The sequence below is a fragment of the Anarhichas minor genome, unplaced genomic scaffold (genome assembly GCF_050575085.1).
Source record: "Anarhichas minor isolate MPS153535 unplaced genomic scaffold, ASM5057508v1 ptg000058l, whole genome shotgun sequence".
Classification (NCBI taxonomy): Eukaryota; Metazoa; Chordata; class Actinopteri; order Perciformes; family Anarhichadidae; genus Anarhichas; species Anarhichas minor.
This window is the reverse complement of record NW_027466504.1, coordinates 13,876,454-13,937,401: the sequence shown is the minus strand read 5'-3', so window position 1 is coordinate 13,937,401 and position 60,948 is coordinate 13,876,454. Positions and strand designations below refer to the sequence as shown.

Genomic DNA, 60,948 nt, shown 5'->3' with positions numbered 1-60,948 from the left:
ACTGATCAACAGCTCCATTGTTTGAAGATTAGAAACTGGATTAAGGCTCAGGGTAGCCGTGTCAATCCCAGTCAACAACAACCTAATGTGCTGTCAAAGCAGTGATCCACAGTGTGCAAGTATACCTGTGTTTGATATTGTTGGAAAACAAATGTGACATTTAAGTAGCACAGAGTGTTTGACTGCGCAGCACAAAGAACATCCTGTAATGTTTGACTCCCTTTCAGGTTGAGCAAACAGCATTATAGAGGCTAGTCACCACCCTCCACCCCACCTCCTCCTCTTCCTCCTCCTCCTCCTCCCCATCTCTGGTATCACTTTATGCCTTATCAGCTCCTTTGCCCCATTCACTTCTCTGGTTGTCTCCAGGCGTGAATTCAGCCTATATGGATATAAACCCTCACACTCACTTTCTCTACTTGAGAAACTTCACCTATTTTTCCTTCTTCTCTGAGGTGCACCACTCAGATCATGTGGCCACCACTGTTGTGGAGACCCTGGCTATCACCGCTGTCTTCCTGGTCTCTGTGGCGGCAAATGTGGGAGCTGCAGCCATGGTAATGTGGGAACGCAGACTGCTGACCAACAAGACCATCCTGACCCTCAACTTGTTCGTGGCCGACCTGCTGTTTGTCAGCATGATCCCGCTGATTGTGGCAGTGCGGTGGACGGTGTCCTGGATGCTGGGGTATACGGCCTGTCACATTGTGCTGTATGTCATCTGTGTGAGCGGCTGTGTCACCGTCACCACCCTGGCCACCATCAGCGTGGAGAGGGTGCAGGCCATCCTTCGACTGCGGACTGTGCCCACTTTAAACCGCAGGATGGTGACCGCCACCCTCTTCTTCATATGGGCCTTTTCTGCACTCGCCTCCATACCCCTCAGTCTGTTCTTCACTGTGATGGAAGTGGATTTCCCTGAGCAGGTATGGATGGATTGATGGATGAAAGGAAAAGCTCAGTGTCCCTACCATTAAGGTATTTTTTCTGTTTATTCTTTCCACAGGAACGTGTACACATTTGTACCCTTAAGTGGTCTGACACAACTGCAGAGATTGTGTGGAATGTGGCCTTCACCGTCCTGTGCTTCCTTCTCCCAGGATTCATAATTGTGGCCAGTAACAGCAAAATATTACAGGTGGGTTTTGTCATGCTTTTTTATGAACACAATTGTCAGGTAGTCAAAGAAGAGTTTTTTAGGTTCAGGGGACCCAGCCACACTTGAGTCTTACATTCATAGGGTTTGTTTTTATAAAAAAGCCAAGTCATACTAAAATATTTAGGACATGGAAAACATTACTCAAACAAGAGTCCCATCTTTTCGGCCCCACTTTGATAATGATGGTTCATTTGATAAGTATTTTCCTTCAGTTCAATCAGTTATTCGTGTCAACTCAACCCATTGGTTTGCTGATATATTGACTGCCACTTGTGAATAGACATTTCTCCGTCATTGTTTGAGCAGACATGCAGGTGTTTTATGAATTACTGAAGCTGAAATGATGTGTAGGTTCAGAGCTTTGCGCTATCAACTGTCAATATTACATTTAGCAACCAGTTCTACCAATGTGGACATTTAAGTGATGCAGACAATTAAAAAAGAGACACAAAGCCACAAATTGATTGTATCTCTGGGAAGATGTTATTGATGTTTGCGTCCCAGACCCAGGGAGGCAAACAAAGACTACATGTAAATCAATCAAAGTTTTGTTATATCTTTGTCCACATTATATAAGGCCATTTAATACAGAATGCCGTTATGCAACATTTTATTGTGTTACAGATTGCTAAAAGATGTCGGCTAAGGCTCCGACCCAGAGACAGCCAGTCCCCAGTTGGAGACGCTCTTGAATACCATGTCTCCCGCCAGGATATGAAGCTCTTCCGTACACTTCTGTTCCTCGTGTTCTCCTTCTTAATAATGTGGAGTCCCATTTTCACCATCAACTTCCTCATCCTCGCCAGGAACTTCTTGGGTCACCTAGATGTGTCCTCTACCATGTTCTTCTGGGTGTTAACATTCACACTGGCCAACTCAGCCCTCAATCCCATCCTCTACTCGGTCTGCCAGTTCAAGAACAGCTGGCGCAGGTTCTGCTGTGGCTCTGCTGTAGCGCCACTGAGGAAAGGACCTCGTGGCAGTGGTCGAACACAAGGAAAACATCCATGATCAATATCATGACTGTTTCGTCTAATGGAGTGTTCAAACTTACAGAATGTATGCAGCACGTCAACACCTCTGTTGATATACATCTCATGGAAGATACAATGCCTGCTCATAGGTGCATTAGTACTATTCATTAATGTTAATATAAGATAAACACCTAAGATCAAACACTGTAAAGAGTTATTTTACAATAAATCATCTGCCACTTAAAGAGTCTTGTTTCTTTTCAAATCTACGATAAATTAATCTTAAAATGCTAAATAATAAATGTGATGTGTCCTCAAATACAGCACAGATTAGCTTAAATATTTAGTTATTTTATAACATTCTGTGCCTTAAAAATTACAATATTGAATAGTGTTTTGATTCTCAAACTATCAGTGACAACAACAATCAAGTGACTAATATAAAAAAGGGAGCCCTTTACTGAGAGAATGTTTTAGTCATGCCATTGCCTCATTATCTGGTGTGAAAGTGTCTATAAGCAGATCTACTAACCAATAGCAGTTTGTCTGTCAACAAGAGTAATTAAGCTTTAATCAGCCGTTTACAATCCCACTTAATCCTGTCTATGGTTTAACGTGCTAGCTCACAGAAGTGGCCCAGGTAAGCCGGACTGTCATTAGGCCTACATTACCTCTGTGGCTGATTGTAGTATAATCATGTAAAACAAACATAACAGATGCTAAACCGTTTTTAAAGTTCTCCTGATTCTGTGTTTAGGCTCTGAATCAGTTGTGGATTCTGTCCTCAAATCACCTTCTGGCAAAGCTTCTCCGTCACAGTATAGGGCAGGCAATGCAGGGAAACAGGGACTGGACCCAAATGCAGATAGATGACGAAGCAGCAGAATTAAGTAATTTATTTTGAAAATAACTTCAAAATGCAGGCAGGTAACGGCAGTCATGTTGCATGTAGGCAACAAGAAAATCCAAAAGACTAATAACAAGAACTCACAGCACTAGTGGAGGGTGGAAGCTAGACCATTAAACACTTTGTTATAAAGAACAAATGCGAACAAACAAACTGAGCTGATAAATGACTGATTGTGGCAGTGAGAACAGGTGAGCAGGAGTTCAGTTGTCATGCTTTTTTATTGACAAAATTGTGAGGTAGTCAAGGAAAGGACTGTTTAAAAGGTGAGGTTTTTAGGAACAGGGGATCCCAGCCACACTATAAGAATATATGATTAAAGTTAAACTCTCCCACCCTGCCTGTGGCACTCAGCCACATAATTCCTACTGAAGAAATACATCTTTAAAAATGAGTCTTAAATTTATAGGGTTCTTTTAAATAAAAAAAGCCAAGTCATTCTAAATTATTTAGGATATTTATAATTTAGGACATGGAAAACATTACTCAAACTAGAGTCCCATCTTTTTGGCCCCACTTTGATAATGATGGTTCATTTGATAAGTATTGTCCCTTGAATTGTAATATTGTGTGAATATACCTGTAATAATCAGTTATTCTTGCCAAGTCAACCCATTGGTTTGCTGACTGTTGTGAATTGTGAATAAACATTTCTCTGTCATTGTTTGAGCAGAGATGCAGGTGTTTTATGAATTACTGAAGCTGAAACTGTGTGTGGGTTCAGAGCTTTGCACTATCAACTGTCAATATTACATTGAGCAACCAGTTCTGGACATTTAAGTGATGCAGACAATTAAAAAAGAGACACAAAGCCACAGATTGATTGTATCTCTGGGAAGATTGTATTGATGTTTGGGACCCATTGGAGGCAAACAAAGACTACATGTAGATCAATCAAAGTTCCGTTATACCTTTGTCCACATTATATAATGCCATATACAACCTAATACAACCATAAACTATAAACAGAGGGTGTTTTTATTCGTTTGGACTCAACATGACAGCAGGTATTGCCTACATTTCAAGTAATTGATCTAAAACGCTTTCAACGCTTTTTCAATATAAAGCTGTGCTTAAACTTAAAAATAATGTACTTATTGCAGCGCGTCACAATTATTTTAATGGCACAACTGGTCCCTCACTGTAGATACACACTTTTGAATGATACAGATTAATTTTATAATTTACAGCTAATTATTTCCTGGACCCCCTGATAGTGTTACAGACGTCACTATAAGGCACTTAAACAGCTTTGCCTTATCATTATGGTATTGTCCATAGCCGCCTTATATCATACAGCGTGTCTTTTCACCACAATATTTACTACTGTGGGTCATTTTCATTGGACAAATGCATTGGTGAGAAACATGATAAAACCATCTAAACTTTTGACTCATATGTTCTGATTCTGGTGGACTCTTGTAGGAGTTCATCCCCACTGGCAAAACTGCACAGCTCCTCAGTTATGGAGCGGCATCACCTTGTGTACAGTAAGACACTGATGGCACATTTTTTTCATGCTGTACTGTAGCCTGCCAGATTTAGGGACTCTTGGCTGCCGTCTAATTTCTTCTCCTGCTATCGATTCCAGAACCTGAATATCTTCCAAAACCTTCAAAAGCGTTTGAGACGGTGCAGCATCTGTTTGAAGTTTGCATTATTGCCACTGATCTCGCCCTCTATTTCAAGTAAGGAATGTCAAGGGTGATGTTCCATCTAAGTACACTTTTAATACCTGTTATTGATTGTCAAGGACGTTTGACAAGAACTGACAGCTTTCTCGTCTCTCAGAAAGAGAACGCTGTTCCAAAACATTGTGGGAGCTGTGGAGGCGATTCCAGATGAGAAAGAGAAGATCAGCTACATCTCCAACAATCCAACCAGAAAAGACATCATCATGTAAATGCAGAGTGTATCAAGTAAAATAGCCATTTCTGTCATTTTGACCATTTCTCTAGATTGTCTTGTGTTGAATCTCTAGTTGTCATTCATGGTCTCTTGTTTTCTGCAGGGCAATGATGATGACGGCTTGTGACCTGTCAGCCATTACAAAGCCATGGGAGGTTCAGAGCAAGGCGAGTTCCCTTCTTAAGACGTGTAAAGCGATTACAAAACATCATTCTCCCATTTGTTCTCATTGTGCTACTGGTTCTTATGGTCCTAGGTCGCTCTAATGGTGGCGGCAGAATTTTGGGAGCAGGGAGATCTTGAAAGGACAGTCCTTGACCAGCAGCCTATTGTAAGACGTTTTAAAAGCTAAGGTTTCTGGTATGTTGCCCGCACTGTATATGTTGTCATAAAGTCATAACAATAAGCATCACCTCTCACTTCTTCTTCTTCTTCTTCTTTAGCCAATGATGGACAGGAATCATTCTGAGGAGCTGCCTAAGATGCAGTGTGGTTTCATCGACTTTGTCTGCTCCTTTGTGTACAAGGTACATAGATACAAATAAAAACACTAGTTATTGTTAATAAATACTAACATGATATGTGTGTATTTTCTCATTTGTATGTTTCTATTTGCCCTCACCCCCGTGTTTGTTTGCAGGAGTTTTCTCGCTTCCATATAGAGATCACTCCCATGTTCGATGGCCTGACTATCAACAGGGGCGAGTGGAAAGCTCTCGCAGATGTCTACGAGGCCAAGATGAAAGCTATCAAAGACGAGAAGAAAAGGCTGGAAGGTGGAGATGAAGGTGAGCACTGAAACCACTGCTACCACATCCCTCCTGCTCATGCTGTGTTTTCATTGTTGCCTGTCTTCTCACCGTATTTCTCACTTGTTCCTTTTACAGTTCAAGAAGGTGGGAAGTCAAAGACGTGTGTCGTCAGCTAGACCTCCAGGACGGTCCAGGCACTTTTGAATGTTTTCTGGATGTGTATTTGTACAGTTTGTGTATGTGCATGAGCATGTGCTCACAGATAAGGGAACCCTATTGTGCAAAAATTCCCTGTATTATTATTTTTGTATATAATGCATTTTATTTATTTATTTATTGTACTATATCATCTGATACAAGAAGCTATTTTAATTGGCACCAGTCTTTGGCGCAAACAGAATGAATGTAAAACTATGAACACATTCATTAATCTTGGATATGCGAAAAGATTTGAACTTTTAATCATTATAACAATTAATACTGGATATAATATCGGTATACATAGCTAACTTTCTTTTGCTTTGGACATGATATTAATAGAAATATTAGGCTGCAAATGTGATGCTGTTTGAACTCTTATTTCTGAATATTCTGGGGAATATTTGGTATATACTACAATAAAATGCTCTTATTTTGTAGGGAAAGAGCACACTAAACAAAATTTCTAGTTGATATTTTTATTTCAAGTAGTGCTTTTAAAATTTCACGCATATGTCCCTGGCAAATGGGTGCGAGATGTAAGAAGATTTGACTGAATTGGATTTAGTTATAAGCCACCATGAGCCCCTGCTGTCCTTTTTAAGTCCCCTGCTTACATAAAGTAGAAATACTGCCGTCCTGCTCATAAGTCAGCATGTGTAGAGTGCATGTGGCATTTACAGGACAGGAAGGTGTCATGTAGAAACTCTGTGCTTGTACTGAAATGGTATTGTTTGAGTGTGAAACAACACATCAACAATGCTATGGTGTGATTTCTTAAAGCTGAAATGTTAAGACTTCTCAAACTAGAGTTTGTGACATTGCAGACCAATGTCAGATTATATTTTCTGAAGCAAGTGTTTGTTAAAATACGAACGTTGAATCTCGAATGAATGCAACCTTTGCAAAGAAAGTTGACTCTATTGTGAATGTATAGCATTAAATACATAGTTATATGTGCAATAGCATCACGTATAACTCATGACAAATGCCAATAAAGTTTTTTTTTTCAAATCAAATCATGCATGTGTGCATTTTAGCCTAATCGGATTACACAAATTTAGTAAGAATGAAAATATTAATTTTATACTTCATTTCAGCTGCATCATGGGTGTAATGTTGGGGTATATTAGCTGCAGCACAAGGATTATTGAATAGAAAGAGTTTCCTGATAATGACTTATGGCCTCATTGATACACCTTTTCCACCACTCCAGCTAAAGAGGGGTTTAGGAGAGCAGGACTGACCAAACATCACCTTTTAATCAACTGCTAACAAGCTTATAAGAGACCTGTGTCACTGATTTGGAGACTGGTTTGTGTTTTCACACTGCTGATATCCATTCATCAAATGCAAATGTTCAAGAGGAATATAAATGCACCGTAATTAGCCACGGTGTGTAGAGTAGCCTTCATAAACAAGAAAATATATCATATCCCTCCTTGTAAGATGTACTTTACAGAAGTGAACATGTGTGAACATAGTCATGCATAACCTTTGACCTTTGACAGTTTGGCATGTTGTTTGACCTAAGTTTGGATGTCACGCAGATGTTGTGGTGCATCATCTGACAATATCTATTGAGAATTTCAAAATGATAAGAAAACGAGTGCAAGATTACAATCAACATAACATCAAAGTTAACATAAAAGTTTGAATATTTTCACCTCCTTCATCGTGACTTAACTTCCACCTATTCAGTTATTGCGGTTTTAAGTGGAGATTAAACTGTTACTAACTTTCAGCTCTCGTGCTACTAAGGAAACAACATTTTTTATATTTCTCTGCAATAATGGTAAATGACTGTGTGTCAGACAGTTATTGTGGAGGTTATTGATGGAGGTTATGCTGCCATAAGCAATCATCCCCTTAATGCGAGACTGACAGGTGGCCTGTAAACTTCATACTTCATATAGGAACCAGAGAGCATCTCAGTTACAAAAGCCCGAAAAATCACTTCCAGGGAGGTCAGCCAGCTTTGTGGACTGACATGACACCTAAAGACATTTTGTAGGTGCAGAGGTCAAACAGAAACACAAGAGTATGTTTACTTAATGTGCTGCTTTCACTGGTGAAGGAGGACTGGAGCAGGAGCGTGACCTCTTCTATTTTGTACCATGATAAGAATGAAAATAAGGATTGTTTTTTAGAATAGTATGAATATGATTCTAAAAGTGATCTAAACTCCTTGTTGATAATAATAACAATAACTCATTTAAGATGAATAATCTTTGAGAGAAAATAGGAAAAGAATGATGCAAGTAAAAACGTTTTTTAAAAATCCAGATAGAATACCTTTCAAGAGATGGGAGCTCGTAAATCAATCCACCTCTACCTTGATTCTACATTTCCCTCTGGTGGGGAACTCAGGGAAGACAGTCAGGCTCTTTGTGCACCTGCAACAACAGAAAGGTCAATGTTTACCTTGGAAACACATTTATTTATAATGCTAGCCTATTTCTTTAGCCGTAGAGACATATTAGGGAGGTCATGCACATGCATAATGTGTAGTCATATGCTGGTTATCAGTTGCAGGAAGACCAATAACACAAATCTCAAAAGTCCATTTAACAGTCAGAAACACCAGGCTCAGGCGTATCAATAGCTGTGGACGTCGCTGTGGTCAAATAACTGCTGGACAGTGTGTGTTCTATTCTGGCGATGAATGACGGCATTTATGAGGCGCAGACATTACCCATCATCTTGCAGCACAACAATTATATCCACTGTTCTCCATTTAGTTTCAAAGCTGCTTATGAAAAAAGGCATTTGTTTCTTTCTGTCCCTTCCAGCTCCTCCATGTCCACAATTCCTCTCTGAATATGTCCTCTCTGAAGTACAAGCAGTCTCCTTTAGAGTATCTCCCTTATGGGTGAGAGCTTTATTCTTCCAACCTTCCTCGAAGCAGCTCCCGAAGCATGACCCTGCTCCTCCAAATGCCCTGCTGTCTTTTTTAAAGGCAAAATTGTATTATCATCATAAACAGACACTGGACATCAAATGGTGTCATCGCATCAGAGAGACATGGAGTTCCAGAGCACTATGTATTTATTCAGAGACCTTTTCAAACTCATGTTTCTTCCCAGAAAGGCCTGACGCATGCAGCCCTTCCAGGAACTGTCAACAAACATATTCATCTTACTTTAGTCTCTGGAGGGATCTGCAGCGAGAAATTAAATGGTTAAAAAGAAGACGTAATGGGGCTCCCATGTCATGTCTGGCACAGCAGCAAACAGTGCAATAAAACAGTGAATGCAATTTGAAAAAGCAATAAAGTAGGGGGGGGGGGGGGAGAAAGGAGTATATGCTTTGTTATGTGGCTTTGTGAAACACAATCTCGTGCAGAAATGCAGGATGTGAGGATAGACCTGTTCTTTGTCTGTGAGGGGCGTGAGGGGGGATGGGGTCCACTTGACTTCAGCACAGCAGATGTCAGGATGACAGGAGGGCTTCCCCACACCCCTCCATCACAGGGCAGCCACATTTTGCATCCACCAGTCGCCATAGAAACCGCGTGCAAACCAGGAAATGAACCCAAAATGTGCCAAGAAAATATGAGAACATTTGAAGCAACACCCGAAGTAATAATGACAATAATATTACAAGCTATATGGCAAGATGTTGGCAGTCCGGTGGAGTACACTGAGCCAATGCTACAGCTGTATTTCCATGATGACAATTAATTGTCCTCGGGTTTCCCACCCGCTTCCCGCATACACAGCCCGTGTGCGTCTGCGCCACAGGCTGCAATCCGCTGGCTCATGTCGGGGCTTCATTTTCTCCAGCTGATTCACGAATATTTACACCGTTCCGTCGCGTTGGCTGTTGGGCGGAATCCTCCGGGGGGTCGACACGGAGAGTGTGGCGTTCTGCTGAAATCATAGGCGTGGTTTTGGATGGAGTTGATCCGTCTGCTCCCGCTGGGATCCCCACCTGCCCTCACACCGTGTTTGTCACCGCGCCAGCTGGTATTTTTCTGAGCTTCAGCCACTACAGCACGAATTTGATTCGATTTTATTTTAGTCACAGGGGGATATCGATTCTTTTTTTTTTGGTCAGGGGGTGTAGTGTAATTACAGCGCTGTGGACGTGCCCGGTTTAATCACCTCCAGAGCGAGAGGCGGTGGCGGCGCACGGCACTTGGCGGAGATACACAGGAGCGGACAGCGCGTCGCTTGGCCTCCAGGCAGCAGCAGCAGCAGCAGCAGCAGTGGAAGAGGAACCACAGCGGAGACCCTGGTTCATGTGCAGGGCTGTTCGACGCGCAGGTCGTGCCCGCAGCGGTTCGCAAGAATGGAAAATACACGCAAGATGCCCAAGAGATCGCCCTGGCTTTGCGTACTTGTAGTGGCGTCCGTTTTACTTGCAGTGGACAGCAAGAGAGCCAGACAGCCTCGCTGCCCCTCATCATGTACATGTACCAAAGATAACGCGCTGTGCGAAAGCGCAGGACTGATCCCTCGCAGCTTTCCGCCCGATGTCATATCACTGTAAGTCATATTATTGTTATTTAATAAAGCATTCCTAACCAGGGCTTTCATAGATTAACAAAACACACTCGTCTCTGCTGGTGGGTTTCAGTGCTGATTCTGCTGCTGCTGCTGCTGCTGCACAGTAATGCATGAAACAGACCGGGATCACTGTTCGTATGAGACAGTCTATGCTTTGAAGCTAACCAGTGTGTCTGTCTGTCGTGTGTCCCCCCCCCCTCAGGTCATTCGTCAAGTCTGAATTCACTGAAATCCCGAAGGAGAGCTTCATCCACACGCCTGCCCTGCATCTCCTGTGAGAAATCTCTCTGGGGCTTTTTGTTCTTCAGTCTTTGTTGCATGCTGTCATTCCCCAGTGAGGTGATCAACGCCATGTTTAATGCTCAAGACATCTCCCCCTCTGATGCCACACATTATGGTAGAATTGATGTTGTAGCTTACAATCTGAATGGGGGAGCTGAACCATAAATCATGGTATATTGAGAAAATTACCCCTCTAAATGATTTCCCTACAGACCTTTTCATATCAGGGTGGAATAGTCTCTCTGCTATAGCATTCATCCAAGTCTTGCCTTAACGTGTATTTGTGCATATTGTGAATGAGACCTGGTTTCAGATGCAGATTTATTGATTGGGAATCCCTCCTTTAGAAAAGGGAATCCCCCTTCACTCCTGTCTCATGGGGTGGAGTAATGACTGACTCACTGTGTTCTTCATACAAACATGCGAGGCTGCATTGATCTTTGTCTTTGATGTATTTTGGTTACTGTGAAGGAGAAATGAGGGAGTTTTCCATCCCGGGTCCATTAAGCTACTAATGTAAGACCACAGCTTGTTAGTATCCAATTTGTGAGAAGGAATAGTGAAATATAATGGATTTCTCTGCACAGTCTTTTCACAGCCAACAACCTGGAATCTATAAACGAGGACGCTTTCCTCGGTCTTCCTCATCTGGAGTATCTGTGAGTAGATGCCCCAAGTTTACAAGCTGTTAAAAAGCTGTTAAAAAAACAAGATTGTCTCCCCTCTCATGCATTTATTCAACACCTTTTTCAGGTTCATAGAAAACAACCAAATTAAGTCGATTTCACCGCATGCTTTCCGTGGACTGAAAACCTTAGTGCATCTGTAAGTATATACTGTATTTCTTACTTCCTGTGCAAAAAAAGTAGAGCTATTCTTCTTTACAAAATAGGATCAATAGGATCAATTTCAATACAAAATCTTATCACTGGGGGTATCTTGTTAAAATTGAATGTAGAGAAGTTCTGTTTCTATCAGTAGAAATTATAATCTGTCTGCAGGGGCAGGCAAGAACTGCTCCAGAGACAACGTTTATTACACAATATGTATTGCCACACAGACATTTCTGTGACACTGTGCAGCTGTTGACATGGTTATGAAGCCAATCCTGTCACATTCACTGTCCAACTTAATGAAGCTTAGAAGCCTAAAGGCCCATTACATGTTCATTTTGTTTCAGATTTAGTAAAGTAAGAAAATATCTTCAAGAGAAGTAATTTTTACCATTTTCTTTTTGTAGCAGAGAGAGCCATACAATTGCTGAGGAGGCAGCTCTAAAAATAGCTTAATGTTTCCTTAAATTCAGAATAAGCAATGTTCCTGCCGTCTGTCTCCAGGGTGGCAAGATGTGCCCAAACTCTTTAACAGATATCCTTCTATCCCTCTGCAAGGAAACACTGCATACCACATCCTCATTTCGATTTCATGAGGCACTGGAAGTTCCTTTTACAAATGAAAATGCAAACAGCAGAACATTTGCATTTAATGAAGAGGGAAGGATGGGGAAGGTATATTGAATAGCTGGTGAAACACAAACAATAACTAATATATCTGGTTGTTTTTTCCCTCTCTTCCAGGAGTCTGGCCTACAATAATCTGGAGACTCTGCCCAAAGATTTGTTCAAGGGTCTTGAGGCCTTGACGAAAGTGTAAGTACAAATTTCATTCCTGCGTTATCCGGAAACAAAGAGATAAATTGCACAGTGTTACATAACAAAGTATAATGTATGCTATCGTGGACAAGTCCTTCTATAAATAGACCTCTGTGTAATCATTTCTCTTCAGCCAAGGCTTGAAAAATGTGTGGGTGGTGCTTTTAGCGCCATTAAAATTACATGCGGCAGCGAGGAAGAGAGATAGTTTGCAATCCATCACCCGCTGAAGATGTTCAGTTCTCCTTTGTGCTCCCTCTTGATATTAACGAGAGCACAGAGTGAAGCTGTGAGGGCCAGAGAGCAACGCCAGCAGGCACACTTCAATGAGTGAAAATAAAAGTCCATTCAAAAGGCTGAGAGCATTCCCGTTGGAAGTTAGTTTGTTGGTTTTCTCTCTTCAGGGACTTGAGAGGGAACCAGTTCACCTGTGACTGTAAGCTGAAGTGGTTGGTGGAGTGGATATCCAGCACCAACGCTACAGTGGACCAGATTTACTGTAAAGGCCCGGCCTCACAGCTGGACAAGAAGATCAACGACCTGGTGGCGCTGTCCTTCGACTGCATCACCACAGGTGGAACACAGAAAATACTTCTCATTCAACCTTATTTTTATAACAATGATCACAGCTTCTCCTGACTTTTTCAATGCCATTTAAAGCATGTTTTTGTTCCCTCTCATAGAGTTCGCTTCCTACCAGTTCCTGAAGTTTGAATCCATATCCGTGGAGGCATTTTCCTTTGGGAATGACCAGTATGTGGTGTTTGCCCAGCCCTTCATAGGGAAATGCAGCTTTCTAGAGTGGGATCATGTGGAGATGGTCTTCAGAAGTTTTGATGACATTGACAGTAAGTAAAAGTCATTTCAAATATGCTGTCATGTGGTTGTGAGTGAGCTGTGTGAGTCTAAAAGGAGTGGGGTGAGATTGGAAGAGGAGCCACTAGATGGAGACATGCATTGAAGACAAAGTGAAACCGTCTTGATTTTCTCTCTTCTTTCTCCTCACCAGGCACATCCACAGTGATTTGCAAACCTCTGGTCATTGACAGCCAGCTCTTTGTCATTGTGGCCCAGCTGTTTGGTGGCTCACACATCTATAAGCGCGACACCTCTGCCAACAAATTCATCAAACTCCAAGGCATTGACATCCTCAAAATCCGCAAACCAAACGACGTGGAGACGTTCCGCATCGACGGAGAATCCTTCTTCGTCATAGCAGACAGCTCCAAGGCCGGCTCCACCACCATCTACAAGTGGAACGGCAATGGCTTCTACTCTCACCAATCGCTCCACCCGTGGTACCGGGACACCGATGTGGAGTTCATGGAGATCTCCTCCAAGCCTCACCTGATCCTGTCCAGCAGCTCCCAGAGGCCGGTCATCTACCAGTGGAACAAAACCACCAAGCTGTTTGACAGACGCACCGACATCCCAGAGATGGAGGACGTCTACGCTGTGAAGCATTTTCAGGTCAAATCCGACCTCTTCATCTGTCTGACGCGATTCATCGGCGACTCCAAAGTGATGCGCTGGGACGGGGCCCTCTTTAGAGAGTTGCAGACCGTGCCCTCCCGTGGCTCCATGGTGTTCCAGCCCTTCTCCGTGGGCAGCTGGCAGTACGCCATCCTGGGCAGCGATTACTCGTTCACCCAGGTGTACCGCTGGGATGCCAAGAAGGGCGAGTTTGTCCATTTCCAGGAGGTGAACATCCAGGCACCGAGGGCCTTCTCTCCAGTCTCCATAGACAACCGGGAGTTCCTGCTGGCCTCCAGTTTCAAAGGGAAAACTCAGATTTATGAGCACCTGGTCATTGATATGAGCGACTGAGCGAATGTTCTCTTGACTGGTTGGCTGATTGTTTGGTTATTTGAGTGGTTACTGTGTTAAGAGATGGTTGTCGCAGCAGATCTAGACAACACTGCAAGTGTCAGGTGATCCTAACTTGAGCAAGGCAGGCATTAATGTATTTTCAACCAAATACTTTTGGCTGAGATGCATATTGTTTCAATGCATGCACCTGAAATTAGGATTAGACCCAATATGTTGCCAAGACATTAATGCATGAGCAGGGCCTCACACTGGCCGTCCCATCCTGATGAATGCAACATCCATGCTCATTAATCCATTCAATCTTGCCTGTCGGGTTTTTTTTTTGTGTTCAGCTTTTAATGTGACTCAGCAATGTTTATACATTTGTAATCTCATATATTTATCGACATGAAAGTAACGACGAAATGGTACTTTATAATCTATTAACAATGTTTAACTGAACCAATCTGCCAAAACGAAATGTTTACATTTTTCTGTCTTTCCACATGTGCGCTAAAAGATTTGTAAATTTAGCTTTTGTAAGTTTAAGAGGGACCACGCCAGTTAGATACATATTTGTTAAGGAGAATGATTTAAAATTATGTTTATAATTTGGAAAATATCAACAGAAATGTGTGAGAATATACCTGTAAATCCTTGCAACTAACGTTTTTATTGTCAACTGTTTGTATAATGTTTAAAGTATTGAAAATTACAGTTTTTCATAAGAAGTATGGAAAACATTTTGGGCACACAGGAACTATTTTCACACAATTGAAAGAACTGAATTGAAACACTGTGGATATTGTTCATAATGCTTTACCTTTGACTAACATGTATGCAAAATACATCAACTGTGTCACGATTAGAATTAAGTTACTGACTAATATCATGCTCTGTAGAGTCAATAAAGGTTTACATTATTAACTGTTACATCTCATCTGAGCTCTCTCATGGCACTGTGTAGCATGGCCTTGCTTCAGTGTGTGTGACACCAGGTCCTCAAAGCAAGACAACACGCACCAACACGTCTGCTTCACTGCTCTGGGGAAATTGACGTCTTAACTTATGGATTCAGATTTGAAGAAAACAAATGAAATAGATACAAACAAATAAAATCATTTTTATTTTCTCCAACAAAGTGCACGCCTCAATTCTACAAAGCAGCACATTACAATGTAATGGAATAAATACAATAAAATTCGCTGAATAAAAAAAACCCCGGAAAAAAACACAAGCAAGGAGATACACAAGTACCCGCACAATCACACTGGTGGCAGGACTACATCAGACTCTTTAGAAAGGCTCCGTGAGACCAACTGCTTCTTTCAAGGTGATTGTTTGACTTTTGATTCAGTTTTTTTTGGATAAAGACATCCCGTCCTCTGCTTTCTAAAGTAAACCAATTTAAACCCTGCTTTTTTTTTTTTAACTGAGGACTACCAAACCAACATGAAAGAAATACAGGTGCATACTCTCATGTTCATACACATCACCCTGGAAAACTTGTGCAATTGCAGCAGGATCCCCAAATCACCTACCTACTGCTGAGACAAAATAAAGTGAACACATTTTCAGTTTTAACTGAAGTTACTACTCAAGTCTATGTGGTGCAACTTAGTGTTTTTTTCCATAGGCAAATAAAATATAACACAAAAGGCAAGGGAACACATCCCTTAATACTCCACAAAATAATTTAGTGCTCTTTAAATAAAATTAAAAACACTATTTTCATATGGTGGCTCTTAAAAAAAAAGAATAAAAAAAATAAAAAAAACTCACAGACCGAAAGGATAATGCTTTAAGAGACATCAATTATATTAGGAAAGAACTGAAATCCCATGAAAAAAAGACATTATCGACAATTAAATTCTGTACAGAACGCAAAATCAATATACAATACAGTACCTGCAGATGTTATGCATACAGTACAATTCTCTTTTTACATAGTTTTAGTATGGGCTCCAGCCTGATCTATATACTGACTTAACACAGGTGGAAAAGCGGCTATCTTAGCTTTCAGTAACTTTAATGTATATTCAGCGAGGAGAGTAGATCTTGTAGTAGGCGTTTAGAAAATGAGATTTGAAAACATTATTGCAGGATGGTCATCTTTAGTTGCATACTGCACGTGTTACATGAATGTGTGCTATGACGAGGAGCAGCGGGCTAATGAGAGAGACAGAGGGCCGGACGGAAGAAAAAAACTAGGGGGGTTTAGCTGTTTTTGCTATCTCTCCGTCACAGAGGTTGAACCTTGCGTTATCTCTCTGATCCACTACCCTGTACAGTACATTCATGGCCAGTATTGCACGTTACCAGCCGAGTCCACCCTGATTCTGCGAGGTGAGGACCTTCAGTGCTGAATTGTGTAATGCTGTCCTGTAAGTCAACACTAATCCAGTGACGAGAATAGACCGTAACCAGAGCTCACCAAAGACTGACTGGGACTCCCATCTGCTGTCACAGTTTGAGCTCATTGGCAATTTTGCAGGCGATATTCTTAAAGGCGATGGACGTGCCCGATATCCTCTTGAAGCGCACGCCGTTGAGGGAAAGGCGGGGCAGCTTGCACACCTCCATCTCCCATTGGACCAGGTTGTCCTGGCGAGCGTCGCCGTGGACGCAGAAAAGCAGGAAGCGTTCACGCTGCTCGTAATCGCAGCTGTTGGCGTCGAGAACCTTTCGGATCTCCCTCATCATCTCGGCGGGCTCCATGGAGGAGGTGGTCTTCATGCTCCAGGTAAAACGAAGCGAGCGAGGCTTGGAGTCCCGACTGCCGTCCTCTTTTGTATCACCTGACACACTTCTACACCAACAGAAGAGAGGACAGAACAGAAATAGAAGTGGAGAGAGGCGTTGAAGGAGGCGGAAGTTGGTTACAGGCTTTCTATGAAATCTACGTCTCAATCAAATTCTCACCTCGGTGTTTCTGTCCTGGCACTGGCCTCTCCCTCACTAGGCATCCTGAAACAAACCAGGAATACACTGTTAGTCCCCCAACCTGATGAACATGAGTTCACCCACCCCACCCCCAACACCACCCCCATCATCACTGGACACAGAGAGGGGTGTCAGGCATCATGCCAGGAAATAATCCACACTCCTGGGTATCAGGGTTCAGCACACAATGAGGTGACTTCTTGATGGACATACTATTGTAGCCCCCTTCACAATAACCAAAGGCATCCTCCCGTCTACTGAACGCTACCTTTCCTTAATCCCCACTGATCTCTAAGAAGTAGAAAAGTGATTCTGCCATTACATGCTTTTTCACTTAAGATCAGCATGAAGACGAGAGAGAGTGAGGAGAGGAAAGCCAGCGACTTGAAAAGCACATATCGTGGCTTAGCTTAGTAAAGGAAATGCTGGTGAGCCGTGAGGTTTGTTCTCGAGGCAGTGGACACAAGGGAAGGAAATAGACGGCATAACAAGGGTGTCAGTAGGCAAGGATGTGGTGTAGTGGGCAAATACGTAAGGGGTTAAGGACACACGGGCCAAGGTCATAGTGGGCACAGTTCTGTTTTGGTATTTTTGGACAGGGGGGGGGGAACAGGTGCAGCAAGCGTTGTGTTCTCCTACCTCCGGGTCGACCTGAAAGACAGAGCTCTATGTGGAGAGAGAAGGAGAGAAAGCTGTGAGCCTCAACCAGAGGGGCAGGCGTGAAGGTGACACAAGGAGCTGCTGTATGCACGATGTGGTCCTATGCCTTGCTTGTCCTATTGACAGCAAGAGGTAACAGTGCGGAATTATGATAAGCACTCAGCATTGGGAGCAGATCAGAATGTCTTCAGGAGGCAGGGCGCTTGTGTGATGCTTTCTTTGTTTTTACTGCTGAAAAAGTACTCCTTTAATCTCTTTAGTTTGGTTTTGGGGAATGTTACTATTGTTTTAAGGTTAATCAGCGACATACAATAACCATGGATGGTTGTTTTTTTATGTCTCTGCGTGCACTTCAAAGCCCAGCTTTAGCAATTTAATTTATTAGCTATTCAATTTGTCCAGTACTTTGGTTTATGAATAATACCTGCAAAATGATTACCATCAGCCCCAGCTGTACTTTGTATTTTGTGCTAATTAGCAAACGTTAGCAGTGCAAACATGCTAAACTAAGATACCAGCAGTGACATTGGTATAGAGGGCTGCAGGAAGGAGTCGTAAAAGGCAAGGCAAGTTTATTTGTATCGCACATTTCAACAACAAGGCAATTCAAAGTGCTTCACATAAAACCATTAAAAGCATCAAAACGCATTAAAACCTGGATATGAGTCCATATTTCTGCACGTTCGGCTCCCTCGTCTCGAAGTCAATGGTTGTTTTACTGTGTTTTTGGTTAGAAATATGGTCTGTAGTTATCAGTATATATGAATTTTGAAGCTTTTACATATAAAAAAAGGGTTGCTAACAAGAGGCTAAATGAGACAAAACAATGTCATTAACACTAGAACACTGGTGCGCCTTTAGCTTTCTGGTGGTAACGTGAAATCATGTAACAGTGGAGTACAATGGTTTTACTTCTGGCGATTGCATTTACGCTTTAAAAATCATGGCATCATAGTATCATACGCGTTTGTTTGCCACAAAGTTCATTTTCTGCAAAAAAAAAAAAAAAAGTGCAATGCTAAATTCCGGGTTGGGCTACATAAATACATGGTGCCTGCAGCACTCTATTATTTTGCACATCAGCTTGTTAGCATGACGCGAGCATTCAGCTCAAAATGTTGAAGTGCCAAAGTGCAGCCCCACAGAGCTGCTAGCATGGCTGCAGCATGGCTTGTAAATTAATATCTTAAGAATAAGATATCAAGCCCATTAAGATTCATAATGTGGATGCATGTAAAGAGGAGGTTATTAACAATGAAAGCAGATGACATACATTAAAAATGCTATTTGCAACACGTGTGTTTAGTTGGACCAGTCATCAATGAAGAAGTCTAAATTGGCATTTCAGAGCTTGCAGAATGCATAGGCACACACTCGCAGGAGTATGAATCAGACTTCAGTAGCAAAGGAACAACAATTCCCTTCAAAACTGAAGCACTCATGAATGCCAGTACTTACGTCACTCAGGCATTATAAAGTAGTACACTTTTATTCCTGTGGTGTTTGTGAGAGCTGAGACCTCCCAGCCAAAGGAAATGTGAATACCTTAACTGTTAGGTACAAGAAGAGGAAAGTACTGACCTGCGGACAAACTTTGAGGTGATCTTGCCGATGATCCCAGTGGAGGTGCCCCTGCGTTGCTGAGCGAGAGCCCCCGTATCATGGGACAACGTGGGCGAAGCTGGGGGGCCGTTGTAAGTGGCACTGCGCCGGTCTCTGAGCTGAGCTCCGTGGAAGGTGCTGCGGCTGGTGGTACCACGGGGGAAACGGTTCTTCTCTGGGGTGCTAATACTGTGTGCAGACGGAGAGGTGGACGGACCCCGCGGAGAGGAGCTGCAACATAAAAATCAAAGGAGAAATCACTACTATGTGTCAAAAGATCTGCATGCTCGCTATATATGCTGTAATTTAGAAGTAAACCATATTATCAGCATCACTATCTTTGCCACAAATAGACTTCAACATAGAAAATACGCAGTCCTGACAGTCACAGTTGTTGCAGATGGACAGGTGATGATCAGGGTGCTCACCTGGCCTTCAGCTCTGTGTTGTCGTCGATGGGGGGCAGTGTGCTCTTTGAAGGATGCCCTGACGATGACATGGACTTGGCGTGACGAGGTCGTGTTGAGCTCATTGCAGTCGACGAGGTGCTCCCTGACACCTCGGTTAAACTGGGGACCAAGGATGAAGATATATGTAGTCATTGGTACAGTGGGGGTTTGTATTATGCACTATTAAATTAGAAAAAATAAATTTGACAGAGAACACGGAGAGCTAGATCTCACCCTGCATTTAACTGTTAGTGTGTCTGTGCTTACCTGCTGTCTTTGCCGTTGGGAATAGCTGAATAGCGGTCAGTAGACGATCGTTCACACACGTATGTGTTCCTGCGAGTCATTGATCCATTGGTCTGTTTGTGGAAAGAGACAAAAAACATGTCAAAGCATTTCAAGCATCAGCAAAGAAGGATTGAACAAATAGAGGAATGATTAGGCAAACACCTTTTTACTTTTTGTTGCAAAAATGTGTACATTATAGACCCCCCTGCACCTATTTGTTTATGAGCATGTGATGTTTGTGGATGGACATGTGTGAGCAATTGTGTCCTCCTCTTCCTCACCCCCACAGCACTTGTAGTTTTCTTCCTCTCCTGTACCCCAAGTGGTGAGGCGGGAACGTCTCCTTTCGACGTGTTGAGCTCCAGCCGGCGCGCTCCGTCCCACTCCTCCCTGTGGTCGCTTTCCACACTCAAGGCCTGGCCACGCTTCGTGTACGATACCGCCGGGGGCACAGACGGACCAACTAGGAGACACACACATATGAGAACAAACTTATAAACTCTCGAAACGAACATATCACTATTACGGCTCCAAGAGCAGGAATTATCAGACAAACAAACAAGGACAGTGCCTTCGTTACAATAGCGTCAAGCAAAGCCACTCAAAGCCAAGATTTAGACATCATCTAGTCTATGAAATATAAATCTGCACCAAACACTTTGTTTATTAAGTCATACAGCTACAGAAGCCAAGGTGAGCATGTGCAAAGCAAAGCTGTTCCCTCCTCATGCTTTGAGGCGCAGTTCCTCGGGGAGCTGCAGGAAGGCAGCCAGCCAGCAGATGGAGCCAGACACAATGGCCCCACATGACATAGGAGGAAGCTGCTAAACAACCAGTGCAGTGTTGAGGTTGAGTCACTGATTTGAACATTTGGATGGACTGATTTTTGAAAATAAACATGAAGCCAACAAACCACTTAGTCTAGGTTTGATGTACACCTTGTTTTTCACTATAACAGTTGAAATGTGCTGTATTTATCTCTTCAACTATTCTTAAGCTCAATCAGCTTTTTTCAGCTGTTTAGGAGCCTCATTGGAGCTGGTAGAGCTAGTGCCTTGCTAACTGGCACATCAGCAGGGTGATCACAGGCCAATCCTCAGTGACTAAGAGCAACTTCCCCCGACACAGCACGCAGCCAGCAGCACTCTCAGAGCTGGGAAGATTGAGGTTACTTTACTTGGCTTCTCTACGACACCACCACCACCACCCTCATCATCCCCACCATGATCGCTGTAGCGGCGCTGCTTCTGATTGGCCGAGATGCTGCGTGTGACCTTGGGATGAGCAGGAGAAATGCTGTTGTTGATGTCACTGGTCGGCCGCTGTCGCTGACCCAGGACGCTATTGGTGAGCGGTTCGCTCCCCTCGAACTAAAACATAAGAGACATAGGATGAGGGGTGTGGTCACATGACTTGATGCATTAACCACTGGGGATGATGTCAAGATGATGCAAGTCATACAAACTGACCTCTGGAGCTTTTCTGCCCAGCAGCAAGTAGGTGGCCATGACTTCATCGTACTTCTGGCCCTGTAGAGACTCTGTGATCTCATCTTTAGGGAAGCCCATCGTCACCATGAGCTCTGATGGCGGATAGAAGTCAAAATGAATCCCAGAGTCAGTAAACTGGACATGACATGAAGAGTGACATCAACACACACTCACACACACACACACGCTTTCAAACACACCTATTCTGGTTGAATCACTGAAGTCCGCCTCCGGCTCGATGTGAGGTTTTAGCTCCTCCTCCTCGTGACCCACATTCATCCAATGGTCTTTCATTATTTGCTAACAAAGAGACAAGACAATTAGAGCTCATGTATGTCCAGTACAATGACTTCAACTGCAGTTTCAGATAATGAATCATGACTCACGCCTGTTAATTACACAACATGACAGCTAAGTGCAAGGCAAATGGCACAAGAGAAATGAATGACTTCTTTATGAAATCAGCTGGGGCTGAACAACAGCGTGATCAATTGTTATTATTGTTGGAGAAATCTTTACTATTGAACGTCAGCCTGGTTCTGGGTGCAGGGGTGGTGTTGACTCTGGACAGACGGAGTGTGAATTGAACTGAAAACTGTATATTGTTTGCAAAGAAGAAAACAAGCTACAACTGTCCCTGATTACGTGGATGCACTAAAAGACGGATTCTGTTGAATTAATTAAGTTTTATCTCTTACGATGCTTTGACTTTATTATTTGTGAACGCTTCCATCAAAGAATTATGTAAGACCACTCAGATGAATAATGATTCCAAATTTCCATCTGACAGACTGTAAAGGGAAATGTTCTGTTGGTTGATAATTAACAACAGCAGCAATTATGTGCTTCCAGATGACGCACAACAATCGTGTTTCCAAACCATTAGGACTGTATGTTTGGCTGCTGCGCAACACACTTTTGAATGGAGAGCGAATGACTGTGAAGACGCAACAATGCAAACGGCGGTAATACCTCCAAACTGCCTCGTTTGACAGGGTTGAGCACGAGTAGTTTCTTCAGCAGGTTTTCACAGTCTGTGGACATGTAGAAAGGAATACGGTACTTTCCCCGCAGGACCCTCTCCCTCAGCTCCTGAACACCAAGCCACAGACAGACAGACATGAAACCGCATGAGTAATCACGTTTACTGTGCATGCGAATTCAGATTCTAACAAAATTATTCATATATTTTCATTAATAAAAAATGTCTCAGAGAGGCATTTGTTAATGTTACTTTTACTATTGAGACTTTCAATTGCAACAGAGGCAGCTTCGTCCTTTCATCTCTGTTCTGGAGGACATATCAACTGTCTCAGCATGAATTTCTTTTGGAAAATCAAGTAAAAATGATCTTATTTCAGCTTCTTAAAAGTGAAAATGTTCTTGTTTCTTTCCTCCTCGATGACATTTACTGAATATCTTTGAGTTGTAGACAAAACAAGACATTTAAGGACATCATCTCGGGCTTTTGGAAACACCTTTTTCACTTTTTTCTTATTTCACAGCATAAACAATAATCAATTATAGAGAAAGTAATAGACAGATTCATTGACATGGTAAATGATCGTCAGTTCCAGCCCTTTTCAAACGAGCTACGTTGTTTTGTCATCTGAATATGTCTAAAAGCAAAAGTGTTTATACCTTTTCTGACCAAAAAAAAAGTAAAAAGTCTGTCATCATAGAGCAGGACGGAAACGCTGCACACTTTCAGACAATCAAAGGGCTTTGTGGTGTTGCACACGCAGTTACTTGTGTGAAATTCAAAACCAGCCTACATTCACAATCCTGCACAGTCGCATCATAAAGTGGTCATGATTCTCAGGTTGTCGTAAAGGTCTCAGGTACAATCATTTAGTCTTCTGTTTTAAGAATAAACTCTTCAATTAACCCCCATAAAAGGTCTCCGATGTTGGTGATCAATAAACTATAAAAAAGCGTCACCATTTCCAAACACTGGGCATCAGACCGAGCATATCTACATAATCAAAGTTGAAAGAAAGGTGAAGTCAGAACGTGATTTAAATCGCACCAAAACAGGAAACGCATGCAAGTCATGCAGGGTTAAATAGAGGTGAATGAAAGACGGAGAGAAATCTGAAAGCATAATGTGACCGTACCTTTAGACGACTTGACAACTACTTCATTTGAAGCATACTGAGCGCTTTATCAATATGTGTTTGCCAGAGGTGAAAAGCAGCGATGTGTTAACTGCTTAAATTGTAGAAACAAGTTTGACTGATCAGAAGGAACAGTATCAAACAAAAACAACATTGTAAGAGCTTTGTAAAGCAACATATTCTTCTGTCCACATAAACACAGACAGCGATGCATCCCAGAACCAGAACGAGTGCACACCTTTAGATTCTGTCCGTCGAAGGGCAGTGATCCGCTGACCAGAGTGTAGAGGATGACCCCGAGGCTCCACACATCCACTTCTGGTCCATCGTACTTCTTTCCCTGGAAGAGCTCTGGAGCGGCGTACGGCGGGGAGCCACAGAAAGTGTCCAGCTTGCTTCCCACGGTGAACTCATTACTGAAGCCAAAGTCGGCTATCTTGATGTTCATATCTGCGTCTAACAACAGGTTCTCCGCCTGAGGTGGGACGAGATGAAGCAAATCATCATGTGGATTGTTAGCATATCAGAGCTGACAGAACATGATTGATTATAGATGGTTTTCCCAAGATATACATGCCGGATATGGATACCACTCAGGAGAAATCAGACATCAGATCCTCACCTTTAGATCCCTGTGTACTATCCTCCTCTGGTGGCAATACTGCACTGCAGACACAATCTGAAATACAAACACACACACACGTCATGGGACACCACGGGTATATCAAATATTAAGGAAGAAAACTATTGCAGCACTTTTCATAACTAAAATAAATTCAATTTACTGTCACATATGTGAAAGAAAAGTAGCAAGACCCGAGAAACCCGAGAGTATTTGGCTTTTTTGCGTGAAAAGTAACTGAAACTAATAATCCATTATCAAAACAATTGCAGATGAATTTTCTGACAATAGACTAATTGTTGAAGCTCTGCAACAAAATGTAAAAAAGTATGAATTGTTGTCGTGGCTTATCTGACATTGTGGGGAAATAAACAAACAAGAGTGCTTTCATGCTAGCAAGACTTTTTGTTAGCAACATTGTTTCAGCACCAAAATTACATTTAAATCATCATTTTTTCCACAGGTAAGCAAATCAAAATAGATCATCCTCATCAAGCAAACCCCTTCATCAAAGCTGAAGTAAATTAATTATTCAGATTCACTGTCAACAGCAGGAGAATTTTGATTATGTCCTCTACGACCAAAAGCTCATATTGCGTAATGCTAAAGGAAATCTTGCGAAAATCCTCAATATTGTTAATGGCTAATAAGAATGTGATTGGTTTAGAAAAGGAGAGGAGGGAAAACTGTTTCTACTGCTTCCAAAACAGGATATGTTTGAGGCTTTTGAATCTTTATCCAAGGTCTAGGAACTGTATTTCTCAGGCAAGCAAATCTTGAGATTTCTCAGGCCCAAATGTCCCTTTAATCATGCTACACACAGTAAGCAGTTGCTATGACAGCTGACAGTTGTAATTTCACCAACATATGCCCGAATAGCATCAATCAAATAAAAAAACACACTGTTCTCTGACAGATGCCGCCCACCTGCCAGCTCTCAGCCGCACACACACACAAACACTTTACCTTTCTGAATGTTGATCTATCTGTACTGTGAGATACACATACACACACACACACACACACACACACACACACACACACACACACACACAAGCCACCTACACTGTGTCACACACAGTTCCTCTGAGTCATCTAAGACCATCGGTGGGGGATTATAAACATGAACAGCGTGGATGTGAAAGAACTGGTCTAATTCTGTTCATCTTCAGAGTATAAGTGAGCATGAAAGAGGCCACTGCATTGCTGTTGATGCCTTATTGCTCTTACAGCACCACTAGGTGTCAGAGCAGCATCTATAGGGAAGTTGTTCTCAGCCCCCCCCCCCCCCCCCCCCACCACCACTGTTCTCTCTGGCCATGCTATCTGCGCTCCATCTCTCCTCTGCAGTTGGTGACGAAGCCTGATCTTGGTGCATGCAGTCTTCCCTCTGAAAGCAGTGAGTGGAATGACGACAGAGGTGCGAGCGCTGCGTTACTGATGACTCACCTGTCTGAACTTGGCCCTGGCCTCCTTCTCCTTCATTCTGCCGTGAGCTACTAGATAGTCAAATACTTCTCCTGGGGTAGAGAGAGGAAAGATACAATTATCAGTCAGTATATAGTCATAACCTTGTGGTATAAAGTAATGACTGAATTTGTCTGTGTGCTAATTAAGTTGCACACCGAAAAGCAGGAATACACTCACATGATCAACCAAGTGTCACATATTTAGTGGACGTGCATTAATGCCTCACTCACCCCCACTGGCGTACTCCATCACCAAATAAAGCGTCTTCTCTGTCTCAATCACCTCAAACAATTTCACTGCAGGAAAAAATTGGGAAGAAGGAAAGAGGAGGAAGCGGAGATAAATACATTAGCTATTTAGAAAATATAGTTTTACTCGTCTGGTGAGAGTTCCCTCATTGCATTAAAAGTCATATCTGAGTCTCAATAAAGTCTTTAGGAAGCCAATACTTTATGTTCAAACATATTAAGTGAAGTCAAGCATTTGTATGTAGCCAATGCAACTGTTAAGATCTTCAAACCGCTGAGTCATACCTCAATTTCTGGTTAGTAAAAGTCAAAATTTGATATGACAGGATATCAGAGAATCCCACTCAAAAAATATGAATACATTAATTAATGTACTAAAAGAGCAGGGAAACAGTGAAAGTGTGATTTATTCTTCAGATTTCAGAAGAATAATATTCATTTGATGCAAGTTATACTGGTTTAGCTTGGTGCTGAATATCGGTTTAATTATTAACACTGATGCAAATCAAATGGGAATATTGTCGCTGAGCTGTTTGAACTTACCTATATTTGGATGATTCAGTACCTTCATTATTCGGACTTCCCTGAAGAGCTGTTGAGACACGGAGGGACATTTAATTAATCCAGAAACATAACGAACGAGATTACATGCAGTGACCCTGAGTGTCAGCTCGGTCTCTTCTGGGAAAACACAGTTGGAAAATGTTATCAAGCTCTGATTAGGGAGCTGAGGGAAGGGAGCTGAGCCACAATAAACTCCAAAGCACCACAGTGTGCTGACACCGGATTACACTCAGGAACATGAGAGGACGCGAGGATCTACCGTGGAAAGCAATATGACTGAAGCAGTGACAACGTTGCACAAAACTCAACACAAATGAGGACCAGGATCACAATTCCACTGACACGCTGCAGTCCAGCCAGCTAGCCACTGCAGAGTAGCAGTACAAAGGCTTACAGCCAGTTAGACATCTGCTGCCTGATGTAATCATCTTCAAAAAAGAGCAGCATAATCAAGTTGATGCGCTGCCGTTCTAGAAAACAAAGCAGAATGTGAGTTCTCATACAAGGTTCACTAAGAGGACTCTCTGTACTGCAGATGGGGAAAGTTTCTATTCAGTCTTATGAGAAACCACGAAAAGGAAAATCCCCTCCTCTAGTCTATGTACAACAGCTGAGTGAGAGAAAGGAGAGAATTCAGAGTTATTTCATTCATTTAAACCGTGTCTCCTCACTCTCGGCGTGGCTGTTTATGTCAGACGAGCTCCCGCAGCCACTTAGAGGTGCTGTTGAATCATTTACATTCTGCAGATTCCCAGTCGTGCCCAGGCTGTGTTCGAGTGTTACGTTTCAACACACGCTCGGCTGGCATTCAGCATCTACTGCTGCTACCTGAGACGGAGCACAGATTTTGCCCATTTGCTAAGCACTTTTGATGAAGCAAAAAATGTCTGCTGCCTTCTCCTGTGTATTGTAAAAGTATAGAAAAAATGATGTCATTACTGAACAAGTCAAATTAAAAACGAGAGTGGACATTGTAGTGGTGTGTATGCGTCAGTGTGTGCGTGCAGCTTTTCAAATGGCCTTTTCGGTCTTACATAAGTGCTCGGATAGTCTATGTTTCTGGGTCATCAAACACAGGCATTATACCAGTGTGAGCAGGCCCGACTGTAGGACCTCTCGGCTACAGTCTGGTTCAACAACACGCAGGTACTCTCTGTCTCCCTCTCTCTCTAATTCTTTCCTCTGTTCTCTGTCTCTACTTGCTCTCCTGCCTCTCTTCTTCTTTCTCTCTGACACCTCTTGTCTCATTAGACCCAGCACACACACACACACACACACACACACACACACACACACACACACACACACACACACACACACACACACACACACACACACACACACACACACACACACACACACACACACACACACACACACACACACACACACACACAACAGCGTACAGCGAGCTGCTGCAGACGGCTTAAAGAATAGGGCTTCTATATTTTTCTTATTGTCAAAAAATCCCAGAAAAAGACAAGAATACGAAAGACAAAAAAAGGATTTTTCCCCCCCTTCTAACAAGTGTTGCTTGTGAGGGCCAAAGCCTGAAATGGCTTATTCCTCTGTGCCATAGAGCTCCATTGTTGTCCAAACACAATTAAAAAAAAGCGAGCCGCATTGTTGCACTGGGTGACATCTGCCTTCGTTACAATGAAAATGGGCACTGTAGTTTATTTTGAATCAATCCCCACATACACTGTCCTACTGCTCTAAGTACTCAGAGCACCAAATGTGTATTAATCTTCAGCTGAACATAGTCCACAAGGAATGCACAATTTACATTTGTGTGAATAGTGTTAACAGTACCCAGCTGTTTTAAGTCTTTTTAAATAAAAACTAAATATTTATTAGAAAATAAAGTACCAACAACAGGGTAGGGTATTCAAAAAAGTACTGAGGTGGATTAACACATAAACACATTGTTAATAGTTTTGGTCTTTTCATGGGATTTGTTGACAGTAAGACAAATACAAAAATATCCAAGACTGCATTATAAATAAAAATAACCTGATGTATAAACTGGTTTAAGGATAAAATCTTCCATGTAAAAACAGAATAATGTCAGCGTTAAGGATAACAAAATCATAATTTCAATAAAAAGAGATTAGTTGTGCATAACTGCTGATTCCTCTAAATAAGACGTACAGTGAATTTCAACAGTATATGTAATATCGTGTACACACACTAACCATGTGCAGTACATTACCAGGCACTAACTCTGTACATTTATAGATTAAAAACGTACGGTCTATAAATATTTCTACAGATTTGTCGGCTGTAGCACTGCAATTATATGTCTATTTTAAATCAGATATTTTGAAGCAGTGTGTGTGTGTGTGTGTGTGTGTGTGTGTACAGATTTCATAATTTAAACGGCACCAATGTTTTAGTCAACAGAAATCTTCAATCCCTCAGTGGCTGCTCAGAATAGCGAGCTTCTTCTGTGTGGCAAACCCTGCTCCATATTCATCAGCTGCTACGTTGGCCTGAGAGGTCTCCCCCCCCCCCCCCCCCCCCAAGGTAACAAAGTCAACTCGAGTGGAAACACACTGACACAATAACCAGAAGGTCCTGCAGTACACAAGTGTAGACGCATAAGTCGCAGCCTTACATATGCATCCATCCACTCACGTGCTTTAACATGTGACGCTTCCTTCAGTACAGGACGTCTTTATTATTCTGATCTGAACGAGTGATGGACTAAAGAGTCAGTGTTTTATCTTCATCTCTTATCTCTTCCTCTCTCTGCCTCTTTTCCTCTCTCTCTCTCTCTCTTGTTTGCGTCATTGCCCTAAAGCCCTTCACATGGGAAGCACGCGTGCAGCCACTTGGAAACATAAATGAGAACAAATCTGAGACGAGCGGTGGAAAACGACAACAACAAACGCAGCCCCTGTCGATAAAAACCCAATGGGGATGTATGAAGCCACCATGGAGGCTGACAGGAGATAATGAGTTTAGGATCTTCGATCTAGTCTAGAATGAATATCAATAATATCTACAGGCATACAGGGGTGTCACAGCGGGGCATAAAGCCGTTTTCAATGTGGTTTTGGAGAAGGTGAGCGAGTCCTGAATATCTGGGCCATCTTCCTTTGAGGCAAAATGACTTTCTTTAAACTAAAATGAATAAAAAGTATTGATTTAGGTGGTGAATTGAGACAGAGATTGAATAAAATGATTACAAGAATAGCTGCAAAAACAATATGTGTATCACAAACATGAAAGCACACCGTTTCTAATGCGCCTGGATCTCAGTAGTCTGTGCCAGTGACCTACTTCCAGCCACCCAGGGGCACCCAGACTCCCAAACTAGCCGTAATTACAGCAAAGCCCCCGTGCAAAAGGAGCAGATCAGCAGATATCAGACTGGGAACACTTACAGGAACTGGCTGGACTGTTTCTGTCACAGCAGCACAGCGCAGATTATTGATAGGACGAGTAGCCTGGAAGTCCTCACCCCTCCAATGAGTGTGTGTGCATGTTTTCAGATGCCCGACAGACAGAGGGCACAAAGGTGTCACTGACATTCAGACAATCTGTCCAGTCCTCCACTCCTGGTGCTGAAAATAACACCTGTCTCTATCTCTCTCTGCTTCTGCAAAGATGTGCCACCTCATATGTATTAGCAACACCACCAAGCCTCAACTTCCCTTTTACCAAGGAGCCCATTTTAACTGGAGTTGTTCCGATACCGATACAAGTATTGGAAAATACTTCAGATTCAGCCTAAAATGTTGGATCGGGTATTGGAGAGTGTATAAGTCTATGCACTTGTCACTCGCTACCCGATCCATACATCCTGCTCGGTCAGTACTGTGCATGTGCAAACTAGTACTACACACCTGTGGTTGAACACTCTCTTGCACGTTATTTTTTCCCTGATAATGCTGCATTGTGAACAACAAATTTGTGTTGAAAATAGCAGGAGGAGAGCATTTCAACGTTAGCTGTTTGCAGATGGTTAAAGCAGCACAGTCCTGCTTGGACTGTGCTGCTTTAACTTTATTTGTTTTTAACACAATGGTATCAGATAGGTACTTTGTATCAGTATCAGGAGTAAAAAAAACAATACCAAATCATCTTTTAACTCACAATAAATGTCTCGACAGCACTGAAAACATACATCCGTGAACATCTAAACGCATGCTTATCTTGCCGCCTCAACATTTGATTTGTTTCACGATACACCTCGGACAACAGTGCTGTCTGTCCAATCAAATTCCACTCATCTGAACAAGACCACAGCTCCTGTAGCCAATGGGCTCGACAGCATTGCATTGGCTAATGCAGTGTGGCGGGCGCGAGACAGACATAAACAACAACCATTAACAGAGCTTGACCCCATGGTGGGCTTTTTGCAACTGGCAGAAAATACACAGAGCATGTTGTTCTGAACACACTCTGGCTGCCTTAAAACCGTGACACTCAGACATAACGTAGGAAGACTGAAGGTTCGTAGCACTGTGGCTCTGAGCCACATCTAGAAAGGAGATTTCAATTTTCCGTGAAGCTGCCAGTGTTTCTGTCGCTTCGTTTACTCTCTTCACTTTCTCTGGCCTGTTTTGCGTCACGGCTCTACCTTTTACCAAATGTGAATGTGTCTCGCATTTTAAAAGCACAGGCTTTAATATGGTCTGAAACGGCGCATCTATCACGTCTGACTGGTCGATTATATAACCTTTAATATTCCGTTGATGTTGTCATTGTTGAAGCAATGAAAACTCTTATTTACAGATTAGGAGGAGACAGAGAGCGATGGGATGGTGGGATGAGAGCAGCGTTTGCTCAGTGAAAGAGGGGATTAACAGAGAGGCCTATTTTAGGGCAAACATGCCTAAAAACCCTGACAACGTCAACATCCCTGACCACAGATGACATGTGATGCATTTCCTGAGGCGGATCTAAGGAGGTGCTTTGGAAGCTCAGCTGACCTCATTTCCTGTTACACTGAAACCACCACAAAGTCACACCAGGGAAGGAAGGACCATAAAGGAACAGACCAGAGCTTCATTCTAGCCTTGTGACTCATTCTGGCCTCTGCTAACCTCTTTTTAAAATCAAATAATCGGAGGGAAACACCAGACCGACAGAGATAAGTTCAGGAAAATAAGTGACAAAAACAGAGATTCTCTGTGGTCTCTAAATCCTATATTCTGAGATTGGTTAGAGGATGTTTGCATGTGTATATGAGTGAATTAATGGCTGCACCAAGGCGCAGGAAGGCATCCATGTGCGTGAAATGTTGCCAAATGTGACTGAAACACACAAAAACCAGAGATTCTGCCAGCTGGAGCCTTCTGCATAAACCAAAGGATCTCCTGTGTTATGTATGTATGTGTCATGCAGGCTTGTGTGTGCGGCTGTATGGGATCTGCCAGAGCGCTGTTTGTGCCTACTGAGCCAGATGGTGTGCCCACAGCCTGGCTCCTCTGAGACCATAAAAAGAGAGATCAGTGGCAATTTGACGGGCTAACATGAAAGAGTCGCCGTTAACATTGAGTGGAGGAGCGATACAGCCAGAGCAGACCTCTGAAACCTCACTCACCCGCACTGACAAACAAACAGGATCATAAATGCATGGTTCAGTTCTTCCCCAGGTTCATCTTCAGTACAAACATGTTTAATCAACTCCAAAGCGAGAGGAGGCAAGGTCATTTTAGACACCAGAATTTCACCAAAGCATCCTTCAATCTCTGCTCTTCATGCATGTAGAAAGCCTGAGTCATCGAATCAATAATTATGACCGTCTGTTGTTTATATCCGCCTCTAGAAATAGCCTGCTTAGATGCAGAGAATGGCATTTTTAACCATGATTATGTACACTGTGGTAGGATCAATTTATTGTCCAAGAAACCGTGTTGCAGAACTACCAGGACTAGTTTGTCACTGATGTGAGACGGGAAACAAATCCATCCTAAGACAGAATTTGGGATGTACTTAGATTTTACATGCGTTTATTATAACATTTTCTTGCTACTTTTCCTAGGGTGACCCTCAGGGAACAAAGTGAAATTTGGTCTAGACTTCTCCACATGAACAAAACAAGCATGCAGAAAAATACAGAAATAACTGAAATCAGCGTGAGATGTTTACATCATTGAACACCAAATCTGTAGACATTAAGTACAAATTTCCTATTAAAAGAGGGGACATTTAGCATATTTATATTTTTTTATAATTTTAAATAGTTTGAAAGATTTTTGAAGAGTAGAATCCCCACAAGTCTGTTTGTTAAATTACAGTGGTGGTTTTCACGTCTATTCCATTGGACCCACAGCTTGCTTTGTTTTTATCAGGTCATCCAATGTGGAAATCACTGCCTTTAACTGCAATTATCTGGAAAACCAGCAGCACTACGAACCCCAAACCCCAGGAATGACAACCACTGACTGACTTCCTTCTGAACAAATATTATTTGGCCAATCCAAACAAAAACTGTATTAAGGTGGATGTTAATGCATCACTAGTTGAGCTTTCAGAAGGATAGAATAGGACACTCTGAGCCAATGAGACTATTGATTCAATCCAGGAGACAAATGCTGCATTATAAGACGAGCTTCTGCATTGCAGATGGCACCTCTGTATACCATTACAGCAATCTATAGTGCAGAGCCACGAGCACCGTACAGATATAAACATGTCTGTACACTCCAATACACAAACACACACTCCAGATTTAACACATGAACCAACACCAATGTTCATACACGCTATTACACCAATAATAGCTCATCCCCCATGAAAAGCCAAAGGACTTCTCCATATTGACCCTCTCAGGTCAACTGCAGCTGACATCTGAAAGGCTCACTGAATAATTGATCAGAGAGATCCTGATTGGTCGGCAGCCTCACATGATACGTCTACTGTGACCGTCACCAGACAGCGGACAACCCGACCCATCGGGTGTGTAACCTCTCATGACCTAGACAAGATCCAGAGCTTATATTCAGAATCTTAATGCCACACACACACAACGCCTCTAAATGTTCATTAGCCCACTGTGCGTGTGCAGATTAGAAACCACACAATAGGCTGTCAAACAAAAGAGCTCGTACAATGAAATTCATCTCAGTCAGATTAGACGAGTACAGAACTCTGCGCTTGAAATTCTCAAAGCGTCTTCGCACTGATTGTCTGACGAATTGCAGTCGGATCCCATTAAGATCCAAGATAATTACAGATTTGCTGGTGGAGAACACAATCATGCCAGAAACCCGATAGTACAAGGATTAAAAGCCAGACCCAAATCTGTCTATTTGTCTCACAATTACACCCTGTTTGATTAGCCAGACTCATTGAGTTAACTCCACTCAGACAAATGTGGGATGGCAGACATTTTGGGAAGCAAATTGTTGTTATTATTTTGCCATTGATACTGCTTGCCGCGGCAATATTTTCTCAGCCTGGCAGTTTACAGAGAGATGAAGGCCAAGAGGTCCATCAAGACATCAACTGCCATCTATGTAGGTGTGGCGGTGGTTACAATAGTCCTTTATTACAGTCTAATGAGTCACCGCAGAGGTTGCTTAGCAATCTCTTCATCCTTTACAAAACACTGAAATTAAAAGAGGAGCTACGGGGAGCCATGCCACGATAATGTCCTGACCTCCGAAAAGAAATCCTGTCTGTCAGCTGGACACCTGCGTGAGACTCACAGTAGGTGATGCTTGCAGCAGCGACCGCTTCCCTTCCACATGCTGTAATCCACCGAGAGGATTGTGTGAGTGTGTGCATTTAATCAGCAGAAAGAGCTGGATTTGGATCTAGTAATCAGGAAACTGTCCCAAACTCTTCGCTGTAATTGGTTATGACTGCTAGACAAGGGTAAGTGACAGACAGGCAGGCAGGGGTATTTTTAGCTGCTCATAACCACATACCAACAATAAGTCAAGAGGGGCTCTGGATTAAACAAGCCTTTTGGTCTCTGCTGACTACATCTGATTACATTATGTAAAACAGCACATCCTGAGTTCAAAGAGCAAGGACACAAGAGCGGCAACCACTCGGGAATGACTAATGGAAAAGTCATGACCGCCGTATCCAGGACATTAATGTTACCATGTGGCCATAAAAACACTGACTCACCTTCTGTAAACTGGTGGGATTCAGCTGGGTTTTGTCTATAATCTTCACCGCCACCTAGAAACAAAAAGGACAGAGAACAGCAAAGTCAGAAGAAGAAAGGAAGCGGGATATAGAGATGAAAGATAACGAATTCTAGCTTTTGTGTTTGTGTTTTGGTTTGCACAGAGAAAGCTAATATGAGCTATCCTCATTATTTCACTATTCTGCTGCGAGGTAACTTTGTCTAAACATGTCACGGCTGAATCGGTTTAATCTGAACACACCTTAAAGCTCCTCTGTTCAGTAATTTATGAAGGGATGACGCTTTGATCGGCGAAGATAAAGAAAAAAAAAATGCATTCACAGTTTATGTAAATGCTTCCACACACAGTCTGTCTCTGTGTGGCAGCCAGGCCAGCGTTAGTATATGTGACTCTGCAGGTCGGTGATCTACTGTTGGCCGGGCAGATCTTGCTCGGCAGCAGTCTGAAGCATCCATCTCAATAATCACCCCAACGTGCACACCGACACCGACCGGCTCCCTTCGCTTGGTGAAAGCTCAGCAGCTTTCACCAAGCGAAGCTGAGCCACACTGCAGACTCACCAGTAAGCTCACACATCATGCTGATAAGAGATTGAAGGAGCTGTTTTACAATATAATGTAATTACACTGAAAACAATGTGGCACAAAATTATTTCACAATAATAATGGTTTTAATTGCACAGACTTAGACGAAGAATAGCTGAATACATATGAATGTCACAGTTTGCGGTCTGACCGAGCAATTGAGATTGTTCAGCCTTGCTAAAGAGAGCACGGGGGTCTGAGGAAGACCGACGTAGTTGGATTAAACCACTTTGGAGCTGCTTGGCTTCTTTGGGCCCCAAGGGGAGTTTAGACTCTTCAACTGTGTCCTCACAGACCATTTCACAGTGTTAAACATATTAAATGTGTTGGTGTTCTGTTGTGTGTCAGTAGAAATAAACTCAGATCCAAACTGTTTTATAGTCATCCAGTTCAAATGAAAGTGTCTACATAATGATGGTTACCATGTTGTGATATACACTCAAAAACAGCAGCATTCAAACTAAATGAGTTTCATGGTGGTGTTGATGTGAAGGGGCACTGTTGTTGAATAAAAGAACTCAACTGAAAAGGAGGAGCAACTCGTGGCTAATAACTCAGGAGTTCACAGACATGCTAGTCTGTGCTTTGAGCTAAATGCCAACGACAACGCTGATGCTAACTAATGTTAACCAAGGTAGGTGCTACTGTGGCGAAGAATTGAACGTTTGCATAGCCAGCGACGTCATTTCTTATATTCAATGTGCCCTGTGGAGTTTCCTTGTAAACAGTTGTGTTTACATTCAGTGTTCCTCGCCAAAGCCCATGGGGTGTATCCTCAAGCTCCAACAACAACTGTGTTGCGTGTTTTTCCACTCTCGTGGAACACAGCCGTGTCATTTAAGTCCAGCATTTTTTACATCCATATTTGCAAGCTAGCTAGCAATCTTTTTTCCCCCCCAGTCTTTGCTGGCGCATTGCAGCTCATTTTGTCGTGTTACCGCCACTTTTTGACCAGTGACCATCGGAAGTACTGCGTATCGCTTCACACTGACCCCGGGTGGCTGGGACCTTTGTTTTACGTCCAAAACTCCAGCCTTGTTTTGTCTTTTGTCATTCTGTAAGTTCAACTGTTCAATAGGATTCTGACAGAGATCTGACCTCTAATTACAGTTGAAGGGAGAAAGGGTATAAATTGCTTTTTGTAGTTTAATGATGCCATGTAAGCATTAATAACAATTTAACATAGCAGCGTTACTGTGACTCCGGCCTTATGAGAGCTTAACAAGCATGCTTCAGTTGATGCAGACTCTGACTCTAATCCCAAGCTGCACCGATGACGGGGAAAACCAGAAAGCAAATGCTGAGTCACGGTAAAGAAAATGCAGGTGATTCCCAATACCTACATTACACGTTGCATTTAATTCCCGCCAAACTTGTTAACTAAACTCATTAATGACCGCAAAGGAAAAGACTCCAGCAGGGAGAAGAGAGAGCGGAGCGAGAGACTGCAGAAAGGCTCGCTGTGTGTGGACACGCAGTACGCAAGTGGTGTCTCCTTGCAGCCTGTCTTGGGTGGGCAGGTGCACAGACAGACCTCGCCCACCTCCTCTCTGCTTCCTCCTGTCATGGACAAAAAAAAAGGTGCATGCATATGTTTGTACGTCTGTTTGTGTGTGTCAACGTATGCCTGCAGGTGTGGGAGCTGTCCCCCTGTGTGTCACTCCATTGTTCCAACTTCCACTATTCCCTTTGCATGAGTCAGAGATATTCTTTACATTTCCTTCGACGCTCCAGTGCACCAATATTATATTTTGTTCTCAGATTTGATGAACGAGCGGATGGCACCGCATCATATATGCCGGTGTCTGTGTGGATGTGGGTGATTTGAGGGTGAATAATTCAGCTCCAGTGTGACAGAAGGGCAACCCGCATCACTGTTAATTATTCAGCGCGTTTGTAACACACGGCCCATATGCTCTTCACCGTATGCGGGTCTTGTGATGGCGCGCGCATTTTCAAACATGTAAACGAGAATATTGAGCTAGAGGACACGGAGGGGACACTTAATCATAGCTTCTCTTGTGTGCTGCTGAAGAGCTTTACATGTTCCTCTACATCTTGACTTCCGCCTGAGCTCTTTTTACACGACCACAGGGTCATGATCTCTTGCGAGCTGAAGGGAACTATTGTAGCAGAGTACAAGGTCCTATCTCATACAAAGAAAAGAAAGGCATTACTGTTGCTAGAATATAAGAATATAATGTATAAGAGTGAACATAATATTCTTTTCTCTTCGCGAGTATTGTGCATACTCTACGCACCAACAGACACACACATAATCTTACTGCCACTGTATATGGAGTAACTTAGAACTGCCCATACAAAGTTTATTCCAGCAGTCTTTACGCAGTTTATACAAAATCGTGCAAATACAGTAAAAATGTGTACTGCATATACGATAGATACTTTATGTATGTGTATTGCTGTCTATAGCATCTGTATTTTTATGTTTGCTTGACTTTGTTTAGCTTTGTTATCTTTTTTATTAATAGTGGTCAAAACAGTAACATGATGAGGTATCATTACGATACAATTTTTCTGGTAATTGATAAATCAATTTGATAAATAATGTATCATCGCCCTCCCTAGTGGGTAGGAGATAAGGATATAGGGTACAGGCACACAGCTCAGCATGTGACTGTGTGTGTGTGACTGTGTGACTGTGTGTGTGTGTGTGTGTGTGTGTGTGTGTGTGCACATCATATAGTCACCCTCTTCAGCAGATAGAGGACACTCAGTCACCTAGAAGTGACTGCTGCTCTCTCCACAGAGCTCTTTTGATATTTTCTACAGAGGGAAACCTTTTTTTTTGTTTTGTTTTAGCTGTTTGCCGATAAAAACGGCTTGCTGGGCACAAGCTCAGACGGCGTCGGTTTTTTAGTGTGTTGTGTTCTTTCCACCTGTTCTCTCTCTCTCTCACTCTGATCCATGTCTTTGCATTCTGATGAGCCAGCAAGGACACTCAGGTACACAAAGCAGCGGCTGACCTTCTCAGCAAGCAGTGTGCAGCATACTCAATACGCCGGTTTAATATTAGCATTAAAGGACGCAGAATGGATCAGACTGTTACTGGTTTGACCTGTTAGAATATTCATGCCCTCCATACTCTGATCTGACCAAGAACATGATGAAACAAGTGGCTAAGAAACAGACATGAGAGGATATCTGAGGTGGATCAGGGCTGTCAGTGAGTGCTGTGGTACCTGCTGAGTGAAATACAGTGAACAGATCGCAGGTCACTGTTTTCTCCTCGGGCAAACAGGAGCTTTAATTACCGACACACCAAAGCAGGATGTCCATCACTCTGACAGGTCAGCAGTGTATGACTGTGTGTGTGTGTGTGTGTGTGTGTGTGTGTGTGTGTGTGTGTGTGTGTGTGTGTGTGTGTGTGTGTGTGTGTGTGTGTTGAGGCAGAAAAAGAGAGAGCTTGACCTGACCTGACAGGGAGAACTAACATGGACAAGTACAATATTGTGATGACAGGAAATCATTCATTTATACAGGCCAAAAAAATTGGATTAACTTGGAGTGAAATCAACATCTCTCATTTACAAAATACCCGTTCAAGCCAAATCTTTCTGTGAAAGAGTTGATGAAGCAAATAAATATGGCACCTTCTTTTCGTTGCTACTAAGGTTATGTGGTGGATGTGTAAAATTGTAACTCAAATGAGAAGGTGACCTTACTGTCATTCTTTTTTTTACCAGAACTGAAACAAGTAAATCAAAAATTCACTTGTTCATTGATGGTTTTCTTCTTTGGGTTTTAGACTGTTGGTCGGATTAAACAAGTCATAATTTGACTTAAGCTCTGGGATGTTGCGGTGGACATTTCTCTGACATTTTTTTAAGACTTTTATTTGCTTGTATTAAAGCCGCTGGAGAATGACAGGAAACGGGAGCGAGAGAGAGAGAGTAGATGACACGCAGCAAAGGGCCGCGGGTCAGAATCAAACCCGGGCCCCTGCCAAGGGCTCAGCCTACATCGCTGTACCGATTAATCGAGAAAATAATCGGTAGATTAACCGATGATGAAAGTAAGAGTAAGCTGCAGCCCTAACTGTTAACATGTGGAAATAAAAGAGTGAGGTTGACATAGTAGGTTTTGGGATGAACAATGCATTGATACCGAAATGACTTGTAAAATATAAATGAAAACTTGTCTCACCTCTCGCCCAGTCAGGACATGTCGTGCCAGCTTCACCTTGGCGAAATTCCCCTTCCCAATGGTCTTGAGGAGGCGATAATTGCCAATATGGGGGTGCTCCTCTGTGGAGGTGAAAGAGTTGCGGCATCGCGGCAGGCTGTGGCGACTCGCAGATTTCGTCGGGGGGACTGGGGGTTCAACGAAGCCGTCCACCGAAGAGTGCTGCAGGAAAAAGCCACACATGTCGAGATAAGTAACATCCTCATTCCCTGACTGGAGCTGTGATTTATACAAACACCAATTCTACAAGTCCATGAACCTCTCTGGCTTTGACACAGTCGGTAATCCCAAAGGGACCCTTCTTCTTGCTGCGTTGGCCTCACGCAAACAAACAATGCCGCAGAGTGCTGCAGTGGAGGTTTGTGTGTGCCAAAGGTGGGATATTTGCTGTGCAAACAGAGATGAACCCATTAACCTAGATCCAGATTCCAGGAGGGGATCTACATGTGTACGTGCATATATACTGTAACTTCATTTACATGCCGTCACACACAGTAGTGCCCTGCATGCAGGCCCAAAGAGGAACTGTGTGGGAGAGAACCAGGCTCCCTCTTCTCCCTCTGTGACACCGTAACCTCAAAAAGCCCTTGTCAGACACAAGGCAAGATTCAACAACAAAAGAAAGTAAACTCCTTTGACTTTGTGCCTTTGAGAATACCTACAAAGTGTGCAGAACAGAGTCAAGAGTTATAACAATATTACTGGCCCCATGGCCAACCCCGTTAACAACAAGTGTCCCTGTGAAACGGCATTTGAAGGTGAATTAGGACTGGCTTGCTATAAGTACAGAGCTGGCACGGGCTACGCATAGTCTCTGCTGGTCTGCTTCCTCTCCTCCACAACAGCTGCTGATGTCAGTCCAGGTCAGAGATCCCATGATCCACACCCAGCCAGAGAATAAAGCCTTGGTCTGGTTACCCAGGCTCCTCTGCTCCCGTTTCACTGGAGAAACGCTACATCGCCTCTGATAGTATACATCCTGACAGAGGGAGAGCTACACTGCAGGATTCAAACTCTCCCCAGTGTGTGTGTGTGTGTGTGTGTGTGTGTGTGTAAGGCAGGGAAATGTTTTGATTAGATGCCAGTCAAAGTCAGCATCCTTGTTTCTAATGCGCCAAACCCTCTTTTAGATCTCCTTGGCAGAGAAAGCGGTGTAGCTTGCACTGCCTTACTTATTATGCAGCTGTTATATGTCCACATTAAAGTGACTTGAGTTCCTCACATCAACTTTAAATCCGATCTGTCATATGGCCAGTTTATCCTTCAGACGCACATGTGTTAACACACAAACACACACTTGGCTTGGCTGCAGAATTCTATAAATTAACCGAGGAGCATCTGGACAGGCAGGTGATTTGGAGCACTTGATTAATACACAAAGTTTGTTTCACTAGACCATCCATTAACTCAAACGCTTACGTAATGTCTTCAGGGAGGCCAGACAATAGCACACACCTGCACAGACCACACATTTATAAAATAATAAAGAAAGTCAGGAGAGAGCTTCTTATATTTTGCTGCACTTAAAGCCACTCGTCTCTCTGAGTAATTAGCTGTTATGCAATGCAGTTCAGCTGCTAGTGGGCCCTGGGGCTGCATGATGGAGTCCAACAGAGGCAGGCTAGGCTGGCTGGCTACAGCCATTGCTGCTGAGGCAGTGCTTTAATATACACTTAGCAGTCTACGTCTGTGAGACCTAAAGCAGCATTAGACTGTTAGACAGATGCAGCACTGATGCATTTCTGAATACTGGCAGAGAATGAGCAGAGAGCTGCGGTCATTAGGCCTTAGGTTATAACTTTGTAAATGCATTTTCCAATTTAAATGTTGTCACCTGACAATGAATAACCCAGATACTTGTACTCTGAAATGGAGAGACAAAATAAAAGCCCTATTTTTTAAATCTGGGAATAACTAAATAAATAATAAAAGACTGCTTCCAGCTGTTTCCACTGCTTGTAACCGGATGTAATACAAGGAGGGTTTAGTCTGTTTCCAGGAAAAGAATCAGACGAACCTAGATATGTCAGAGCCTGTCAGCATACATCCAGACGTCCTCATTTGGACTGATCTCAAAAGCTTTGTGTTATTATGCTGTGATTTGAGGGCGCGTGGGTGTAGGCGCGCGAGCAGTGGGGTGGTCGTTCATAAACATTCCTTCACACAATGAATGAGAAATCACCGGCGGTTTAAGCCATGCCTTTAGCCCGGTGTTAATAAATAGCCTACATGTCTGTGTCAGTGTCGTGGCAGCAGAATGATGAATAATAACACGCTCCCTCCTCCTCCTCCTCCTCTTCTTCAACACCGAGCGTGCAGTTACAACAGGCCCCAATAGGTGATGGATGTCACATTGCGATGCTACCAAGCGTTGCCATTGAAAAGTAGGACAACATCCTCCCCCACCCTGCCTAAATATTGACGTTGACTAGAAAACACCCCCCAGTTGCACGAGTGGAGCAACACCATTTTTCTCACAGGCCACATTCACTCTCAACATTACATTCAAGCTTCGCATGTATCATTACAGCCAGCATACTGACGCAGTGCGTTGTTCAGGCTAGCCGTTTTGTGTACAGAAACTGGGGCAGACATAACTGCACCTTTATTCTAGGTTATTCTAGGCTCCGTGCTAACATTCCCGTCACAGGGGAAAGAAGAAGAAAAAAGCCGGAGTGCTCATTGGTCGAGTCGCTCTGCAAACACGAGCCTCCAAAAAGAGCTGCCATAAACCTGCACCGACCAGTGCTCAAAATAGCCGTACAGCCCGGGTCATTTTCATCCCAAACCCGCGTCCGGTATCCCACCGGTGTCTCTGGATAGCAGCACTTACATTCTCGGTGTCACGCTCGTTCACCGTTGGCAATGGCGTTCTGGTCGACATCTTGTGTGCTTCGCAGGCCGCTCAGCGATGCAGCGGGCTGGGCAGAGCAGAGCAGACACTCGGCGCGGTCCGTCGGGGAGAGCGGTGCCTCTGTCCCTCTCTACATCCCCTGTAAACACCGCAAACAGCGGCCTTCTACCGCAGCATAGCGCGCGCAGGGCCAGGCCAGACACGCCAGATTTTCGCGTTGGCTTTGTGCACTTCCCCTCAGGTAGGCTAGTGGCAGACAGAAAAGGAGGAAAGAGAGACAGGGAGCGAGAGAGAGAGATAGGGAGCGAGAGAGAGAGAGAGAGAGAGAGAGAGAGAGAGAGAGAGAGAGAGAGAGAGAGAGAGAGGGAGGGGGCAAGCCAGGAAGATGCGTCGGTAACGGACGGGTCTGCGCAGCGCATCTCAAACCTCCCACCAGGAAGGATGGAGGGACCTCTCTCTCTCTCTCTCTCTCTCTCTCTCTCTCTCTCTCTCTCTCTCTCATACACACACTCTCCCTTTGTCTCCTCTTTATAGCTCATTATTCAAGTCACCAGAAAACAGTTAAGCACACAGTTGGAACAGTGTCCCTCTATGCTAACTATAGGGCGTGTACAGACTGCCAAACCTGAAGACCTATCATCCAGAGGCTCATTAAGGACACATTGGGATGGTTTTGTAGTGTGACCGACTAAAATGCTCAATTATTACTGGAATAATATAAATGAATAAAATACCGTATTAGTTGAGTCAACTCCTTTGCGGTTGGACATACATGGTGTCACAGCTCAGTGATTTGCTACTTCATAATGAATATGACAGTGTGGTAAACACTGTCCAGAGAGAGGCCTAGTTCAAGGGTGAGGCCTGTGTCACACTGCAAACTGGACAGACTTTGCCATCTGTTGGAAAATCCCAGCATTACACCCCTCATCATTGTTCCTCCAGTTATGTTTGATCACAGAAGTATTTTCTTTCTGAAGGAGCAGGGAACAAAATATGAGCGACTATCTGCTGCTAAGAGACAGGCTTAATGTGTCTCATCCTTAAAATCATTACCTGAGTTTTTCTGGGTATGGTGATGATGATATGACAGATGTGCATGCGCAGTTTGTCCACTAGGTGTCAGGCTGCACCTACAGTGGGCTGTGTTGCACATCTGCAGGGTTTGACATGTTGACATGCAAATAATGCCATCACACATCTTTTTTTGTTGTTGTTGTTTAATTACCTTCAGCTTTGTATCCTCTGTCTCATAAGTCATGAATGCACTGACATGTCAGATTGTGATGAGAAACAAGCAGTACAACAGGAGTTGATGTGAGTCTTTGTATGAGATGTCACGTCTTCTTTGTCTCTGCGGTATTATTGTAGAATTCAGGCAGACAGTTGCACCTTCCTGGGCGTTACATGACTGATGGTTTGTCTCACCCAGCGGAGAGGCCCCAGCCATAACAATGGACTCAGCATGACATAACGTATCACAATAACTGATGGATATAGGACCTGAAAGCCACTGAGAACATTAGGCCTGTATTTGTGTTTTTGTGGACTCGTTTATTTTTCACCAGCTACAAACTACAAGCTCCGTAATATCGGCTGAGGGAGACCACCAACTTCCTTCACATTTAGGTTAATGTTTTGTCTTCATAATGTTTTTAGGGAGAGATCCCAGAACAATATCCAAAGAGATAAGATGGGTTCAACAAAACAAAAGGGGTCCAACACTGAATCTTGGCATGTGTTTGGAATTCTGCATCTGATCCCAGCATGGATCCGGTCCCAACATAGCAGATCTTATCCCCTGTGAGCTCAAACAACTGGGACCAGCTAAATTATTCCACATCCTCGTAGTACTAATACTGAGATCTTTGGCTGTGTTTTGCTCGAATCTATTTTAAATTTCATAACATTTACCCAGTTTTTACACAATGAAATGAAATCAATGAAATGTGTGTTCATCAGAATGACTTGTTCACTTGAAAAAAGGTAAATTTACCCTAAAAACAATCAATGCAACTTTTTTTTTTTTTTAATTGAGCTGAGGCCGTCAGTGCTCTTGTCCCAAAGCATTCACAGGGTTCGTGTCTGGGATCTGCATTCTGTACCTGAGTTGTACTGCTGTGGAATGTAATGGGCACTGACACTGGTTTAATGAGTGCATGTACACCCAGGGCCAAATGCAATTACATGCTCTCACAGGCAACCATCAAAAAAAGAGACAGCTGTTAACCGCCATTCATCGCGGATGGTCATGCAGTTAACTGTATTTGCAGGACAGGGGGTGAGAGTAAGTAGTAGAAAGACACAGAGAGAGAGAGACATAGAGGGGGGGAGAGGCTAAACTCATTATGACACAGATAATGTAGTAGCATCTGTCAGCATTGGCACTTTACCATAGCTCTTTTTGCCTGACTCAGTTTCACCAGTGAAAGTCAAGCCACACTTTCCAGTCAGTAACAATGTGTGCACACATCCTGCAGAAGTGTGGGAAACACCACGAACAGCCTCGTCAGGAAGGAAAATCTTTTTTAGAGTTTTGCATTTTCACATTCAGCCCCACTTTGTGCCTCTCAAGTACAACCATTACCTTTGAATACAGACCTATGCATCTGAAAAATAAATACATGGTGATGTTTGAAAAGGTTGTTTAACCCGTGTTGCTGCTCTGCAGGTATTTTTTAAATCATTCAAGTGGTTTGAAGATTTTCAATGAAACACTAAAACAATATTCCAACCACTGCTATATTTCCTATTCAGGTAATTAAATATGTCCTTGCTATTTTTGTACAATGCAAGAAACATGTTATTATGTATGAAAATGTAAAATATTGTAAAGTTAAAAAAATGATAATATTTTTAAAATTAGATTAAAGCTTGGGTAAGTAACATTGGATAAACCAGCAAGAGTAGATTAAAAGACGTATCCAACCAAAAAACCCAGCCCAGTGTTGCCAACTCTTTTCCAATTAAAGTAGCTAGCAGCACTAGCCCCAAAAGTTGCTAAAGCTAGCGAGAAAGCCAGCAAGTGGATAACACTGACAGCCCGTCCCTTCAGGCCTCCCTCCAAAGCCATTCCCGCAAAATGATCATTATGAACGTAAACAACAAACATGGCTATTGCTAGTACTCACAGCTGTCAAGCTAGCAGCTTGTGGAAGACTCCGGGGATGATGAGTGATTGGACAGGCTTATTGCAGTCTTGCGACAGCCACAGTTAGCTTTTTTTTATGTGTCAGAGCATTTGATTTACTGATTGCTGTCAGGATGTAAAGAGAATTTCAATAAATATAACAACATTTTTTTCTAAAATGCATTACCTACCCTAGCTTTAAAATAGTACACCTTTAATTTAGCATTGCACTCCTTCAGCACTGTCAGACTCACAATGGACAAAATGACAACATCAATGGAGCAGGACCAGAAATAGCATCTTTTTTATTATATGCATAACTCAGGAAACAGGTTCACAAATCTTTTTTTATCGTGCAGGAGACAAAATATCTTTCCATCCAGATGGGTTAAAATAGGGGTGGAAATATCTTCAGAACAGCCATAGGTGTTGTTAAATGACATTATTTCTGAAAAGGGAAAGCTCTGTGAATGAAATGTAATGGCAATGCATGAGAGACACACACTGGGGCTAGCTTACGTTAGACTCATGGTCTAGTTCATTTTAAAAGAACATGTGCAAACATGATTAAGTCCAGCTTGGATAAATACAGTCAAAGTTTGTATTCTGAATTACCACTGTCCCAGCACATGTAGCTCTGATCATCAATTTGAGCAAAAACCACAAAAAGGGTATTACAAATAAAAAGTCATCAGCAGACATTCCTGCTGTAGGAACCTGTTAACTGCACACCTTACAAGGCAGAGCTTGCACTCCGCTGTCTGCTCTGACAAGTCAATAAAACCCACTGGTATGCTGAACATTTTTGGAAGGCAAGATAGATATGAAGGTGGAATTTGATCAGGCAGAGAGCCAGCCTCCTGTTCGTTACAGAGCTTTCCAGCAGTAACACACCCTCCCGGTGAGCACACCTCAACCTGAGGAAAAGTATTACTGACTGGCACGTCAACAGCCTGCCTCCACCCTTGGCCTCCCCTCCACCTGCCTGTCTTCATCGCTGTCACATGCATGTACTCACACGCGCTACATACAGTACACACACACACACACACACACACACACATCATGTACTCTCTCGATGTGTTGTATTGGGAGGGATGGCAGGGAAGTGGAAACTATGAAAAGGCTTAAAGATCCAGGGCAGATGTGAGCTGACAGAGCGGGAGGGATCGACGTGGACTGGGAGCAATGGGTTGCAATGTTTTCGGCCACTGTTTCAAACCAAAAGATAATGAAAGATAGCCACTTGATTTGTCTAACTCAGACTGCTCACAGTGGATTTTGTCCCCCATCACTTACATTGAAATCACATGAAGCATATCAAGAATATCTTAATGGCCGGTATGAACAAGAGGAATGATTACACCAAGCAAAACCACGTCAGTGTCCATATGGGCACCTGATTATTGTTTTAAAGCAGACTGGAAAAATTGTGAAGCTCTCCTTTAATGCAGATAGGAATGAAGGAGAGGGTTTTTTTTTTTTCTTGTGATGTCATTAAATTAAACTATTGTTTCTCACATGAACAAGTTATTTATAACTCTAACATGCTACATATGTGCGTGCGTTCTGGTTTGTATGTTTTCTCCCCCTTCAAATTACAATCCAATAGCCTATCATCATACTTAACGATATAAAGTTGACACTGTCAGGTCCATTCTCCATCCATTGTGTGCGGTCCCTTTAAGAATTAGGATTTGGGAGTGACGCGGATATGAAAGCTAGTTTATCCATCTTTCCTTTACAAGCAGGAAAATTATTTCTCTCTTTATTTGAGAAAAGTTCATATTTGTGTTGTCAAATTTCACTATGACCCTGAAATTCTGTCTCTTGTGTTATCATATACTGAATGCAAGCAAAACTACAGAGCAAAATCACCCTCTTTCTGATTGAACCAATCTATGAACTGTCTGAAACAATGGATATCCAAAAAAAATTGCTGCACACTACGCACGCAAACATGCCACTCCCCTTGGGGCTAAGCCCCCCCTTTCTTTGAATCCTAGAAACGCCCCTGGGTAGCATGTGTGTGAGAAGGCCCCTCTAAAGCCCCTCTATACCTTCCTTCCAGGATTATTGAGCAATTTCCTGCTTCACCTTGACTTTGGACCAATAAGAGCACGTCTGGCGGACTCGCTCTCCATCACGCCAGAATCAGTCAGAAGGACTTTATAGCCATACCTTAAGCCATAACTAAGGGCTTTATTAATGGTAACAAAATCAATTGTTATGATTTATAGATCAGCACTCGGTAAGAACAGTAAGATTTTGGTTGCCAGGTTGTCATTAATCATTTTGGCAATATATGCTCTTGCAGCGTGTCCTTTTCTAACGTACTTCTCTAAATGTGTGTTAATTAGTCTGCTACTATTTGCATGCATGGCCTGTTAGCCTGTACCTTCTCCTTTTTTACAGCAACTTAGATATGTGTTGCTTTGCTAGTGTGGATACATACTTGGTACTGTAGCAACAGATCAAGCCTCCTTTGAGCAACAATTTAACTTATTGTGGCCCAACATGATGCATTCCAGGTCCAAAGTATTTCCTCTTTTGACCAGGCGGCTAATGATAAACCCTCCACACTGCTGCAGCCCCTCAGAGGAGAAATTATAAACTTTTTTCTTGATATGAACTTGTATCATAAAAGGCAATGCCACTTACACTACTGTTACTGTACTTGAGAATAATTATCATCCTTGTATATCATGTTTTCCCTTGTAATTATGTCAAAATTCAAAGGCTTCCCTGGCGAGCTTAAAACGGTCAGGTAACATCATGTAACAAACTCTTCTCTGAGGAGCGGGCCTATTAATTGTCTGGATATAATTACACTCACAACACCCTGAGGGCCCGTCTCGTTTAGTAATCTCAGAGTTACAGCTCCAAACTATAATTAGAGAATGTAATCACACAGGTATGGACCTCCAGGATTTTTTTTTCTCAGCCTGACTGAAGGCTGATTCAAATGACATCTGTGGTTGGCAGGAAATGTTTATGACCTGGCACGTGTTCAACAGCCACATGCAGTGGCACCGGGCAGCATACCATACCAGCAGAGTTCACAATTTACATACACAAACCTGCACACATGCACGGCTGGTTCTGCTAATTGGTTTGGCGTGTGTACGTTCTCGGTACCTTGAGAGCGGTTTCTCGAGCGGCGTGCATGTGTGTGTGAGTGTGTCTGCCTGTGAATGCCCTTGTGTGGTTATGCCACCCTTGTGTGGCACTTTTTGCCAGTGTTAACAAGTGACCTCATCCCATTATACCTTTCCGATTTCAAATGTCATCCAATAAACTCACCTCTTCATGCACTCTCTCTCGGCATCAAAACACCTCTTACCTCTCTCCCTGACACCCACTCTGAAAACATAGAGCAACTGCACACTATGAAGCGATTGTGAGTGATTTCCCAATGAGAAGTGATTAATCACAACATTTTTGTTATGTCGGCCCTGAGGTTGAACCTGGATAAGTCTGAGGCCAGTGAATGTCTAAATTAATAGTTTTGCTGTTTCACAATCCCATTTGTGGGTTATTGTTGTGGTTTTTTTCTGCGTGTTTCCAGTCATACGTTTCATGGCTGTGGGAGGGCAATGTGTCGGTCCACCACTTTGGTCCTGATTGAAATATCTCAACAAGATAAAGGTTTGTAGAGATATCAGTCACGATCCCCAGAGGATGAATCATAATAACTTTTCCTGTGGCATCACCAGGCGTTCGAAGTTTTTACTTAACCTGTGGAATATCTCAACATCCACTGGATGGATTGCCTTTTCATTTTGTAGAGACATTCATTGATCCCAGACAATGTGTTCCAAATGAATTAGGTGATCCTATGATTTTTTTTTCCTCTTATGCCACCATGAGATCAATATTCGTGGTTTTGAGTGAAATGTCTCCAAATGTTAATATGCTAACATGCTATGCTAATATGGCGAACATGGTAAACGCCTATGCCTGCTAAACATCAACATGTTGACATTGTTACTGCATGTTAACATACTGATGATAGCATTTAGCTCAAAGCACCACTATGTGTGTGGTGGGGCTTTTGGAAATAATTAAGCTGTGTTCTTAACTTTTTGGTGGGCATCACATAAATCTGAATAAAACGCAATGGATTTTCTCCTTCTTTACGTACTGCATACTGCAAGTGTGTGTTAGTACCAAACAGGCAAAGCAGTGGTACCCTCTGGGACCCAGAAGACTCCATGTTCTCTGGCATTTATTTTGTGAAAACTTAATTTAGTTTTTACTGAATGCACTGCAGAAACCACAAAATCACAATATAATCTGAAATTATAGGTTACCTTAAGGTAGAACTTGTATAAATACCTAATTTTGAGGCTCCAGTGCATTGGGCTATATAAAATTGTACTCAGTCACAAATTCAGTTATAGCCCAGACCTCATTTTTCACCGGGGCCTCCTAATGGGTTAATCTTGCCCTGTTGTTAATATACTGTATCTACTGTATGCATTTGTAAAGCAGGTGTTCCGTATTTATTGTTGATGCCTTGAGCATGTATTGAATTTCTTGATTCAGAAATGTTCACTTGCTTTTTGGAAAATTAGAATAGTTTGGATATGAACAGCTCACTTATGTATCTGATGCCAAACATGTTCAGAGTATAAAAACAGGATGAAATAGTGGGCAGTTATTGCATCACTGGGATCGTGGAAAAAGGGTAACAAACATTCAACTTGCTGAACTTTCATGACTTTGTTTTTCTTCTCTGTGATCTTCATCCAACGACTCCGGCTGAGGTCTTTCGGTGACCAATGAGTTGTCAAACTACATGCAGGGAGATTAAGTTAATTATCTTTACCCTGAGTGGATTATTAGCCAACAAGGACCTGGAAATGTTGCTATTCTTAAGAAGTTCAGCACATGGTTGAGTCACAGAAAAGAAAGTGGGTGAGCAATGTTTTCTGCTGGGGGTTGAATCATGCACGGACAGCGAAAACACAGAGCACCAATGAGCGGCGAGCTGAAGATGGGGTTAGGGGAACAATGACACATCGTGTATCATCTTACACATCCCAACGCTGCTCTGACTAAAGCTCTAGACAGCAGAATGATTGAGTAACAACTTACCATAAAACCCCTCCCAACCAATTTCACATCTAAATATGTTGCGTGTGTGTGCAGGCTTCACATTTGTCCCTCAGCACAGATTGACTCAACATACTATATCACTACATCCCCTCTGGATCTCTTTAAATAAGATAGATATGATGGCTAGGGCATCATGTTCACTGCATTTATCATTGTTATACTCAGATGAAATCATCCTCACGTTTTCCCCAAAGCATTGGAGGAGCAGCGGAGCATTTCACACAACCGCTGCATTTTCCATTATACTGTATATGAAGTTGGATCTTGTTCAGTTTGGTACAGGCACAGTGCAGTGTTTTCATTTGTTGTTTTTCTCTTTCACACAAGCTGTTGAATACAAAGGAAAAACCCAACAACCTAGCCCCATTTATCCATCATATTTTATTCAACAATACAACTTTTGCTCTTCAGAGTACAATCAATATAAGATACATATGACAAAAATATATATTTTAAATAGAAGAGAAAAACATTAAGGCATTTCAGTGAAGGAAGTCTTGACAGCATGAATGATAATATTAGTGTTACATTTATTTGTGTTTACCTCTAAGGCACTATGCATGATCGCTGCTGAAACCACATAAAAGATGGACAACTTTCTACACTTGAATTGGCTACAACATGTTGGTTTTCAGTGTGGTTTTCAGTGCTGTGTGTCTACAGTGTACAGTGTTTCAGCAATAAGCCAGAGCAGACACGCAGAGTCACGAAAGGCAAAGCAGGTAGTGAAAGATTTCTCATTCTGCCAAAAGTGTGGTGGCATTGTATTAACACTTTAATAATCCCCTGTGTCACACATGAAACCAGCTACAGGGCAAAGCACTGTAATTATGTTTATCACGCAAGCCAGCCTGGTGCCAGTGTGACTTCTTGACTGGGACCGACATGAGAAAGCCCAGCTGTTACTCTGGAGAATCGTTGTGGCACCAGTGAGTGGTCAATTGGCCGAGGTGTGTTACGAAAGCCGTCATTTCCTGTGCGTGTTTTTGAACAAAAAAACAAAAAAATCTCTGTTATTGCCTCTGTGACCGAGGTCTGTGAGGATGGCATCACATAAACAGCTCAATCACATCCACCGAACGTGGGGGCACAGAACAAGCTCTTTCTCACTCTTTCCCTTACTCTCCATCTGTGTTTCACACTTTCACTTGCTTGCATGCATAAAAAAAGCCATGCACACACACGCACACACCCAAACATACACTCACACACACACAGATTTCTTACCTCAGTATGTACAAGACTTAACTCTAAAGTCTACGAGCATGTAAAGTTTAGTACTCTCTCAACTGACTCTCCCATTACACTTCTGAACTGTTCTGGGCTTCTCTGGAAATGATTACTCATGAGCAAAACTATACAGAAACTTGCACAAACAGCGTGGCACAACAGCACTAACCCCTGCAACATTTATCAACAAAAGCTCAGTCAATTATTTTTGTATTAAAAGCTGCTCATACTGGATATTTGTCATGTACATTAATATAGAAAATATGATTGTTATTTCTCTCTTTCTTACAACAGAGCGCTTCACTGATGCATACACAGGTTATTGGAAGGAGGTCTGGTCTGAAACAAAGTGATAAATGTAGGTACAGCTGCATCAGAAATCCATCATCGTATGGATGTGTGCCCACTAGGCCTCTTTTCCTGAGTGCCACTGCTCTGTTTCCAGTTGTTGTTTTTTTAAGTATGGAAGCAGCGAAAGTGAAAATGCTCACATCCAGCACATTTCTTATCTTTCTTATGTCCATTTCAGGCACTTAAAGTAAAAAATTTTTTAATGTTAAGTGCTGTTGTTGAAAAACAGTGTGTGGTTCCTCGGGACACTAAAACCCTTCATTACAATGCTTCCCAGCACCTTGAGAGAAAAAGATGCCCAGTGGTCACATTACTGCACGGGCTGGGCTGAGCATGCCTATTGGAACTGCTGTGCTGCTGTATGAGTCTGGGACAGCCTATGTTATATGTTGTATTGTATGAAAATGTACAGTATGTTATGCTGATACAGGCATCTGCTGTGTTACACTGCTATGTTTGCTGAACCAGACTTATGTGGGCTGCTGGGGATTGTGGCGTTCAGAAGGCGTAGGGCCCGACTATGATGGTGAGCCGGAGCAGTGAGCTGGAGCGGTAGTTCATGGTCAGATGGTGAGTGACCATCTCCAGGTCCACGACGTACTCCCTGGGGCCTGACAGAGGCTTGGTTAGCACCAGCATGGCACTCACGTTGCTGGAGCGCTGCAAGAACATGTAATCCGTCAATATGTAAGCATGTAAATACAGATTTACAACATTGGCGGGGAACTAAGATGGTGAACATGTTAGCAACAACAAAACAACAATTCCCACTGACTTACCCGCAGGAAGAATTCTCCTGCCTCATTCCCAGCTTTGATCCTGAAGGTGTTGTGTGTGTTGGCGTACATGTTGGTGGCCTGAATCTGGAAGACGTCTGCTGGCACAGTCCGGTCCGCCTGGATGCTCATGTATTTGTAGACAATTGACGGTGGGAGACCCTGGCACTCTGCCTGAGACCGGCAGACACAGCGACTGCAAACACACAACAATTAAAACAATCTTTGTGAAACTGGCTGCACTGATGAGAGTGAAACTGAAGAACTGGATGATGTTTACTGACTTTTCAGAGGTTTTGGCATAAGGTGCCTCACAGGGGTTTTTGGGATAGCAGCGGAAGCCTCCGTAATAGTTCCAGCACATTTCATCGTCGTTGCAGTTATGGGTCCCCGTCTCACACTCATTTATGTCTTGTGATTGGCAGGGTGACCGAGAGAGAGAGAGAGAGAGAGAGAGAGAGAGAGAGAGAGAGAGAGAGAGAGAAAGAAAATGAGTAGTCAAAAATAGCTGGATGAAAATGCTACTATCCCAAACTTCCAAAACACACACAAACTCTACACGCTTCATGAAACAGAGCTGTGAAAACACAGTCAAAGTTCAGGACGTGTACAATTTGGGAACAGTGTTTCTAGGGTTGTATAGCTGCATTTCCAGCAGATGTGGAGGTAAAAGAGGAAAGCCTGCAGATCTGTAGTGGAGGGAAGCCCCTGATGTAACCCTGAAAAATAAATAAATAAAATAAACCCCACACAGGCCTAACTGCAGCTCTCTCCCTGCAGCACCATGAAAATAACCCCATGCCCCAAACCACAAGGCTATTTCTGGCACAGCAACTTGGATTCATCACCATCAGGTCCATCTGACACAACCGGCCGGATTCATGGCTCTCTCTATAAAGCCTGCACCTGACCGAGAGGGAGAGGAAAAAATAACAGCTCTCCCTTTGAGCGGTTGCCGGAGCTTCAAATAAATCCACTTCAAGAAACCAACATCATGCATATAAATTCACAGAGGTGGCTTAGCAGGGCAACACAAAGTTGCTGTGTTTGTTTTGCCTAACCTCTGAATTCTTTCCATGACAGTACTAGTTGAGAGTGACTTTCATTCCCGCTTGAGAGGTAGAATAGTGGCTGATAGCAGGCATGATCAAGTTCCTGTTAAGAGGGATCGTCAAAGAGTTGAGGAAGAGGAGGAAAGGCGAGACAGAAGAGGAACTTTGTTGTGCGTGAAAAAACAGAGATGAGGGTAAGATAGATAAATTAACTAAGAAGGGATTCAAAAAATAGATTGATAGAAGGAAAGGGAGAGGAAACAGGAGGACTGCAGTACCTTGGCACACCCTGTTTCCCTGGAGCTGATATCCTTCTGGACACTCACAGGAGTAACTTCCTGGGCTGTTAATACACTGGTACTGACACATGTAGCTGGAGAAGCTGCATTCATCAATGTCTGCGCAGAAAAAAATGCACACACAAACATACATTAGATAATCAGCAGAAGGCTATGCTTACAATAAAATGGGCATGTGATACATGTTTACAAACATGCATTTATCTGCAGTTGTATATCTTTTGTTTGTACAGTATATACTGTACGTGTAGTTGTGTGTGTGTGTGTGTGTGTGTTCACCTTGGCAAGAGGTCGTGTCTTGTGCCAGCTCATAGCCCTGTTCACACTGGCAGAGGAAGGAGCCAATCAGGTTGTAGCAGTGGTGCTGACAGGGATTCTCTGCATCACATTCATTCACATCTAGAACAAAAGCAGAAGTGTTACATACCTAGAGATTCAGCTCTTTTTATTAATTGCACGTGTTTTATCAAGTATATATTTAGCTTTCCTTTACCCTAGCATGTGGTTTTGTTCTGCTTGTATGTACACTAAAGCGGTAATTATGAATATTATAATAAACTCTTCAAGCAAACATGTAACAACAGGTGTTCAGATCTATTGAAAGTCAGCCTGGCAACACCAAGACAAAATGTCTGACAAGCTGCCACTAAATGACACTGAAGCAAAATGTTTTCACAATTCAATGTTGTACACATTAACACATGAAGTACACGTGGCTTTTCAGTGACTTACCAACACAGCTGTGGTTGTTGATGGCCAACTTGTGACCTGCGTTGCACTCACAGTAGTAAGAGCCCTGTGTGTTCACACATCTGTGCATGCAGTAGTGGGCCAGGGCGCACTCGTCTCTGTCTGCAGGAAAACAGAAACAGAGCAGTAAGATACATTGCAAAGAAGCAATTCTTGATAAAAGATAATACAGGAACCACTTCAAAAGCTTGATACCAGTTCTGATCATGTTAAAAAGCGCAAAGAGAGAGTGTGTTTCGCGTCCACCACTCACCTACACAGTGGTCTCCGTTCTTCTGGAAGCCCGGAGGACACTGGCAGGTGTAGGAGCCTCTGGTGTTGTAGCATGTCTGTTCAGAACCACAAGTGTGTCTACCTGTCGCACATTCATCTATGTCTGCAATAAACACACAAACACAGACTCTGAGAGGAAGCTACACCAAGTTAATGCCTACTGTACGCAGGAACATGTGGCAGACAAAGCAAAGCAACATGTCTGGACTGTATGTACTCTGTGATCTGTGATGTGTGAACTGCTTTCAAACAGACAGTAAAAATCTGTGATCACTGACACCATCACATCACACACATGGGCATAAACACACGTGTTCACACACAGAGCGGGCGATTAAATAAAGAGGGCTTTTATTCAGCAGCTCCGGGTGAAGGGGAAAACACAGATCATATCTTCTGCTAACAGGACAGCTCTTTGAAGGGTGTGTGTGTGTGTGTGCGTGTGTGTGCGTGTATGTGTATGAAAGAGAGAGAGCTCAAATGATAAGTCATGTGCTTTCTACCATAACGCTTCGCTCTCTCATCAGACATCCATCAACCCAAAAGCACACAGATCCGATTTCTATGCCTCACACCATCATGAATAACTTATATAACATTGGTAAAATAATCTTAAAAACACAAAGATCCTGTCAGAAAGATGCTCAATTTCCAATATCAAAGTCAAACCATTTTTACTGCAGCGAGAAATTTCCTAAATGCAAACTCAAATGCTGCCTACCTACAATTTTAAAGTGGGAAGTGGGACAATGAGGTGATGATAAGGTGTTAAACTTCCATAAAGTACCTTTGTAAGTTATTAAGATTTTAGCAGAAAAGTGAAATATCCAGCTCTGGCTAAAATAAACGAAACAGTAGTGGCAAGATTTTCACATTTTCAATTTTGGTTTATTTGGAGCCAGAGCCTCTTAAAAAAGGCCTGCTTACTGTAACTGCCCTCCCCCCTTTTTTTTCTCTTCCATCTTCCATCTCCCCCCACACAAATAGGCCCATACTGTATACTCTCATCCCTGTGGGCCCACCAGCATTCCTCTTGGGTGGTCTGACACAGCTCATCATATGCAGAAAGCCAGTGGGCATCAGTTTGACAGCACGACAGACAGTTATCCTCAATAACACACACGCACAAAAGAAAAGAAGGGGGGGGGGGGGGGGGGGGGGGGGGGGGGTTCTGCTGCATTGTGATTTGACACATGCGTAACCCAACAATAGTCAGAAGAACCTGAGTGGAAAACCTAAACTCTTTGCTGCAGACAAACAGACATGATTGCATTATCCCTCCTGCAGGGTTTAGATGCAATACATGCACCTGAGACAATGATACTCATGGAGCCCCTATTCATAGAAAATACACCACAATCAATCAAACTATTAAAATAAGTGCAGGAAAGCCCAACTTGCTCCTGCACAGATATGTCGAACTGATATTCTATTCGTACTTTCCGTACTTATCTGTATTCAATTCTGTTCTTACACTATCGCAACAACCAAATTTCCCCACTGGAGATCAATAAAGATCTTATCTTCTATTCCCCTGGACATGTTCCATGTCATGCCCTTCCCTGAGAGCATCAAGTGCCCAATATGCCCTCCACACAGCCTCCACCAAGGTAAGAAGGCTAAAATGTGCTCAACCCTCTGGGAGCACAGTGATAAGATGAACTCAGTACATTAGGGACAAAAGCAGGGTCTATCTAAAAGGTGCACCTGAGAGACAACAGGTGCAAATTGCATTCAGGGAGGCATGCACAGACAAGGCTTGTTGCTCACTGACCCGCTTAATAAAGGACAAAGGTGAAAAGCAATGTTGTTTTGGACAATCTAATGCTCTGATGTGGCCTGAAAAGGCATCTGGGAAAGTGCATCTGCATCCAGCACCGAGTGTGTGAGAGAAACTGAATGCTTGGATCATAACAGCATCACACTATGGGATAACATCCCAACAGCGCAAAGGCTTCATGACATGGCTGTTAAAAAGCTGTGGCTCGCTATCTCACGGTAGACTTGCAGCATACAGATTTAACCTCTTAGGCCAAGAGATCTACCTAGTCTAGATGTGGATAATATATATTTCCCCATGTGGCGTGTAAGGCCACAGATATGCAAGTGCATCCACAAAAGTTTTTGTTTCTGCATTATCTGTAGATATTTGAATATTAACTTGCAACTGTCTCAGTGACAATACCAATAACATCATCCATTCAGCTAATAATACAGTATATTCATGTTGATAAATATATGTAAAAACAACTTATCTATGCTGTAGTTTGAACGTGCAGAAAGTTAGCTCGAAAAGACAACAATACATAAGCCCCAGTATTAGCTAGCCTTGACAGGTAGCTACACATGCTAGTGAATGTAAACCACTAGCTCACCCTTAAAATGAAAAAAGGGCGATGTGCTCATCAGCGAAACAAAATGGAAGTAAAATCCTGTATATATCAATGAAGAATTGGAACGAATGTCAACAAATAGTTGAAACCGGGATCAAATCCATGTGAATCCCAACCACACCTACTTACTGGAGGTATTTGGTGATTCATTGAGACTGGAAATGCCCTGCCTTCTGGCAATAGATTCAGACAACACACGCCTGAGACTCCTAATTCCTGATAAAATAAAGTATGTGTTGATGCTTTCATGGTGCCAAGACGCAGACAATCAAACTGTGATGCCAGTGAAATATTATGATTTGTTATCAGTGACAGAAAGCGATATTTGGCAACATCTTTAGTCCTTCAGTCATGTCACTGATAAATGAACAAGGCTTAGTTTAGCGCACAGGACACCAACAGCGGCCTCCTGAACGAAAGTCCTGTGTTTGTTTGACCCGTCCACCTCCACTCCCGCCTGCCCTGTCTCTTTATACTGCGTCAGTTGCTCTGAGCGTCTGATGATGACGTGGATGTGTTTACGGCCGGTGTGTCGCATTCAGAAGCTAAAAGGTGGCACTGAGTGCCCGAGGGGCACGGAACAACCATCAGTATTTGACGAGTTGGGAGTGAGAACGAGTTGTCAGGTCAAAAGACTTCATGGCAATCGATCAAATAGTTGTTGAGACATTGACCAAAACCAACATTGCCATTCCTCGAGTCACGACACTAGTGCTGCTAAGCTTCAGGGTTGTCTTTGTTCACATTTTAGTTTGTTTTAACTTCCGCAGTGCTGTTATTGCTTGAACAGTGAGCAATCCATTGGTGTAAGCAATTATTTTCTGCAGCATTATTGCCAGATCAGATATGCAGCAGAGTTTGACCAACTGCAGTTAGCACATTCAGCTTTGTTCAGACTGTTCCACATGTGGCTTCAATACGTGGACTACGAATCAGTTTCTGAGAGCAGCATTTGCTCTAGCTTTGTGGGCAATTGTGGGCAACTAGAATTACATCAGGTGCACTTAGAATGGTTTTCCTGGCATGAGTCCAACGACATTCATGCCACAGAGTACCTGGGAGACTTGGGAGTACCAGAATCCATCAAACAAGGTGTTGCTGGTGCAGGGCAGACATCTGCAGCTGGATCAAGTTCCAACACTCTCCTACATCAGGTGTAGAAACCAGCTGTTGGTTTGAAGTAACTGCACATGGCTAGCTGTAAATTGTTTGAATGGGAACAATGCAGCAATGCTTCCTAAGACGTTCTGTGTACGGAAAAGTCAGAGTCATCCTCACCCCCTTTAGGAAAGCTTGGAGAGCTCTAAATGAAAGCATATGTGCTGAATGCAATCCAAAGGTTCATTCACGGGAATATCTTGTGGTTACTGCTACTTTGTCACTAAACCTTTAAGACGCTGCCAATACAAAGTTCTACAGAAGTTTGTGTGTGCGTGTGTACAAGTGTGTGTGTGTGTGTGTGTGTGTGGGGGGGGGGGGGGGGGGTGGGAGGGCATCCCACACTGGCTGGCTCTTAGGTCCTATAAAGCCTCCACAGCTCACCACATTCAGTACAGTCCATATAGTTTACACAGGAAAACAGATTTTACCATCAAATGTGATGATGTGTTGTGTGTGGGGAGAAGTGACTCTGTTCTCTGAGGTCAGATTTTTTTTTTTTCAGAATTTATTTAACACAGCTTACAAGTTTCCTCTAAGAGCGAGCCTGCTGTAACATCACAGGGAAAGATAAGGCTGTCCAGCAGCAGAGGGGAATATGTGGAAGGAAAGAATGAGGAGAAAGGGTGGAGGTCTTCTTTTTTTTTTAAACAAAAAAGGGCTTTTTAAGATTTGAAGTTAGATTTATGGCCGTGTGTGCATATGTGATGTCAGAGTTAAAAACTCCTTGCTTTTCAGGGAGATTAATTCTAAATGCCTTGTGGGAGTTGGGGGAGTAGCGGGGATGGCGGCAGCTCAAAGAATGTGAGAGTGTGTGTAATGGACGAGTGGGTGTGTGTGCATCAGTGTGTCCTGTTTGAGGTGCTTGAACATTAAATGGCCTTTTACAATGTTTAACAGAATGGAGTGATACACTATGAAGAGATGTTTGATGTGTTACTGCATGCATATGTGCGGGAAAGAAACAGCATATGTGTCCAAAACGGGCACTTAAAATGAGTTTGGCCAGAATTCAGAACAATGTGCTATTTGCTCCAGATTCAAACCGACATGATAGGGCTTGTTGTAATTATCACTTGAGAGCATTTAGTCTTGTTTTCACTGAACCACTGCAATGGAAAGCAGGAGCTGTTCCAAAAGAACAGTTGGAGTCATCCCGCTGTTGGACAGCATCTCTGTTTCCCTCTGATTATTGGATAATTCAATCTTTGGGAAAGCAGGGGGCAAGATGTGCAATGTTAATAGCCCATGCAATTTCACAACGTCAAATGTATTAGCATGTCATACACTAGCCCCTGTGCGTTTGATTTTTGCTGAACCTCAAACACCTTAATATCAGCCCTGCTTCACTTGTGTATAATTCTCTCTGCAATGCAGTGTGAAATGCAGCTATCTATCACCGGCTTGAACAAAAGACCTCAGGACAAATAGGAGGGGTAGTGTTTCCCTTTCAAAGCAAGTCCAAACACAAAGCAGATAAGAAATCAAAGAATTCAAGACACTCTAACTTTATATTCTGTGTATTTCCATCTGTATTAGGGCATGAAATATTCCCATGCTCTTACTAATCGTACCACTCCCAAGATTCACCATTGTTCAGGAGGAACAGGAGTTTTAGTCCTGCTGACACTTATTAACAGATTTGTGAGTTTGTTCCACAGTCTTCTAAAGGTCGGGCAGAGTCTTGACATTCTTGAAAATCCGTCCAGTGTGCCAGCTACATTCCTGACTGACAATAATCCTTCCTGTTACTCTGAAAAATATCGAGAAAAAAGAAGTGCTGAGCAACTCTCCTGCTATTCAATGTGAAGACAATCAATCACTCTGTCCACCTGACATGTCAGTAGCCTCGCTGCGGCAGCCGTTCACGGCCTTTAGAGCACTTTTGTGGCCTGGAAGGAATGAAACCTGTAAATATGGTCGAAATAGAAGTGTGAAAATATGCATCAAAGGGGAAACATTGTGAGTAATACGAACCCTGCGATCACATGCGAGTGTCACCCAGCTGAGCGCAACAGTGATTTATAGCAGCCCTGTGTCCCTTTCCAT

General features: G+C 42.8%; 4 protein-coding genes across 6 annotated transcripts in view; 2 read left to right on the top strand and 2 right to left on the bottom strand.

Moving 5' to 3' along the window:
• Window positions 1-386: 386 nt before the first annotated feature.
• LOC142933201 (free fatty acid receptor 4-like) lies at window positions 387-2,170 on the top strand. The gene is made up of 3 exons (XM_076077336.1): window positions 387-926; window positions 1,007-1,138; window positions 1,784-2,170. Exons 1-3 carry the CDS (start codon window positions 387-389, stop codon window positions 2,168-2,170), a joined length of 1,059 nt encoding a protein of 352 aa, XP_075933451.1.
• A 7,459-nt stretch (window positions 2,171-9,629) lies between these two features.
• LOC142933003 (leucine-rich glioma-inactivated protein 1-like) lies at window positions 9,630-15,079 on the top strand. Its single transcript, XM_076077137.1, has 8 exons — window positions 9,630-10,388; window positions 10,612-10,683; window positions 11,279-11,350; window positions 11,445-11,516; window positions 12,269-12,340; window positions 12,748-12,917; window positions 13,027-13,191; window positions 13,353-15,079. Exons 1-8 carry the CDS (start codon window positions 10,192-10,194, stop codon window positions 14,168-14,170), a joined length of 1,638 nt encoding a protein of 545 aa, XP_075933252.1. The 5' UTR covers window positions 9,630-10,191; the 3' UTR covers window positions 14,171-15,079.
• Window positions 15,080-15,255: 176 nt separating this feature from the next.
• Window positions 15,256-42,616, bottom strand: LOC142933001 (serine/threonine-protein kinase MARK1-like). Of its 3 annotated transcripts, none has more exons than XM_076077135.1 (18): window positions 42,346-42,616; window positions 39,474-39,674; window positions 34,700-34,753; window positions 26,585-26,633; window positions 26,024-26,089; window positions 25,773-25,843; window positions 24,324-24,380; window positions 23,940-24,176; window positions 22,557-22,676; window positions 21,785-21,884; window positions 21,564-21,676; window positions 21,272-21,464; window positions 20,376-20,557; window positions 20,074-20,165; window positions 19,786-19,926; window positions 19,337-19,588; window positions 17,075-17,119; window positions 15,256-16,961 (listed from the first exon to the last, which is right to left on the bottom strand). In XM_076077135.1, exons 1-18 carry the CDS (start codon window positions 42,394-42,396, stop codon window positions 16,616-16,618), a joined length of 2,370 nt encoding a protein of 789 aa, XP_075933250.1. In that variant the 5' UTR covers window positions 42,397-42,616; the 3' UTR covers window positions 15,256-16,615. The 3 variants fall into 3 exon arrangements, with proteins under 3 accessions (XP_075933250.1, XP_075933251.1, XP_075933249.1); XM_076077136.1 differs by having other exon boundaries at window positions 21,317-21,464; XM_076077134.1 differs by lacking the exons at window positions 34,700-34,753; window positions 39,474-39,674; window positions 42,346-42,616 and having other exon boundaries at window positions 21,317-21,464; window positions 26,585-26,619.
• Window positions 42,617-52,696: 10,080 nt separating this feature from the next.
• LOC142932900 (EGF-containing fibulin-like extracellular matrix protein 1) overlaps window positions 52,697-60,948 on the bottom strand; it is a 15,087-nt gene continuing 6,835 nt past the window's right edge. The window contains 7 exon segments of the mRNA XM_076077005.1: window positions 52,697-52,858; window positions 52,978-53,170; window positions 53,259-53,385; window positions 54,305-54,424; window positions 54,605-54,724; window positions 55,058-55,177; window positions 55,329-55,451. Coding sequence (XP_075933120.1) covers window positions 52,697-52,858; window positions 52,978-53,170; window positions 53,259-53,385; window positions 54,305-54,424; window positions 54,605-54,724; window positions 55,058-55,177; window positions 55,329-55,451 — 965 coding nt within the window.

Coding starts and splice junctions, on each gene's coding strand:
- LOC142933001 (XM_076077135.1), bottom strand. CDS start 42,396: ATGTCGACCAGAACGCCATTGCCAACGGTGAACGAGCGTGACACCGAG. Junction 26,090..26,584: donor ACTGAATCATCCAAATATAG/GTAAGTTCAAAC, acceptor TTTTTCCTGCAG/TGAAATTGTTTGAGGTGATT. Junction 21,885..22,556: donor TCAAACGAGGCAGTTTGGAG/GTATTACCGCCG, acceptor TCTCTTTGTTAG/CAAATAATGAAAGACCATTG.
- LOC142933003 (XM_076077137.1), top strand. CDS start 10,192: ATGGAAAATACACGCAAGATGCCCAAGAGATCGCCCTGGCTTTGCGTA. Junction 11,517..12,268: donor CTGAAAACCTTAGTGCATCT/GTAAGTATATAC, acceptor CCTCTCTTCCAG/GAGTCTGGCCTACAATAATC. Junction 12,918..13,026: donor CTTCGACTGCATCACCACAG/GTGGAACACAGA, acceptor TCCCTCTCATAG/AGTTCGCTTCCTACCAGTTC.
- LOC142933201 (XM_076077336.1), top strand. CDS start 387: ATGGATATAAACCCTCACACTCACTTTCTCTACTTGAGAAACTTCACC. Junction 927..1,006: donor AAGTGGATTTCCCTGAGCAG/GTATGGATGGAT, acceptor TTCTTTCCACAG/GAACGTGTACACATTTGTAC. Junction 1,139..1,783: donor GTAACAGCAAAATATTACAG/GTGGGTTTTGTC, acceptor ATTGTGTTACAG/ATTGCTAAAAGATGTCGGCT.